Source organism: Pipra filicauda, unplaced genomic scaffold (genome assembly GCF_003945595.2).
Source record: "Pipra filicauda isolate LSUMZ 115617 unplaced genomic scaffold, ASM394559v2 scaffold152_size1767362_pilon, whole genome shotgun sequence".
NCBI lineage: Eukaryota > Metazoa > Chordata > Aves > Passeriformes > Pipridae > Pipra > Pipra filicauda.
In genome coordinates, this window is record NW_024104018.1 from 1452283 (window position 1) to 1513230 (window position 60948).

At 47.5% G+C, this 60948-nt stretch overlaps 2 protein-coding genes across 5 annotated transcripts; both read right to left on the reverse strand.

The window, feature by feature from the left end:
* Positions 1 to 42801: 42801 nt before the first annotated feature.
* Positions 42802 to 47758, reverse strand: RBM43 (RNA binding motif protein 43). 2 transcript variants are annotated; one of them, XM_027733994.2, is made up of 4 exons: positions 47584 to 47758; positions 45208 to 45406; positions 44660 to 44754; positions 42802 to 44578 (listed from the first exon to the last, which is right to left on the reverse strand). In XM_027733994.2, exons 1-4 carry the CDS (start codon positions 47584 to 47586, stop codon positions 43853 to 43855), a joined length of 1023 nt encoding a protein of 340 aa, XP_027589795.1. In that variant the 5' UTR covers positions 47587 to 47758; the 3' UTR covers positions 42802 to 43852. The 2 variants fall into 2 exon arrangements, with proteins under 2 accessions (XP_027589795.1, XP_027589794.1); XM_027733993.2 differs by lacking the exon at positions 47584 to 47758 and having other exon boundaries at positions 45208 to 46614.
* Positions 47759 to 49972: 2214 nt separating this feature from the next.
* NMI (N-myc and STAT interactor) lies at positions 49973 to 60111 on the reverse strand. Of its 3 annotated transcripts, XM_027733987.2 has the most exons (11): positions 59794 to 60094; positions 59606 to 59701; positions 58503 to 58553; positions 56970 to 57047; positions 56512 to 56670; positions 55374 to 55481; positions 53647 to 53806; positions 53038 to 53144; positions 52734 to 52926; positions 51959 to 52065; positions 49973 to 50856 (listed from the first exon to the last, which is right to left on the reverse strand). In XM_027733987.2, the coding sequence occupies exons 3-11, from the start codon at positions 58545 to 58547 to the stop codon at positions 50656 to 50658; spliced, it is 1158 nt and encodes a 385-aa protein (XP_027589788.1). In that variant the 5' UTR covers positions 58548 to 58553; positions 59606 to 59701; positions 59794 to 60094; the 3' UTR covers positions 49973 to 50655. The 3 variants fall into 3 exon arrangements, with proteins under 3 accessions (XP_027589788.1, XP_027589789.1, XP_039234940.1); XM_027733988.2 differs by lacking the exon at positions 58503 to 58553 and having other exon boundaries at positions 59794 to 60111; XM_039379006.1 differs by lacking the exons at positions 58503 to 58553; positions 59606 to 59701; positions 59794 to 60094 and adding an exon at positions 58069 to 58496.
* Positions 60112 to 60948: the final 837 nt, after the last annotated feature.

Sequence of the window (60948 nt, forward strand, 5' to 3'; positions counted from 1 at the left end):
TTGCAGGCACATCGCAGGAATACAGATGTGTGGGGCTTTTCGGCCTCCAGCAATGCAGCTCCCAAATCCCCCAGCCAGGTTGTCTTCAAATACATTGAAAAAAAACCCAAATGGCTAAACAGTGATTTTTGGCAGTAAACACTCAGCTGAAAGCAGAATTTCCCACCCTGACCACCACTTCCAGAGCCCCTTTTGCTCAGTTCCTAAGCCAAAATATTCCTACAGTACACAAAGAAACAGGTTTAAGTGGCTCAGAGTATGATTTAGACTAAAGTTGGCTGGAAATATAATTTTAGGATGCTTGGTATAACCTGAATCTGGGCTATTTGGAGCTTGTTTGAAAGGCTGAGACACACCTGTATAGGTATGGCCATGTAGGTATATCATGTATATATATATATGTATGGCACTAATGGGTCAGGACAGGTGACACTGGTGTCTGTCCTACAGCCCCAGCTGACCTCTCTCCTCTGTCTGCCAGCCCAGCAAAATAACCCTAATAATGAGTCAAATTATTTTAATTTCAATAAGTTCTCACTATAGACCTGGAACCTTATTTGTTTTCTTTTCTTCTATAACACTTGAGCAAATGCTTTGCGAGCGCTGCGGTGATTGCAGCCCAAAATTCCTGTTTGTGAGCAAACTTTCCAATTATTATTATTTTTATCTCAAAATAATCTGACCAGAACACCAAACCCACACCCAGTGAATGCCTCAAAACATGCATAAGGTTTAATCCCCTCTGTCCAAAGGCTCTTTTCCCAGTAATCCCATAACCATACGTCCCACACGGCGTCATCGGGGAAATTCGGCTTTGCTCGGTCGCTCCTCCTCTTTATCACCAGATTACATCTAGTGAAACCCTGGAAGGCTTGAGGTGCCCAAAAGCTCATAAAGAAAAGGGGTCAGGAGGGCAAAGGGACAGGGTTTGGATGTCATGCAAGGACTTGGGGAAGGAGGGGCAGCGCCGGGTCCCTCCGCACGAGCCGAGGGATGCGGCGGCGGCGGCGCAATGTAAAATGCATTAAGCTGTCAAAATGAAGATCCTGTCTTCAATCACACCGAGTCCCCCAGGCCCCCATGTTAAATATTACATCAAGACATTTCCTGTCTGGCATTTAGAACAAAAAAAAAAAAAAAAAAAGGAGAAAGCAAAAAAGGAGGAAGGTACCTCGCCCCCGGAGCGCGGGGTTGTCCCCAGCGCGAGCGTCGCCTCCTCGGTGACACGGGGCCCTGCTCTGTGGAAGATTTCTCTCCTTTTTCCCCATAAATGCAGTTGGGCAGTGAGAAAAATGCTCAGGAAAACCTGCCATTCTGCTCTGAGTGGGTTTGGGCTTTTTTTGAGCCCCCCTGTGCCTGCAGGCAGCCCTACCTTCACATCACCAAAGCCTCTCACCTTGACTAAACCCATTACTGGACGTCCTTGTCCTTCCTTCCTTCCAAATTGGTTACCTGGGGATGCTCAGAGAACTTAATCTGAACTAATTTCTAAAGTGGATTAGTTAAACTTCATTAAATGCCAGTGTAGACAGCCTTTTTCAGAATTAAGGTGGCCTTAATTTAATTTACTCAGGAGCTTAATTTACTTCAATCAGCTCCTCGTGCCCCTCGCAGGGACAACCCCAAGCTGTCAGCATGGGAAGGATGCTCAGGGACAGCCACCCTGCTCCTCCCTGTATCCCCACTGCCATCCCATCCCAAAAAGGGGACAGAGATGACAGTGTTGGAGCAATAAGGGCTTCTCAGGCTTGAAAGTTTTTTTGTGAAGGGTGCATTTGATGAGAGGAGGAACCACAAAACCCATTTTTGACCAGGCTGCTGAATAACTTAACCACTGCTTCTTAAAAACTTGACAGCTTCCTTCATAAAAAATGCCAATAAATCCTGCTGGAGAAGGAATTTCAAGCTGTGTCTTTCCTCTTCTGCTTCCATGGCTGCCTGTGAACTCAGGTGGCATCACCTCCAGCCTGGCTGGTTTGGAGAGGAGAGCCCTGAATTTCAGCTCTGGTGTTTCCAGAGTTCATGGTGCCCTGTACAGCATTCCAAGATCCCAGAAAGGTTTGGGATGGAAGGACCATTAAAGCCCCTCCAGTGCCACCCCCTGCCATGGGCAGGGACACCTTCCACCAACCCAGGTTGCTCCAAGCCCCGTCCAATCTGGCCTTGGACACTTCCAGGGATCCAGGGGCAGCCACAGCTTCTCTGGACAACAAATGTGCTTCCTAGAAAGCAGTAAAACATGTCCCACCCCCCCCTCCTCGAGGCCATAATTTAATTTAACAACAAGAGCTGCAAGAAAGACAGACACTTCTCCCAAATCCCGACCATCAACAAGCCCTTCTCTCCTCATACAATATCTGTAGGAAGTTGTAAAGCCCCTCATTAAGGTATCCAGGAGCTGTGACACCACCAGAGACTCTGCTTGTCCAGAAACACTGTGGAAAAGCAATTCCAGGGAACTGCAGAGATTAGAGGCTGCTTTTTGAGCAGCTTTACCTCGTTGTCACTGGGTTTGTTTTTAATGAAAGATTAAAGAATAATGCCACAGAAGGGGCTGATAAAATTGAAAAGATCCATCAGATTAATTACCAGGCTTAGAGGAGTTTGTCCATTTATTAGAAACAAAAAGCCTTGGGCCATTATTGAGATTATGACATCTCCCCTTTCCCAATATTTCCCCTTGATCTTGTAAAACCAATTCAGGGGGTTGGTGTAAAGTCAAAGGGAATTTGCACGGAGCCTTTCCTGGCTGCTCTCAGGGGATCCTCACTGGATGCTCACTGGACCCTCACTGGATACTCACCAGGCTGCACCAGCAGACCCCTGGAAAGCTCATTAGAATCACTGTTCACCCTCACCCTTTGTAGCACTCGTGTTTTATTGAAGCCTTGCAAGCCAGTCCTGGCTGCTTTCCAGTCCTCACGCAGCCCTGCCTGTGCACAGCATGTCTTATTTGAAATGCTGCATCAATATTTATCATAACTTTGGAGAATGAGGAATATTTTAATCTTAAAACACCTTCCTTGCTGGGGTGAGATTAAATAAATGCATAACTAAGAGATCTAGGCAGTGAACCTTTTCAACCACGTGGCATCACTGATTCAGCAGAGAGGCAAAGGAAGGCAATATCAGGGCTCCAGACTCTAAACCAGTGATTCCAAATGAAAATCATCTGTCAGCTCCCCCTAAGCTTTTGAATTCACACATTGCAATTTCCTTTCTGACCATAATGATGAGCATAATGTTAATAACACAGCCCAAGCTTCTCCACAAACTGAAGGGGTTCAGCTCTCCGTGTCCCCAGAGCATTTGGCTTTGTCCAGGTGGCTCCTGAGGGGAGCAGGGTGGTGGATTCCCATGGGAGACGGTCCTGCTCCAGGTCCCTGGTTGGAGCCAGGTCAGGGTTGGTCTCTTCTCACAGTAACAAGTGACAGGACAAGATAAAACACCCTCAAGTTGTTCCCCAGAGAAGCTGTGGCTGCCCCTGGATCCCTGGAAGTGTCCAAGGCCAGGCTGGATGGGGCTTGGAGCAACCTGGGCTGGTGGGAGGTGTCCCTGCCCATGGCAGGAGGTGGCACTGGATAATCTTCAAAGTTTCTTCCAACCCAAAGCACTGTAGGATTCTGTGATTCTATAAAATCTGAAGGTTCAAGAAACTAAGTAATTAAAAACTGACAGAGCTCATATGACCGCAGGGGGATGTTTTCCTAAATTTCCTGTAAAACCACCATTCCTCTCCCTGTGGCCAATCCTCCAGGCACGGTGCCTGCACCACTTGCTTCCTAACAGGTTCCTCAATTACCACTGTCCAGGCAGGAGATGGCTCTGAAAACTGCACCCTTTACATGCCCTTCAAAGCTAATTATTTCTCACGGCTCAGGGAACACCACGTTATTTTATCAGGAGGCGAGTGTTTCCCCTTGCAAGATGGTGTAAATGTAATGGAAAACATCGGGAAGTTTTCCTCCTGCTCTGCCTCTGTGGGATTTCAGCCCAGCCCAGCTACAAGGGTTGTAATTGCTCCGGGTTTCGCGTTGAGATGATCTGCAAGACAGCAGCGCATCCACGAGCATTTTGGGAGCTTTCCCTGCGGCTCTCAGACCTTGCTTGAACTCAGCAGCCACAAATCCACCTTCTCCCGCTTCCAGACCTGGAGCCAGCAGCGCTTCCAACACATAGAGGGGCAAAGGAGGCTTTATATCCCTAAATCTGAGCGTGGCTGGGGCTCCTGGCCACAATAAATACCATAAACTGTTCATGCTTACATTGATACAAGCAATAATCATATTTTTAAGCTTCCACTAAGCAAACCTTCCATGTAATTTGCTAAATTTACACTGAACACAATAGCCTGTGTGTGTAAAGGGGTTCTAAGTATGGAAGCCACTGTTTTAATATAATTGGCCTTTTAGATTAAAAGGCTCTTGTAATAACCTTTTTCTAAGAAGCAGAAAAAGTCATAATTACAGAGCAGTGGCACATGACAGATAGATGTTCCAAATTGAGAAAATTAACTCTTCCCTGCGTTTCCAGTGGAGAAAATCCTTGCCTGGCTGCAGAGCCAGGATCACCCACTGATACTGCAAAAAGAGAGAGGACAAAACCCCTCACTCACCTCCACTCAAATTTTTGGTAACTCGGGGTTTCCCCCCTTTGCCTGGGAAATCAATGGTGTTGGGTTTTTTTTCTGCTGGATTAAGTAGAATTTCAACCTGGCTGTGCAAGCATTTATTTTCATATCCTGCCTGTTGCAGTACTTATATTAAACCTGACAGTAATCACTGTGCTCTAAAGGTGGAACCAGCTCAGCTCAGCTCTGAGGGGGGTTGGGGCAGATCTGGCTCTTGCTTCCCACGATCTTTGTAGTGCCCTGTGCTGCATCCCATGGCAGCTGAACACAGTGGATGAGGTCTAGGTTGGATATGAGGGAAAATTCCTTCATGGAAAGGGTTGTCCAGCCCTGGCACAGCTGCCCAGGGCAGTGGTGGAGTCCCCATCCCTGGAGGGATTTAAAAACCCTGAGGATGTGGCATTTGGGGACATGGGTTTGTAGTGGCCTTGGCAGTGCTAGGAGACAGTTGGACTCCACCTTAGAGGTCTTTTCCAACCTGTTCCAAATGGTTCTGTGGTTCCACATCAAGGGATATAACGAGCTACTGTGAAGGAATTGCTGCAAGGAGGGAATTCCTCACTGGGTGCTGTTGTAAAACAAATACCATGAGGTCTCATCACAACAGAGGTGTTGAATGGAGACCAAAAACATTTGTTGGTGCTTTAAGAAAGATGAGGATGAAAAGCTGGTGATGCAGAGAGGGTTTAATGATCCCTAGTGACAGTGGGTGTCACACAGGGAGCACAGCTGGATGTGAATTCACACCTGGGGAGCCCTGGGCAGCACCAGCAGAGCAGCAGGATGGTCTCCCACCAGGATGTCTTCAAGGCCCAACAGCCACATCCTGACACGTTTCTGCTGCTTTGCCACCCAAATAAATACCCCGAAGGCTCATCCTTTGCCCTCCTTTTGTCCATCACTGGAATGCCCGGGATGACTCTCCTGACTTCTCCATCACCGACGCCGTGCCAGATGCTGTCACTCCACTGTGGGCTTAGAGCTGTTGTCTCACCATGGCCTAAAACCATTTCTGGCTGGTTAGAGAGGGAATTTTAACACGAGCTGACTGGCTCACATGGGTGAATCTCATCCCTCAAACATTTAACACCGAGCTTGTCCACCGCTCCCACTCCTGCACCGCCACGCCGAAACAAATCAGAGAATTAATATTTAAAATATATCCATCACAGAACCATTTTTTTTCTGCTTAGCACTATGATAAAGGCACTTGTGGTGACCATTTCCTCTACACTCCCTTTAATTTTTATATATGGGTTTCAGCATTTAAAAAAAAAAAAAAAAATGGGACCGGTAAATCAGCCCATTAATCATTTCAGTCTAGGAAAGCTCCAGTAAATCACTCATGTTTTATATCTCTATTTTTTTGAACTTATGCCCAAGAGCCTTGAGATTGAGTCCATGTGCTATTAATTTGGAAACAGGCACTTCACATATTTGCGTGGTGACCTCAGCGGCGACTCCAGGCCCAGGTGTGCGAAAGGCTCCGGCACACGAGGAGATGATGTGTCAAAACAAATGTCGGGATTTGGGATTCGTTTCACGGGGCCCCAGCAGTGCCCTGGTTTGATTTATGGGCAGCCCCCCTGCCTGCCACGCTCCCGTGGTTTGCAGGAGGCCGAAGGAAGGGCGTTAATAGCAAAATAATCCACGGGATTATTGGTTTCGATCAATTAAAGTGGGAAAACACCTCCATAGCACTGGTGTTGCTGGTGTGTCTGGTTTTCTAGAGCTGGTGCCCCGCTGGGTGATGTTTGGGGGTAGGATCCAACGTGGCAGAGGTGACATTAAAGCAGGACCTGTCCCCAAAGCCATGTCTGTCACCAGTATCACAACCATGGGCTCCAGCTGAGCCCGGCTTTGCCCTTTCCTCCCCTCCTGCTTAACCATCCACACAGAGAAAATCAAATGAGGGAGGGGATGTGGAGTGATTGCCAGGGAACCAGCTCCAGCCCCTTCCCTTGCTGACCTCTGCATTCCCTGGAATAAAGAAGAGCTTATTTCCAGCTCTCCCTGCTCCTCAGTGCTGGTGCTTCCTGGACCAGGAGCATGGAAACAGCATCCTCAGTCTGGAACACCAATTAGTGGGAGCCAGAAGATGCTTGTTTGAACCCACATGGCCTCTTCCCCTTCCCAATCAGCTTCCAGGAATGGCTGAGGTCCTGGAGGTGCCAGGCAGGTGTGTAAAATCCACGTGGCTTTGGCTTCGCTGGAAAACCTCAACCAGCATTTGAAGGACTAAAACCAATTAATGGGTAGAGCTGTGATATTTTTAGTCATTAAAGGTGGAAAAGACCTCTAAGATCATTGAGTCCAACCATCAACCCAGGTCCACCACTGACCCACATCCCCAAGCACCTCACTGGTGCCATTTGGACTCGATGATCCCGATGGGTCCCTTCCAGCTCAGCATATTCCATGATCTGTGGCATGACAGGGCAGTAGGGATGTCTCCACCAAAATCACCACCACTGCTCTACCACGGTGCCTATCAAGGATCAAACATCCTGGTGGCAAAAAGGACCTCAAAGTAAAATTTAAGGAGTCTGAAGACCTCTTTAGTCACAGGCAGACAAATGCCAGGACCTTGAATCAGGTATTCCATGGAAAGGAGACTTGTCCAAGCGTTTGGAGGGTCTCCATGCCCAGCACCCTTGGCAGGGATTTTTGGAGCCCCCTTCAAAGCCCTCCCAGCCTAAAGGCTCAGGGACCTGGCACAAAAGGCACAGATCCCAGAACATTAAAATTGATTCTCTGCTGCAGATTTTCATTGTTTCCCCAGCGTGAATTTGGTGCAAAACAAGGGGGATACAAACAACTGAGGATAAAAGAGATATAAACTGTCTGGGTTTATTTTTAAAACGCTATTTTTCATATTATTCCACGGTGGCCTCGTGCAAGCACAAAAAGGCTTTCAAAGGTGCGTCTTGGGAGGTTTTCTGAAAGAGAAGAACAAATTATTTATCACATATCTGCACAATGCACATTGTGGTGCCAGCGGGGTCGGGCTCAGGGTGGCAGATAAAGGCTCCCATCTGCTGACCCACAAACAACAGCGGCACCACCACGAGGCATAAACACATTTGCTTTTGCACAGCTACAAAACAAGGCCCCTCAGCTCTTCCCCCCTCCCTGAGCTGAGGATTTGCAGTTTGGGATGGAGGATAAATCGAGGCTGAACTCAGGAGGAATGAGGAATCATAGAACTCTTATTGTCCAACCTTCGACCACTATCACCACAGCCACTGTGCCACATCTGCTTTTTGAACACTCGTTTTTTAAACCACTGCCCTGTTCCAGCGCTTAACCACTCTTTCAGTAACAAAATTTTCCCTAATATCCAATTTGAACCTCCTCTGGTGCAACTTGAAACCATTTCCCCTTCTATCACTGGCAAATGTCCCGCATGTTCAGCAAAGAGACCTCACAGAGCAGCACCAAAGCAACCCCAAAATCAATATATAAAGGCACCTGGGCCTGCAGCTGTGTGTGACAGCAGGAAGTAGGTTACCCAGGGATTACACCCAATTATGCAGCAGGGATGGGAATGATCGGGCGTAAAAACCAGGGATGCCTTAAAAACCAAGCAGCAAAACTTCCCAGCTCAGGTAATTGGAGCCAATGTGGTGGAAAGAGGTGTGGTGTGGGTCACCGGGCATGTCCTGGGGATGGGCATGGTGGGGGCACAGCCAGCCAGCTGGGCAGCCCAGCTGCAGGCCTTTTCTGCCTTAAAAATGCCTTTTGTTGGCTGAACTGTCAGGTGAATTCAGGGGAGGAGAGGGGAATGGGGTGAGGGTTTGCTCTGCGCTGCTCCCAAAGCCTGGATTGCAGCGGGAGCAACGAAGGCAGGCAGGCCCCGGGAAGGGAACAGTGAGCAAGAACTGAGAAATTCATTCTCCCCACTCCAGCCCAAGGGTGAAACACAGCTTTATAACCAAGGCAGTAACCAGCAAAGGAAGGTGTTGGGGTTTTTTCCTGATTTCCCTGCACACTGGATGAAGGTTTCTCCCCTAAGAACACAAGATGACACCAAGACACTGGACCTGGGTGCTGTGCATCCCCTTTTCTGGCTGAGACAACCAGAAGGCATCTCATCACCCAAGGATGCCCCAGCACTCATGGAAGGGTCCCCAGGGACACCAAGGAGAAATATGACTCTTAGGGATGGTCCTGTGCTGGACTTGATGATCCTTGTGGGTCTTTTCCAACTCGGCATGTTCTGTGATCCTAATTCTATGATTCTATATAATCCTGCAAGGAAAGAGCCCTGCAATTCCAGGCCAGCAAAGACCTGCCCCACGCTGTGCTTCCCCTTCATCTGCTCCATGTCAGCTCCCACAACAAGCCCTTGATCGTCTCCTCACGCCGGAGCTTCCCGGACACGGCTCGGGAATGTCAAATCCAGCCTGTGGTTTGAACTCTCCTGCAAAGCTCCAAGGATGCAACACAGGACAAGGAGCATCCAAAGGTGTAAAAAGGGAACAGGCACCTGTGCTGGGGAGCTCACAGTTATTACACAGTGTACATATATCTCTATTTCTGCCAGTAATTCTGCTCTGGCCACACATTCCTGTCCATGGCAGAGGGAACTGTCAGTAAAAAACTGGCATTTACTTGCCAGGCTTTTGCAGCAGGAGGAGCTGGAAGGCAGACCTGGAGAGGGACATTTTACATGGGCAAATAGTGACAGGATAGAGAGGATAGTTTTAAACTGATAAAAAGAAGACTTAGATTAGAGATCAGGAAGGAATTTTTCCCTGTGAGGGTGAGGAGGCCCTGGCACAGGTTGCCCAGAGAAGCTGTGGCTGCCCCTGGATCCTGGAAGTGTCCAAGGCCAGGTTGGACAGAGCTTGGAGCAACCTGGGCTAGTGGGAGGTGTCCCTGCCCATGGCAGGGGGTGGGACTGGATGGGCTTTGGGGTCCCTTCCAACCCAAACCAGTCTGGGATTCTATGAAACAGGAACTCCCTGAAGGAGGAAGGAAGAGCCCGACCCTCCCCGGCTCCCCCCTCCTGTCAGGGGGTTGCAGAGCCAGAAGGTCCCCCCTGAGCCTCCTTTTCTCCAGGCTGAGCCCCCCCAGCTCCCTCAGCCCCTCCTGCTGCTCCAGCCCCTTCCCCAGCTCCGTTACTCAGTTAATAACATTGTGTTTCTGTTCCAACCCTGTCCTGATGTCCAGGGCAGCTCTGGTTCCTGCTGTCCATCACCTCCATCACCTCCAAACATCTGGGTTCATCAGGGCTGGACCAGGGACCTTCCCACGCACTCACCCAGCCCTTCCCAGGCCTCACTCCGGGGCTGCTCCATCCCTGAGAAGTTGCTCCTGCTCCAGGTTCAAAGCCAGGTCTCTGGGACGTGTCTGCTCCTCAAAGAATGAGTTTATAGGACTTGACAGAGTTGGCCTTTCCCGCTGCAAAGGAAGTTACTTTAAGCTTTTTTTTTTTTAAAAAAAAAAAAAGCAGCAGAGCCATCTGGCAACAAACAGCCGTGGAAATACTGGATGTCTGATTATTTATAGAGATACCTGCACAGGGAGGAGATCAGTCCTTCACTGGTCTGTAACCACGTCAGGAAAATGCTCTTTTGATGTAAAAACTACTCTGCAGTCCCTCATGAAAATAGGCACGTTGGGGGTTTGGTGTAGGAGAAACAACATCATTTTCTGTGCTATTTGCAACCTCAAAGCTGCAACAAGTTTGTTTTCTGCCGGTGGTCTGGGCACGGGTTTATAATAAGACCTCTGGCATCTGAAAGCCATTAAAGTGTAGGGTCACAACAGCCCCAGCCATTAGCAGAGACAAAACAAAGCCAAGCCCAGGCACAGATAATTAACCGACTCTTGTTTCTCCTTAAATCAATAGCCAGAACATTACAGGAACAAACGGCCCAGAGTGTCCCCAGGGATGTCCCCGGGGAGGAGGCCACCCCCAAGAGCTGATTTCCAATGGAAATCACACTGCCAGGTCCCGGGCTTTGAGGTTGCATTTCCCTGGTTTGCTTCTTGGAGCGATTTTAATCCGTGGGGAAGACCTCAAGTGGAGCTGGTTGTGGTTTGGAACGGCTGGCTGGCTCTCAAATTTCGGGATGGGGAGGGATGGGTGAGAGTGGTAGAGTCTAGTCAGGGCTTTCCCATGCTGAGGAGTGAGAGGGAAGACCTTCCCTGATGAGAGAAGGTCGGGAATTTCAGCAGAAATCCTCCTGGATGCCGGTTTGGAACGCCAGCTGTCCCCTGACACCCCCGCCCCCTCGGCCACTGCATCCATCCCTGGGGAATGTTGGCACAGGGAATCACTCCAAGGCTCAAAGGAGGTTAAATGAAGCCAAAGAGGGGTGATGAAGGGGTACCCACATCTCAGCCACCCCAAACTAGAACCTCCCCACCCCTGTGTGGGAAAACAGGTACCACGAGGACAAATTCCTCCATCAGCCACAGACACCAACCCAGGCAGGAGGAGAGACCTCAGGGAGGGGCTGGGAAATTAGGAAAAGCTTGAAAAATGCTCCCACTGCCTTAATTATCCCAGGAGCTGGGATTTAGTGCCTACGAGGGAAGTGTCTGTTCCTGGGTTTTGACAGTAAGTGCTTGTACATCCCAAATTACCCATTAGAAATTAATAAAGGAAATGGAAGGTAAATGATAATCATCCCTGCACTGCACCTAAAGGGGCTCCAGGAGAGCTGGAGGGGGATTTTGGACGAGGGATGGAAAGACAGGACGCAGGGAATGGCTTCCCACTGCCAGAGGGCAGGGATAGATGGGATAGTAGGAAGGAATTCCTGGCTGGGAGGGTGGGGAGGCCCTGGCACAGGGTGCCCAGAGAAGCTGTGGCTGCCCCTGGATCCCTGGAAGTGTCCAAGGCCAGGCTGGACGGGGCTTGGAGCAACCTGGGCTGGTGGGAGGTGTCCCTGCCCATGGCAGGGGGTGGCACTGGATAAACTTTAAGTTCCCTTCCAACCCAAATCACTGCAGAATTCTATGATTTGCAAGTTATGGGAGTGCAGAGATGATGAATTCATCAGCTGAACCAATGTAGGAAGGAATGTTCCCATGTTTTACAGGAGAATGTCTCAGAAATGAAAACAGTCATTTTTACCCCCTTTTCCTTTCTCATTCTGTACTAAGAAGCCTTGCAGACTTACAGCCAAGCACATTTGCTAAGAATAAATGTTATCTCAGTTTTTAAATTAGAAATTAAAGTCTTGTCAGCCTTGGGAGACTGGGAAGGAAACTTATATTATAATACCACAGGAGACTGAAGGCTGGGGAGAGAAAGGGGCTTAGTCAAATGGTTTAAAAACACACTTTTAGGTACTGACAAGCTCTTAGGAACACTGGGCAAACGTGATGGCTCATAAAAATTCAGCTTTCTTTGGCTAATGCATTGCAGCCAACAGCAGGGATGGATTAGATCCCAAGCAGTGTTTCAGCAAAATGAGGAAAAACCAGGAAAGAGGTTTCTCTTTCCTTTCAGCGCCCGAGTTTATTCATTCTGCAACACCAGGACACAGAAATCAGCCACAAAATAGCCCTTTTATTATTAATAGTGACCCAGTCCTGCTGTGTGATGTAGTTTTCTCTTGCTGCCTGCGGCCCACGACCCGCAGCCTTTGCTCTCTCCACACTCTCAGCCCCAGAAATGTTCCTGCAATCCCGAATTTCTCTCACCTCTGCCTCAGCATCACCTCCTGCAAAGGTGTGTGAGCACAGATGGGGGTTTGGGCTCCCACTCCACGTCCTACCTGTCACCAATCCAACAGTTTAAAGGCATTAAATTACTCCATCTGCTCTTGCAGCCTGTGCAGAGCCTGTGCCTTACAGGGGATTATTGTTTTTAATAAGTGAATGAGAAGTTGCTTTGTAAATCCGAGGCCAGAGCTGACTCATAATCTCTGCTGACAAATTGCTGTCAATATTTACTGACATACCCAGAGATCTGTGATGTTGAAAGTGTCAGTTTTTACGGGAAAGCTGCTTTCAGGAAGCGTCTGGAAAAGTGTAATGCACTTTCTCACATTGTCTCACTCATTTCTGCCTTATCCCCATAACATAAACGTGGAGTGTGTGTGCAGGAAAGGGGAGAAGGAGGGGGTGCTTGAGGGTCAGGGATGAAAAATCCGTGCCTGTAAACACTAAAGGAGGGCAGTTTATAGGGGGGTGATTCCAGTGAACTTTTTCTGCTGCAAAATCTCGGAATCCTGGAATGGTTTGAGTTGGAAGGATTGTTAAAAGTCATTTAGTCCGAGCCCCAGCAATGAGCAGAGACAACTTCACGGAATCATGGAATGGTTTGGGTGGAAAGAGACTTTAAAGGTCATCCAGTTCCACCCCCTGCCATGGGCAGGGACACCTTCCACTAGCCCAGGTTGTTCCAACCTGGCCTTGGACACCTCCAGGGATCCAGGGGCAGCCACAGCTTCTCTGGGCAACCTGGGCCAGGGCCTCAACACCCTCACAGCCAACAATTCCTCCCTATCTAATCTAAATCTCCCCTCCTTTAGCTCAAAACCTCCTGTTCTCTCACCAAAACAAACATGCATCAAAATGCATCTTCCCTTAATAATGATTTTTTGCAGGAACTGCACTTTTCCACTTCATAACCCACATTTCCCTTGACAAGTCCATAAAACCCATCCTTTTCCCTGAGTTTTCCTCCTGCCCTCCGCAGTTCTCCAGCAGAACTGGATGCAAATATGCAAGATTTCCCTGGATTTATTACCATCAAACACCACCAGAATTTAGCATACATTACCAGCATGGGCTTTAAATCAAAGCAGCATTTCTTAATACATTATTTATAAAGAATCAATTATTAATAGAGATAGCTTTTTCTCCCCTAATAAATTATTATAAACTCTGCTATAACACGCTGTACCAATATGTACTATATAAATAATGTGCTGTGTTTCAGTTTATGAGGACTTTTAAGCAGCTCCCTGAGACATTATTGGTCACAGGTTTGGAAGTGTTGCATTCCCTGCAACCTCAAGCAGTCAAACCTCCTCACTGCAAGCACTTTATTTGCTGAGAGACAGACACTTCAATAAATCTCCTGATAAATATGTGTATCATTTACACAGCAATGTGAATAAATGTATTTTTTTGCATTGCCGCAAATAGGAAACATTTTTTTTTTATTTTAATTTTTTTTTTTTACACTTTCTCTGCTTTCTCTTTGTCAAGGACAAATTTTCTCCTCGTTTCTCGGTGTATCTCACGTTTTAGTTTTTCTCTGTATTTTTAGATCCAGCACCAGGGACTTTGCTGTGGTTTGTCCTAATCCAGCCTTGTGGCTGCTCCTGGCTGAGGGACAGGGGTTCTGCTGTGCCTGGACTCCCCACCCTCACAGCCAGGAATTCCTTCCCAATATCCCATCTCCCCCTGCCCTCTGGCAGTGGGAAGCCATTCCCTGTGTCCTGTCCCTCCATCCCTTGTCCCAAGTCCCTCTCCTGGAGCCCCTTGAGGCTCTGGAAGGGGCTCTCAGCTCTCCCTGGAGCCTTCTCTCCTCCAGGTGAACACCTCCAGCTCTCATAATAACCACAGACAATAACAGTCCCAGAAAAATGCCCAGAAAACAGGCAGTGATTCCCTGGTGGGCTCAGGATATAAGAACAGGCTGTCTGACAACCTGCACCTAAAATCCAAGGTGGCCACAACTTAATCCAACGTGTTTAAACCCTCTCTGCTCCTCAAGAGGAGAGAGGGTGGCTGCATCCCTCCCACACCCACTCAGACATCCCTGTGACCCCCAGTTCCACTGGAATTCCACACGGAAACCTCCCCAAGCGGCTCCACGGGATAGACAATTCACCCTCTCAAACATCCTCATTAACTTAAACACAAAGGCCCAGCCTCTACTTGGCCTAAACCCACAGGGTCCCAGGGTGTCACTGAGCAGCACCAAAGGCTCCAAAGCCCCCGTTGTTCCCGTGTCTTCCTGCTGGGAGCTACAATCAAAATTCAGCCTTTATCATCTTTATCATCACATCAAAGCACTTTGGAGAGACTCGTTTCCATTTTAATGCCTCTCTTCCCTTACTTTTAGTCACTTTTGGCTTTAATGACACCATCTGCATTTTAAAGGAGGAGTGAATTCCCTGCTTTCAGCTTTTTTCCTGCGTGGACTTGGAGCTGCTCGATGAGCCCCATTGATCCATGGCATGGATTATAGACCTGTAACCCAGAGGATATGTGGTTGGCCCATCCTGGAATGTTCAAGGCCTGGTTGGAGCAATCTGGTCTAGTGGAAGGTGTCCCTGCCCATAGCAGGGGTGGGACTGGGTGATCTTTAAGCTCTCTTCCAAGCCAAACCACTCTGTGATTCCATGATCCCTGTAATTCCTTGGAGAGCTGAGGTTCCGGGGTCTCTATGACAACGAGGCACCAGCCCAGGGCTGGCTGACATTGTGTTCCCTCAGTGTGACATCAGGGAGGGATATTTCCCCTGAACTAATTCATAAATCCATCTCTGCCCGGCCCAAACACGAGTGACCCGGAACGTGGGACACCCACGAGTGCAGGGGTGACTCGGAGCAAAACCTCCCCTTTTCCCAGTAATATTTCCCTCATTCCTGGAGAGCTGCACAGGGCTGGGCATGGCCCAGGAGCTGTCTCAGTGGCTGTGCAGGTGACAGTGGTGGTTTTGGCAGCAGGAGGTGGCCCAGCTGTCCCAGCTGTCCCCAGGAGAGATGTGTGTGCCCTCCAGCTGGACATAACCAACCCTCTGGTGGTCCTGCCCACACGATGGGTGTTTTTTCTTCTTGGCCATGTTTTTAACCCAAACTCAGTGCCCTCAGCAGAGCTCCAAGCTCTCCTTCCCAGGACTCATTCCCCCAGCCTGCCAAGCCCGCTGGGTTGCTTCCATTCCCCTCAGAACACTCCATGGTTTGAAGATGTCATGCAGAGGGACACTAGACCAGTGCTGCTCCAAGACCCACAGCCTTCCAGGCTTCTGACAAAGCTGCATTCACCAATTTAATCCATATAACCTGCATTCCTCAATTAAATCCACATAAACTTTTCCTTAATGTATGTCCAGTGTGACCTTCCGTGCTGGCTGTGCCCGTGGCTGGGGGCTGAAAATAGATGATCTTCAAGGTCCCTTCCAACCCAAACTATTCCAGGATTCCATGATGCTTCTTTGTTTCCAACGGGAATGACTCTGAACTGGTTTTTCCATGTCCAGGACCCCCTGGATACTGCAGGTGGAAGGCAACATCCACTGGTACTGATGGAAATTATTAAATTGGAGCAGTTTCAGAGGAGAACCACGGGGCTGATGGAGGATCTTGCCTGATAATGAAAGATGCTGGGAACTCAATTTGTTTTCCTTAACGAACAGAAGGTTAAGAGAGGATCTGCTGGCAGCCTCTAATTACTTCTGGAATTTAAATGTGATAATAGAGGGCTCCCTGGCCAGCCAGATGAAAGTACACACAACCTGGTGCCTGCAAGATTAAAATTCAGGTTTGAATTAAAAGCACCTTTTTAGCGGTGCAGGTTATTAACCACTGAAACAACCAGTGAGAAATCTTCTCATTTGAAGAGGGTTTCTTTTTTTTTTTCCCCCTTCTAAACCTAAAGCTTTAATTCAAACAGAAAAGTCCCCAGGCATGTTTTACACAGGAGTTCAGGCCAGATAATCATTATGGCTTTTTTCCTAACCTTATAAAGTATTAATATGCCATTGCCCTTCTGCCCTCTTTTTATACTCTACTCATCAACCAGTAATTTGGTCAGTAAACACACTGAATTTCTGGAACGTGGTGTCACCAAGGAGGTCACTGGTGATCAGGAGCTGAGGACTGTGTCCATGTGTGGTAGGAACCACATGTCCACTGCTGCTGCGTGCTGCCAGCAAATCCCTGAGCTGTTTTTCCACCTGGATATTGAAAGGAAATGCTATTCCAGCATGTTGGATTGGTGGGACAGCAAAGGGTGGGTGCAACTTGGGGACAGGCTCAACTGGAGCCATGAGCAGGTATCAGAGAACCTGCTCACCAGGACTGCAGGAAAGGAAAAGCTGGAGAAAATCACACTTAGAGTCTTTCCAGCATTAAGCCTGAGCTTCCCACATCCAAAACAGCAAATCCTCAGGGAACCTGGCCCTTTGCAATGCATTGATTGTTACACAGCTGCTGCTTGTTACAGTGCTGCTCCTTTGGATCCGGCGCTGGGATCAGCTCCTCACCTGTTCCACTTTGATGCCAGAATTTCACATCACAGCCTCCACAGTAACTGGGATTTGTATCATCATTTCACAAGGGGGGGCTTGTAAAAAAGAGGAAGAGGAATTTTTGATGTGGACAGACAGTGGTGGGACGAGGGGGAATGGTTTTAAGCTAAAAGAGGAGAGGTTTAGATTAGGGATTAAGAGGAAATTCTTCCCTGTGAGAGTGGGGAGGCCCTGGCACAGGTTGCCCAGAGAAGCTGTGGCTGCCCCTGGATCCCTGGAAGTGTCCAAGGCCAGGTTGGACAGGGCTTGGAACAACCTGGGCTGGTGGAAGGTGTCCCTGCCCATGGCAGGGGGTGGCTGGATGGGCTTTAACATCCCTTCCAATGCAAGCCTTTCCACGATTCTGTTCTGAGTTTCCTGCCTGTGGCCAGGAGAAGCACAGGCCTCTGAAATGGGCCCCTTTTGCAGCTTAGTTCAGCAGTTCAGAACACGTTTCCCTTCCCCTGAGCCTGGAGTGTTGGAGAGATGACACTTGCTTTTATCTGCCCTGGCATGATCCATTGTGCTGAAGCAGCAGTTGAAACCCATAACACGGAGCCAATTCCACTGAGCCTCACCCAGAAAACAGCACTGGGGCATCTGATCTGTGGGACCATCACCTCCAGCAAGGCCAGAGCTTTACTGGCAGGGCTGGGAGAGCCCAGACCACCTCCAAACTCTGGGGCCCTGCCCAGGCAGGACACCCTGCAAAGAGGGTGCTGGGGATTTCTTTTCATAGAACCACAGAGTATTTTGGGTTGGAAGGGACCTTAAAGCTCATTTTATTCCAACCCCCTGCCACGGGCAGGGACATCTCCCACTAGACCAGGTTGCTCCAAGACTGATTTCAAACATCTATTTCCAGTGTATAAACCAGATGACCCATCAGAGAGGTGGTTTTCCAGCTTTGCCCTAGATTTTATGGAATGAGGGTCATCCCAATAGCTGACACCCACATCCTTTAGCAGCTCATGTTAAGCCCACGGGATGGATGATAAAGCAGCAGCACATTTGTGGGAGATGCTTGGACATGCAGTGATGTACAGATACATCACACAGCTGTACAGGGATATAGGGATATAAATTCCCATGGAGCGTGTTATCCACTTCCAGCTGCTCACAAATGTGCAGGATACTCCAGTTATTCACATGAATGCCAGCTGAACACATCACCCTCATAACATCAGGTGGCACACTGGTCCTCTGGTTACATTTTACTCTAGAGGAAACTCCTTTTTCTGCCCATTTTAATTACTTTGCATCCCAGTTCACCTAATGCTCTCTCATACAAAAAAACAGAAAAAAAAAAAAAGGTGGAGATTTCCCTTCTGGCTTTTACCAGATACCTAATACCTACCTGATACCTAAAATCCCATGCTTTATCACACACGGGAAATAAAATAGCTCCATCTACTTCAAATGGATATCATAAATCAATCCCTTCAACAAGGTGACAGCAAAAATACCCCAAAGCGTGTTTCTCACTCTGCCTTCCCCTTCCTCAGACATCTCAGGACAGAGACATTCCAGCCAGCTCTGAAAATCGAGTTGACATCCTCTGTGTTATCTCTTGTTTTATGCATTTTTTACAAGCACACTTTATTTTGTCCTCTGTTCCATCTCCTGGCTCCACTTATTCCCCCGAGGCCGGCGCAGACAGGGCGTGGAGAGAATTAATTTTCAGGTTGAACAAGTGCCTTTTAAAGTAAAACCTGTGTGAGGGGCTGAACTCAGAGGAACTTCTGTTGCTCCCCCAGCCTTACCTTCCCCGTGCTGGTGAGGGTTGGCTGTATGGCCTCGTCTCACCTTCCAGGATGGAAGGTGCCACCACGATGGAAGGTGCTGCTGTGATCGTGGAATCACAGAAATATAGAATGTTAAGGGGTTGGAATGGACCTTAAAGACCTTCTAGTCCTGGGCAGGGACACCTCCCACTAGACTGGGTTGCTCGAGGCCTTCAGTTTGGCTTTGAACACAACCAGGTTTGGGCCATCCACAACTTCTCTGGTCAAGCTGTTCCGGTGTCTCACCACCCTCACAGTGAAAAATTTCTTCCTCATGTCCAACCTAAATGTCTCCCCTTTCCATTTGTATCCATTCCCCCTTTCCTGTCACCACAGTTCCTGATGCAGAGTCTCCCTCTCCAGCTTCCCTGGAGGCCCCTTCAGATACCAGAAGGTTGTTACGAGGTCTCCACACAACCTTCTCCAGCCCCAGCATTCCCAGCCTGTCTTCGTAGGGGAGGTGCCACCACTGCCCAGGGTGTGACCACAGTGGCAGGTGCCACCACCTCACAACCTTGGACCCAACACCATCTCGTCTACTAGACCAGGGCACTGATGCCACATCCAGTCTCTTCTTAAATATCTCCACCACCTCCCTGGGCAGCCCCTTCCAATGCCCAATCCCTCTGGAAGGTGTCACCACCACGCAAGGTGTTACTGTGAGAAGGTGCCACCCCACAGTGTGGGAGGTGCCACCACCACGTGAGGTGCCACTGCGATGGAAGGTGTTATTATCACACAAGGTGATGTGTGAGAAGATGCCACCACCCCTCAAGGTGCTGCCAGGATGAAAGGTGTCACCTCAACAGAAGGTGCCATCACCATGTGAGGTGCTACCACGACACGAGGTGTCACCACGACACAAGGTGCCACCACAACACGAGGTGTCACCACACCACAGGGTGCTGGGTGAGGTGAGCAGCTGTGCCAGCAGGATGACACTGAGCTGGGGAAGCAGTGCCTGAGGAGCACCCTGTCACTCGGAGGGACAGATCCCCATCGCTGCTGGTCCCAGAAGATCCAGAGCTGCTGCATCCCCTCATCCAGCAGGACACTTCCATCACTTCCTGCTCAGCAACACAACGTGGGACAGGCAGTGTTGGCTCTGCTCTGACAGCTCCTCTCATCCACCTGCAGCCCTGGCTCTTTCCCACCACAACGCTGTTCCCACGTGGCCGTTGGAAAAACACACGTGGAGGACGTAAATCCGCTGTGATTCCCAAAACTCTGGTTGTGGTCTGTGTTTCTCACACGGTGCAGCAGGTGGGATGGATGGCAGGGAGCTCAGGGGCTGCATTCCCCACTGGAATGTGCCCTTTCCCAGAGGCTTGGGGATTTTTCAGCAGAGAAGGGTGTGGCTGAGCAGCTCCTTCTTTGAAGAAATGATATAAAATCACCCCTCTGTGCACAGAACTGTCTTTGAAAAAGCTGCTGCTCCTCATACCCAGCAGCCACCAGAGGTAATTCTTGCAGACAGGAATTCCTCCCCAATATCCCATCTAACCCTGCCCTCTGGCATTCCCTGTGTCCTGTCCCTCCATCCCTTGTCCCCAGTCCCTCTCCAGCTCTCCTGGAGCCCCTTTAGGCCCTGGAAGGGTCTCTCAGGTCTTCTCTTTTCCAGGTGAGCCTGGAGCCTTCTCTTTTCCAGGTGAACCCCACCAGCTCTCTCCCTGTTTCTACCTGCAAAATCTCTGTTGTTATTCAAAAAAAGCAAAGCACAACTTTCCCCCAGCTTATTCCTGAATGACCCTACACTGGGGCAGAGTCTGTGTAACACAGAAAAATGAATCTTTAATAATAACAAGAAAAAATTATGTGTGGACAGCAGTTTACCACGAATAGATCTGAGTCTGGGCTCAACCACAAGACTAAAACAGTGAAAGGAAACAGTGTTGACTTGGTAAGAGCTGCTCCCTGAGTAAAGTGACAGCACATCCCAGCCAGGCCCTGCTGATGAGCTGGATTTCATCTCTGGAAAGGGACCTAAAGTAAAAGAGGGTCCATTTAGATGGGATATTGGGAGGGAATTTTTCCCTGGCAGGTGGGGAGGCCCTGGCACAGGGTGCCCAGAGAAGCTGTGGCTGCCCCTGGATCCCTGGGAGTGTCCAAGGTCAGGTTGGACGGGGCTTGGAGCAACCTGGGATATGGAAGGTGTCGGGGTTGGAACTGGATGAGCTTTAAGATCCTTTCCCATCCAAATCATTCCGGAATTTAAGGACCTGCACTGAACAAGCCCAGTTGTGAGAAGATGTCACTTGAGTGACAGGACAAGCAACAAATGTGTTGTGAGGAAGCTGTTGGCTCCCAGCTGGGAATGTCCAGCCCTGCTGGTCCTGGGGCACCCACAGGCAGGGCCAGGAAAGGGGGAGGAAAACTCAAGGAGAGCAACTTATCTGGGAACAGCTCGTGGTGAGATGCTGCTGGCAGAGACTGGGAAGGAAGGGAGTCCTTATTTTGTGCCCTGAGCAGCAGGAACCTGCTCGAGTGCCCTCGGTGTGTCCCCATCCCTCTCCTTCCATCCCGCCTCTCCCTGCAGTCTCACAGCTGAGTTTGCTAAAAATACTCCTTTGTCCTGTACTTTCTAACTTCCTGCACCGTTTCTCTTCACACAAAAGTGGGGATTGCTGCCAAAATCAGATACTCAGGGAACTCTATTACTTACAAAATCAACTGCTACCACGTGACAGCTGCAAACATCTGGAATCCATCTCTCCCTGGTCTGCTCTGGCTCCGTGTGGGACTCGAACATGCTCAAATATCAGCCTGGAGCTGAGTTTCTGCAGCTTTCCCAAAACTGAAGCAACTCCTGCACAAAGTGTTTTGCAGATAATTAGAATTTCGGGGGGGGGGGGGAAAATGAAAAAAAATTAACGTTGTCAAAACAAGCAGGGAACAAAAGGAGTTTCGAAAGCTTTAATGATATTTCTTTTAAGCTAAGGAAAGCATTTCCCTCCCTTTGAGGAAAAAGGGAGATGTGAAGTGTTTCTTATCTGTGGATATGAAGGGAAATGCTGCTCCCCAGGTGCATTGTAAGTTAAGCCACACTTAGAGCTCTGCAAACCATTTGGGGGTGGATACACTGATACTGAGTGTAGGTACCACCCCTTTTTTGGCAGAAATACCCACCTATAATCCCCACATCAGTGTGGGATTAATATTTTATTTTAATTCAGCATTACGAAAAATAACACCTGCTCCCAGACCACACTCCCAGGGCAGAGTAGTCCTAAAAAAAGTCCCCTTAGGACAGGTTAGTCCTAAAAAAATCCTCATATATTTTATTGAGGGCATGAGACCCTTGCAGGGGGATTGGGAAGGATTCTCTGCTTTGATGGAAAGGGTGTAAAAAACACCTTTACCTGCTGGGAGCAAACGTGCCCAGCACTGAGGTTACAGTGGGCAGCACATCCCCTGCCACTCCTGTTGCTCCCAGCTCCTAAAATATATCTCTGGGATTAGTCCTCTGGGGTCAGAAAGAGAAGAATTACACAATTATTAGTGTGTAATTAGTCTCTCTCTCTGACTAGTGAAACTATAATTAATTAATAGAGAGGATCAACTACGACACTTCTCCCTGTGGACACCGAGAGCATCTCCAAGTGCTCGCCCCTCTGCAGGGGGGGGTCAAGAGCCAAAGAGGACTTTGGAGCAAGGTCTTCCTTTTCCCTAATTCTGGAGTCTTCCTTTATTCCCAGGCCCACCTCCTGCAGCCCTCCCAGCTGACTCTGCACAGCTGAACCGCTCTGGATGGAACATCCCGTGAGCCGGAGGAGGAAAGCGCGGGAACAGCCAAGGAGCCTCAGGAGGGAGGCCTGGGAACAGAGAGGAGGAAGACACCTGCATCCCAATTAATACTGAAACTTTTTCCACAGGGCTGGGACCCTCTCAGCAGAGTGATTGGAAAAAACTCAAAGCCGTGGTTTCATTCCGAGCTTCCCGAGCTCCCCGAGCGGGTTTTACTGCGCAGAGGTTTGTGCCCGGCTCCATCCCCCTCCCCTGGCACAGCACTGGCTTCCTCCTCTTGAAATTACTATCATGTTAACTAATCTGTGATATTTTTATCAAGAGAATTAAGAGAAGGATCACTGTGGGTTCCTGTGCCACTTCAGCTGACAGGAAGAACAGCTGGGAAGGACACGGAGTTCCCAGGGGGGGTTTGCAAAGGATGAGCAACTTCAAAATTTTAACTTCCTGGAAAAGGCAGGTTTTAGCCACGGGAGAACTATAGGAGAATTAGGAGTTTCTTTCTTCCCAAATCTTCCACCTGTAGATGACAAATGGCTGCAGCTCTGCTGGCAAAACAAACATTCCTGCTTTCAATCCCACTGAGAGGAGTTACAACTTCAGGGCTTTTTCCCTTCCTCTCTGCTCTCCAGGTAATTCCTGCCCCTGGAGCTCCTTGTATCCTGCTCATAAATTATAAAAGAAATGCTAAAAACACTCCAAACCATTGCCACAATGCAGAGCCACTCCTGCAGACCCAGGAGAGACTTCACCTAAAATAAGACCCTGCCCCACATCCCCCAATCTTTAACCCCAAAACCAGTGCCCATGCAAACAGAACTCCCAAATTTCCACGGAGTTCATATTCCTGGAGCACAGAGGACATTTTTTTGTGCAGTGGCTCGTCTAATCTTTCCTCTTGTCACATCATGTAACTTGTCACCAGAGGGGAACTGCTCTGCTCATTGTCTCATGTTCACAGGAGCAGCCCCCTCACGGCAAGTCACGCTCCCAGCGGCCAAAACCTTTGGATTTGCTCTGGCTCGTGGCCCCAAAAGCTATTTCAGAGTTGGCACATCCCTTCCCATAAAGTTTATCCCTTCAGTAATTTAAGGCTCAGCTGGAGCGAGGGCATCCAAAGTGCCAGGGCTGCATGGATGACATCACTGCTTCTTCTTGGGAATAGGAAATTAGGAGCTAATCCCCATTCAAGGATTCAATCCCCATCCCATAAGGAACTGGGAAGAACGTGGTCAAGTCCTGGTTTAGACTCCCAGGGACCTAATTGGGATCTAATCCCCATTTCAGGTATGTCATCCCATACAGAACTGGGAAAAGCATGGTCAAGCCCTGGGATGGACTCCCAGGGACCTAATTAGGACCTGATCCTCATTCAAGGGGTATCATCCCATATGGAATTGTGAAGAACATGGTCAAGCCCCAGGTTTGAGTCCCAGGGACCTAATTAGGACCTAATCCTCATTCAAGGGGTTTCATCCCAGAGGGAACTGGGAAAAACATGGTCAACCCCTGGGATGGACTCACAAGGACCTAATTAGGGCCTAATATTTATTCAAGTGGTATCATTCCAGAAGGAACTGGGAAGAACGTGGTCAAGCCCTGGGATGGACTCCCAGGGACCTAATTAGGACCTGATCCTCATTCAAGGGGTATCATCCCATATGGAATTGTGAAGAACATGGTCAAGCCCTGGGTTGGACCCCCAGGAACTTAATCCTCGTTCAAGGGATATCATCCCAGAGGGAACTGGGAAGGGAGCCTTATGTTGAACTCCCCTGTGCCACCCCCTCCTGCCACACCAGGTCTGTGCAGGGCAGAGGATGATTTGCCTTTCCAAAGCCACCTCAGCTTCACACAACTCGCAGTTTTTGTGCCCAAATCCTGCCTCAGGGACGTCGTCTGGTTGCTCAGCAACTGCATTTGTGCTGCTCAGAGCTTTGGGCTGGTGGGCAGCTGCCTGCAAGTCCTGCTGGCCAGAGAACGAGGTCAGGATTTGGAGAAAGCTCGGAATGGAAGAGCAGGCACTGTTATGGGGGAGTAGGGAAACCCCAGTTTATTTTAGTTAATAAAAATCAGCTGTAAGTTTTGAGTGGAAAAGAAGAGTGGCATGGGCACGAGAGGAAAAGTGCTGTTGCTGAATCAGGAATTCAGCCTTATTTTCATGGATTCATAGAAATACAGACTGGTTTGGGTTGGAAGAGGCCTTAAAGCTCATCTTATCCCACCCCCTGCCATGGGCAGGGACACCTTCCACCAGCCCAGGTTGCTCCAAGCCCCGTCCAACCTGGCCTTGGACACTTCCAGGGATCCAGGGGCAGCCACAGCTTCTCTAGGCAACCTGTGCCAGGGCCTCCCCACCCTCCCAGCCAGGAATTCCTTCCCAATTCCTTCCCAATTCCCTTGTATTTTGCATGTTAAATCAATCAAAAGGCCCTTGAGTGCTGGAAGACTTTTCCCAGAATTTGCTGGTTTGCTTTCCCCTTGCCAGCCCTGCTGCTGGTGGCCCCTTGTAATCCACGTGTCCCGCTCACCAAGCTCCCCCCTCCGGGCTCCTGCTCTCCAAGAGGCAATTAGGTTGATCCTGGCATCACTTTACAGCTTACAGAATGTTCTCCTTAATTATTAAACACGGGATTTACGACCCATCACACCAGATTCCCTTTGAAGCTCCTGCTGAGCTCCGAGCCCCTTCTGCACTTGCCTGATCCCACCCCGACCTCCAGCTGGTCCCTGCCTGGGGAACATCACCTGTGCACACACCAGATCCCAGCTCAAATCTAATCTTTCCCACCTGTTCTCAGCTTTCCAACCCAATTCTGGCTGGTTTATAGCTCCTATTCCTTGCTTTTCCACAGAAATCAAGCACAGCGACTGTTGCTGTTGGTTGTGGAGCGAGGGATGTTCAACACCACAAAGTGTTCTGACACTGGGGGGTTTTTACTCAAAAATCACATTTTTTGAAGTCATGATATTTCAAAGCATATTTAGGATGTTTGCAATGTGGGTAAAAAGATTCCTTTAGTCTCCTGGAGGATGTAACTTGCCAGAAATTGGTGTTCTCCAGCTCTCTGAGATACAGGAGCTAATTCCTCCCCTCCACTGCACATGTGTGTTTGTCCCAAGTTATACAGGGATAAAACTGCTGAACTTCCCCAGTAGCTCTGATATTTAAAATCCCAGTAACTCCTTGTAAAATCAGATTCCCACAAGGAATCTGAGTGTTGCTGATTCTCCATGACATGTTCTGCACCCTCAGTCAGGTTGGGTGGGAGGGTGGATCTGCTGGATCTGGGCTATTTATTTATTCCCTGTTCCAACTTCCATCCTGCCCCCGTGTTTTCCTCCCAGTCCTACCTGCTCCAAGCCTGTGGCAGGAAATGGGAAGTCCCTGCTGAAAATTTAATTGGTTCATCAAAACCTTTGGGGTATTTTATTAGTAATTAATTCAACACGAGTCAATGTAACTCAGTGGATCATCCCATGAAGTGCAGTCATGTTTCATGGGATAATAAAATACAGAGATTTAAAAGAAAAAAAAAAGGGGGGGGGGAAGGAAAGAGGGGGAAAAAAGGGAAAAGGCAAAAAGGGGAAGAGGGAAAAAGGGGAAAAGAAATCAAAGGAAAAAGGAAGGAGAAAAAGGGGAAAAGGGGAAAAAAGGGGGAAAAGGAAAAAAGGGGGAAAGGGGGAAAAAGGGGGAAAGGGGAATAGAAATCAAAGGAAAAAAGGAAGGGAAAAAGGGGAAAAAGGGAAAAAAAGGGTAGAAAAAGGGGAAAGAAAAGCAAGGAAAAAATCAAGGAAGGGAAGAAAAAAAGAAAAAAGGAAAACAAGGAAAAAAAAAGGAGGAAAGGGGAAGGAAATGGGAAAAGGGGGGGGGGAAAGAGAAAAAGGGGAAAAAGGGAGGAAAAAGGGAAAAAGGAAAGAAAGGACCGGGAGGGAAAAACAAAGGGGGAAAAGGAAAAAAAAAAAAAAAAAAAAAGGACAAAGGGGAGAAATAGGGGAAAAAAGAGGGGAAAGGGGGGAAAAAGGAGGGAGAAGGGGGAAAAAGAGGGAAGGGGAAAAGAAAAAAGGGAAAAAGGGGAAATAAGGGGAAGAAAGGAGAAGAAAGAGGGGAAAAGGGGGAGAGGGAAAAAAGAGGAGGGGAAAGAAAAAAAAAAAAAGAAAAAAAAATTAACAAAAAGTCCAAGGAAATTAGTAGGTTCTGCATCTGATCCTGTTGGAAAATGATATCAGAAAATAATCCAACACTGCTGGTGCATCCTCACCCCGGGACACTTTAATTTCACACCCCACCAGTTTCCAAGTCCAAATCCAAGGATGTTCTGGAGCCCCAACTTCCAAATCCTTTTTCTCCTCCTCTCCTCGCCCAACATCACCACAGTGACCTGCCCGGCCCTGAGTGGGGCTGGGAGAGTTTCCTTTGCTTTGGGAGGATCTGTGGCTCATCCCAACTCCTCGGGAAGCCGATGGAGGTGGAGGAATCCCCCTCACACCTCGCCCAGCCAAGCCCTCAAAGCCAATTATCTCCTGCTTTAACCTCCACCACCCTCAGTTCAGCGGTCAGGGCCCGATAAATGAGATTTCTGCTCCCTTGTCTAATCGCCCTTAATCTCCTTAGAGTGATCCTCAGCTCCCAGCTGCTCTCCTACTTGCACTTTTCCCATCCTTTCTTCCCTTTAATTTCCCAGGACTCCTCCAAACACGTTTTTGTTTTTCTTTTTTTTATAAAGCAAAACTGCATCTCCAATGCTTCCAGTTTCCGAACCTCTCCTTGAAGGTCCAACAAAATGATATTAAAAATGCTATTTTTTTTTCCCAAGTCCACTTCCTACGTGTCCTAAATCTCTGCTAAATTTGCAAGAGCTGCCTTTCTCTTAATTCCCCTAATTCATCCTTTAAATAACTCGTTATTTAGTCTTTATCCCAACAGAGAAACTTTCCATACTCTCAAAACTTTTCCTCTCCATTATGTTTCACTCACATCACCTTTTTATCTTGTTTTGGCCAGTTTTGATCTTAAATATATTGAAAGTCTCTATTAATTTTCTTTTTAACCTCTTCCATTTATGCTGGCACGGGGTGTTTGGGAATTTCTCCTTCACAAAACCAACTGGTTTCCAAAAAAAACCAGGAGCAGAATTACCCTGTGCAGGCTCTTTTGGTTTCAACAGTGTTGATTCAATCCATTGTCTGCTGGGATTTTCTCCACTGCAAGAGGAAAAGGGGGGGGGGGGGAAAGCAGGGAGCAGAACAAAACTGGAAGTTTTGAATCCTCAGCTATGTCATTTTTGTGTCAAATCGTAAAAATCCCAGGCATTATCCATCTGACAGTGTGGATGCATCTGATTCTATATTTAGAAGCTCAGAAATAAGCTTAATAAGCAGCTTGATTTGCCATCTCTAGGCAGGTGTGTGCACGGGAGGATGCTCTGCTGCTGCACCCTGAACTCCTGCTCCCCACTCCACACATTTTAAAAAAGGGAAAAAACAATCCTAATTCAGGTCTTAAATTGTTTCTTAAGGGCCTCCCCTGCAAAGTGTTGAAATTAAAGATATTTGAGCTTGCCTGCTGGGAGAGAAGGAAGTTTAGTTGCCTTGAAATGAGTTATAAAATATTAACAATGAGCAATATCCTCCTGTCAGGGAGACACGGGGACCTGGTTCCTTGTTACTGCCTTCAGTTCAGAGGGGGTTTGGGAGATCAAAGCTGAAATCCCTGTAATGCCTTCTCCCCCTGTTTTTGGCCCCTCCAGGTCACACCTTTCCAAGCAGCTTTTCCACCCCCTTCCTGGTGAGAATCCATTAAATATGGGGAATAAGAACAACTCTCTTGGAGATATTTTCCTTCCCGTGCTTTCCCTTCCCTCATTTTTCTTATTTGAATACTTATTTTCATCAAAATTTGAAATATATTTGATTTCTGTCTTTCTAATCTTCTCCCATAATAATTTTTTTTTGGGGGGAAAAAAAGAAAAATCTCACCTGTGACACTTCTTGCTTTGAATTCCAGCCATTCCACGGTGACAGACACCACCTTTTGCCAGACAAATTCCTTCTCATTACCCAGGAAGTGGAAGAAAGCCTTAATTAGGAGCTCAGATTTCAGGATTATGCTGTCAAGGCCATCCAGCCTCGAGGTCTGGGTCCCTGCAGACCCAAATAATGTCATGGCACCTCTGCCAACATCCTTTAGGAGCTGGAACAATGAGAGGGGTCTTTGAGCAACCAGCTGAAGGTCAGAGGCTGCTTTCAAGTGCAAGACAGTTGAACAAAATAAAAGGTCTTAAAAAAACCCAGGAGGGGAAGTTCTGGGCTGGTTCTGGCTGATGTGTCCCCAGGACTGATGTTGGAGGACAGTGGGTTTCACTGGCATCAAGTGCAGGGTTTAGTTAATTTAAAGGGGAAAAAATCCTTTGAAAATCCCCCAAGATGTTTCTATCATTAATTCAATGAGCATTATTTGAGGTCTTTTTTTTTTTGCAGGATAACTCCAGAAGGGATAAACAGAGTCTGACTGGGCAGAATGGGGAGAAACTGGACCCCTGATGGGACCTGCTGCGGGACCCCCCCCCCCCAGCAGAGGCTTCCACACAATTCTTCTGTCTCCTGCACATGCTGGATTTAACAAAACCTTATCAGACATCCCTCTGCTTGTCTTGTGGAGTCCCTTTTTTCAGGAAGAAAACCAAGGAAAAGCAATTTGTGAAGCCATCATCAGAGCCCTGGGATGGCAGAAATCAAGGACACCCTGGGACACTCCCGTGCTCCTTGGACCAATCCATGCAGGACAACACTCTTTGCTGTGATTCCTTTTTTTCCCCTTTCCCTCCATCTCCAAACTACAGCTCAGTTCATACCCAGGGTTTTTTTCACTTTCTTGCCACCAGCTGCACATAAACGTTGCATTTGGAAGGGTTTTTCTGCTTTAACCTTTCTCTTCAGAGGCCCCATAAAGGGACCAAGGTGCAGCTCTGGGGCAGGACCTTTCCTTCAAGTAATTGTGCTTTTTCACTTTTTTTTCTCCTGCTTTTAAAGTGCATTCTGCTCATGTTTACAGCTATTTAGAGGAAAATACTCCCTTTGCCCTAAGAACAGGTTATGGGCTTGTAATGCTGGAATAAAAAGCAGAGTGATTTCATCCTGGCTGTTGGAGATGGGCTCAGCCAGGCAGTAAAAAGGTCCCTGAGCTGCAAGACCACAACGTGTCTGAGGCAGGGCTGGAGCACATGGTTAAGGCAGCCCTGGAGGAGAAAAAAACCACCATTTAAATAAAGGATTCTGCATCTGCAGAAGCTTTTGGAGAAGGGGGAGATGGGAGTCCCTCTTCCAGACCCTGGTTCAGGTCAAAGATTTGGAAATTGTGGGCGAAAACTGGGCCTGAGCAGAGGAGCAGCCCCGGGGGTGGAGGGGGGAGAAAGGACAATTCCCAGTGCTGCCAGTCCTGTTGTAAGGGGAAGGAACAGGGCTGGGAAAATGAGATATGATCCAATGAAAGATGTGATTACAGGGACTGCTGAGTTCCCTGACAAACTGGGAAAACCACATGGCCTGGGAAAAAAACCCAAAAAAATAAAAGAAGGGGAATCAAATGTGAGCATCAGTTCTTTGGAAGGAGTTAAAGATGGGGGGAGAGTGTGGGATCACACCTTGAATGAACACGTTCCCCCGAGCCAAAACTACTCCAAAAAACCAAGTTTACCCCCAACCCTCCCTTCAAAGCGTGAGACAAATATTTGGAGACGATGCTGAGGCGTCTTAGTTCGTGTTTGAAGTGGAATTTGGGGGTCAGCAGGACCCCAGCACACCCTGCAAACGTGCAACCCTGGACTTTCAAAGAGCATCAGCCTCCCCAAACGCCACAGAAAGGCCTTTTGGAAGGGCACAAAGGCACTGAACGGCTCCCAAAAATTGGCTCATCGCCTGTTTAAAGGTCAATGCTGATAAGACCCGGGTCCAGCAAAGTACTTTAGCAAAGTGCTTGGAGTTAAGCACCTGTTTTGTCAGGGCTGGATGAGCATCACGGCCTGTTCACATGCAAATGATGCTTTCCCGTCATCCTAAACCCAGCACCAATAACTTTCTCCCGTGCCTGACTCCGCAATCCATAACAATGAAGAGCCGAAAGCGCTGAAATGCTGATTTTTCTTCTCTAGGTTCAAAGGGGTTCGGCCCTTCCTCCAAAACCCGAGCAGGGGAGGGGGATTCCAGCTCAGGTCCCACTGAAAACTCCTTAAAAGACAGCATTAAAAGGGACCAGTTCAGGGATTTCAGCTCTTTGCTGTCACACCTCTGTAGGAAAAAAATGGATTTTTCCAGCTTTTATTGGTTTCAACATTCCCCACGTGGCCTCAGCGTGCTCAGACCTCACATCAGTGTTAAACCTCCCCCAGTCTGAACTGGGAGGACCATCTCCAGCGGCAGAGGAGCACGGAAACACCTTCTCAGCACAACATCGAGCTTCACCTCTCCCAGGCAATACCTGCACACAAAGAAATTACATCCGAAATGATTCCCCTCCATCTCGGTAAAAGCACATTAGGAAAAGCTTCCATTTCTAGGCAAAAAAAAAAAAAAAAGAAAAAAAAAGACTTGACAGCTGTGTTGAAATTACCTCTGGTAATTTGAACTGAGTGGAAGCTTTTCTGTTCGATTGCACCAAAAAAATGTAAAGCATGTCACTTATTAAGCTTTTATGTCTGACATTGAGCCCGGTACCTGACGACATCTTCCCAGCAATCTGGAGATCAGGCAGCTTAATGCACTCGGAAACGGTGGAATTAGGGATGGGGGGAAGTCATTACGTTGGAAATTAAATGGGCTCTCTTGTTCTTGAGGGTAATCTCGCAAAAAAAAAAAAAAAAAAAAAGCGTCGGTGCAGAAGTCAAAAAGCATCTCCTGCATTCCCTGGCTGAGCTTTCTTGCTCTTCCTTTAATAGCAATAATTAGTTGACTCCAGGATCTCAGCTGGGAGAAGGTGCGGGGGGGGGAAACCTGGAGGCTCCCACAAAACTGAAGCATCAACCCCTCCTCTGTTGGCACGAGGGTCTGTGTCTTAGTCTGAGCTTTTTCAGCCCGATTTAAAGGTTAAAAAAAAAGTGCCATGCAAGTGGTCTGATGCTCTGGCGAGGCCAAGCTATTTTCTACCCAAGGATTTTTTTTAGTGAGAAAAGTCTAAAACTACATCATAAAGCTGCTTGAAGGGGCAGTTGCAGGGAGGGACAAAGATCTCAGCCCAGTCTATTAAAATCCACATAAAAATAAAAGTATAAAAATAGCTGAAGGGGAGAGAAAAAAAAAAATGCCTGGAAAGTGTTTAGGCCAAATTAAACAGCCTGGAAATGCTCAGAAGAGCGTTGCCATGGTTTCGTGCACCAGCAGGATGCTCTGCCATCCATACTCCCGGGATTCTTCCCTGGGATCTGGGAATTCCAGGACTTGAGTCCCTGTGTGGGATCCCCACTGGAGCTGTGCCTGAAGGATGGACCCCGTGGAAAGGTGACCCACGTGGCAGCAGCTCATGGAGAACTGTTGCCCATGGGATGGACTCACATTGGAGTTCATGGAGAACTGTCTCTCATGGGATGGATCCCACCCTGGAGCAGGGGAAGGACTCCTGAGCAGCAGCAGGAACCACATGGGATGAACTGACCATAACCCCCATTCCCACCTCCCTGCACCACTGGAGGGGAGGAGGTAGAGCTTGGGTGGGGGTTTTAAGGATTGTAAGTTTTTTTAAGGATTTTTTAAGGATTTTAAGCTTTAATTTATTTTCATTTTATTCAAGCTTTATTTTAAGCCTCAGTTTACTTCTCGTTATCCCGCTCTGGTTTTGTTGGTAATAAATTCAATTAATACCCCCAAGTTGAGTCTGTTTTGCCCGTGAAGGTGTTTCCTGAAGGATTTCTCCCTGTCCTCCTCTCAACTCATGGACCTTTGTTATATTTCAAACTCAGAATAAACCTCACAGAGCAATAAAACATGTTCACCTTCCCTGTGGACACCAGGGGCTTTTTGGGTTTCCTGGGGCTCTCAGCCCAGCAAGGAGGGCTCTTGTTACCAGGGCAGGCAACCAAGGAGATCCATCCTGAAAAACAGAGGAAGAACAGGTGAGTTGGTTGTACCTGAGCATAACCAGGGAGGTTTGGAGTGCCCAGCCCTGGAGGTGGCCAAGGAACACCTGGATGTGGCACTCAGTGCTCTGGGCTGGGGGACAAGGTGGGGATCAGGCACAGGGGGGACTCCATGGGCCGGGAGGGCTTTTCCAACCTCAGTGAGTCTGGGATTCTGTAACCACGGACACTGGAAGCTCCTGAACTCATCCAGCAGAAGTTCACATTCACATGCACAAAGTCTGTGCTCCCATTCCCTGTGCCAGCCTCGAGAGCCTCATAAAACCTGCTTTGATTTGTTTAATGAGCTGATCATTCCACGGATAAAAGGAAAGAGTGGAGCTGGGCAGCAAACAAACCTGGGAGGTGCTGGGGAGGTTGGGTTTTAGCACTTCTTGACAGAGAAAAAGGGCTTTGGCTTTATCCCTGAGCTCCTTATCCCTGTCCAGCTGAGTACAGGGGGTCCAGGGGGTATCTATCCATCCCCCTGCTTCCCACCTGCAAAGTCCTGAATCACCACCATCCCCAGCAGGAAAGGGGCCAAGAGTGAGAGCTGCTGGTGACACCATCAGCTGTCACCTGATCCATCACAAAAACAGTTTTAAAAACGATGGAGCTGAGCTGGGCCACCCCCATCTCCCCATTATTGCTGCAGACCCCGAGAAACAGTTTAAATACAAATAGAAGAGAATCCTGAAATGGGGTGGGTTGGAAGGGACATAAAGGATCACCTCATTCCACCTCCTGCCACGGGCAGGGACACCTTCCACTATTCCAGGTTGCTCCAATCTGGCCTTGGACACTTCCAGGGATCCAGGGGCAGCCACAGCTTCTCTGGGCAACCTGGGCCAGGGCCTCCCCACCCTCCCAGCCAGGAATTCCTTCCTATCAGGCAGCAGCTCCTTTTTTTTTACTGACTTTTGCTAAGTCAGTTTTACATCTTTGGATAAGGAGGAAGCTTTAAAATTCTTCATTTCTTTCCAAATTTTTCAGGGGGGACCTTCTGGCTCTGCAACCCCCTGACAGGAGGGGGGAGCCGGGGGGGGGTCGGGCTCTGCTCCCAGGGAACAAGGGACAGGAGGAGAGGGAACGGCCTCAGGCTGTGCCAGGGGAGGGTCAGGTTGGATATTGGAGAAAATTCCTTCCTGGAAAGGGTTGTCCAGCCCTGGCACAGCTGCCCATGGTGGTGGTGGAATCTCCATTCCTGGAGGGATTTGAAGCCTTGTGGATGTGGCACTTGGGGACAGGGGTCAGTGGTGGCCTGGGCAGCGCTGGGGGATGGTTGGACTCGACTTTGGAAAGGTTTTCCAACCACGTGTTTTCATTTTCAGGCTTTTTAAATCTCCTTTACTGTCAAAGGGCTGGGAATACACCAAATATTTGGTGCACTTTGAACACCTTCCAAAGGCAAAGAGCTGAACATGGAGAGCTTTAGGGACAAAAAAACATGGAGTGGGGTCTGGTGTCCCGTTCTTCCCAAAAACCTGAGGCTGGCAAAGCGTTAATATTCCTCTGGCCTGACCTTCCTGTGCTGTTGTCAATTGTTATTCTCCCATTGAATGTGCAGCCCCAGGCAAAGCATTTGCCCTCTCTGCCTCAGTTTTCCAATCCATAAAACAACAAAGAAATTAGAATACTTGGACAGTTATGAAAACACATGACATTTATACTCATTTTCCACAGTGCCTTTTGCTTTGCAAAGAAATGGGTGCATTGCCCCGAATTCCGTGTTAATGTGCTGGACCCTCGTGGAAAAAACATCTCCACAGGAATAGGATAAAATTCAGGTGCAACCAAAACTTCACAGCACGAGGCCTGGAAAATCCTATTATTCCAGGAGCCCAAAGTGAAGGTTATTATGACTTTATGGAAAATTTCCCGAGGCTGAGGTGCCACAAACACATCGGGATGAGTGATTCCAGACTGCAGAGATGTCTCAATATTGAAGGTGTCTGATGGAATAATCTGGAGTAATTATGTGGTGCCTTTCATTCAGCTCTGGCACTGATGGCCCTGGAGATTGAAGGCTTCTGTCTACATGTGAAAATACTCATTTTTAACACAAAGAGCATGAGATTTTCCTGCCACACTTTGCCAAAGGGGCCCAAAGTGGGACTGATCCATCAGATGTGGTTGAGGCTTGTCCAGAGGAGAGTCCTCCCTATGGAAATACATGAATATATGGAGCATGTCCAGGTGTTTCCTGGGTGGTGGTGTGGAGCACAGCCTTAGGGGGCCTGCCCATACCAAGAGAAGTTAATATAAATAATCTAATTTATATTATATATATAATATATAATATAAATATAATTTATATTATATATAAAATAACAAAAATATAAAAATGTAACATATCTTAATGTAAAAACATATAATATATATAAAATATGTAAATATATAATTATATAAAAACATATTTTTATATTTTAATATATAAAATTTATATATTATATATAAATTAATATATCAATATATAATATTAAAAATAGAAAATAATTTAGCTATAATTTGCTATAAAATATAGAAAAGAAATATATACATATATGGTATAGACTATAATTTATATAAAATATGTTAATATATAATTATAGTAGGTAAATACAAACATCAACATACATAAAATATATAAATATATATAAAATGTTAAAAAATACAAAACAATTTAGTTATAATGTACTATAGTATACATTAATATATAAATGTATAAGATATAATATAGGGCTGTTGTTCACACGACAGCACAAATTCAGGTTTAAATTCAGTGCACATCACAAGTCACTGATGATCAATGGATCATCAGCAATGCCACATATGGACCTGCAAACCAGGTCAGGTCATATCTGCTCATCAGCACAACCATGAAGATGAAGGGAAATCACAATTTTAGCTATTCAGTTGTGAAGAACCTGCAAAAGCCACTTAGCAGCAGTATCTGACAATTCTGCTTTATTTTGCCCTATTAGAGAACACCAGTTATTTGCCAAATCATTTGGGAAAATATGAATATGCCACGTGAAGGGAAAGAAATCGTTTCTCAAACTCCTCTCACCGCACCAGACCTGCAAAAATTAACTGTGAAAAATGTCTGTGTTTCATTGAACTGAATGATATAAAAATGGGAGGTTTTTCCCCAGAAAGTCAGAAACACGAACACGCTGCCCCTGTGCTTTTTTCCCTTCCCCGTTTTGGTTAATTTGCCTTTTCCTGACAGAGCCCATTCCCTGTGGCGCCGATCCCTGACTGAATCAGCAAAGAACCGCGCTCGGTATTTAACAGGGAAAATTTCACAGCACCGCGAGCAGGCGTTTGCAAGGGGAACAAAAACAGCAGGAGAAAACCAAACCCTCTAAGAAACGGCAAAAAGAATTATCAAAGGGTCTTTGGGGCCTCTCGTGCCGGAGCCGCAGCTCCAGCCGTGCTCAGGCATCACATCGCGCTGATCTTGAGGCTCATTAGTGGGAACAGCTGGTTTTCCCAGGAAATTGTCAGCCTCTTGATGCAACCCCGGCTCGGTGAGGGGAAAAAAGCTGCTCTAATTCCCACCTGGAACTAGACAGCAAGTGTTTACAAGCCGCGCTGGGCTCTCCCCTGGGGGAGGAGCCGAGCTGGTTTAACTCTTTAGCGCTGCGAGCCAGGGATTTATTCACTGTCTGTGTTTGTGCAAAGTCTGGGAAGGGATGGGTGTGCCTTGGGACCTGCTGGTGCAGCAGCAGAATAGACGTGAAGATAAGGACTCGATGGGCTGAGGTGTTTTCAAGCCTCTGGCACACTCGTTTTTAGAGCTTGATGACACTCAGCACACAGGACTTATCGAGGAGAACAGGTCGAGAGAGCAGCACCTGGCTGGAAGTATCAGAAGGGTTGGAAGAAGTATCAGAAGGGTTGGAAGAAGTATCAGAAGGGCTGGAAGTATCAAATCCCAGGACAACTGCAGGCTCCAGGCACCTGAAATGCTCAGGAAACTCAGTCACACCTTGCACTTGTGGGATACCTGCCCAGGAGATGAAAGGGATGTGTTGGACACGTCAGGGTTTTGCTTCACGTCCAAGCACAGGGAGACTTGGGGGCTCCAGGTAAGTACATGTGTTATCCAGCCCATGATCCCAGCAAAGCCAGTCTGTGGGAAGTGGGAGCACAAGGATGGTTTTATGCACTGTCTTCACTCAGTGACACTGGTTGAACATCACAAACAAGGGCTCTTGCAGGAGAAGCATCCCCAGCCCCTTGGTGCCTTCCTCTGCATTCCCAATAAAGCAGGCAGGGAAGTAGAGGGAAAAAACAACACATCACCTGTTCCCAAGTGGGATAAATTATCCTTCAGAGGAGGCTGATTATCCTCAGGTAAATAATTTACTATTGGACAAGGTGAGAAATTCTGGTAGGATAAGACAAGGCCAGGTTGGATGGGGCTTGGAGCAACCTGGGATTAGTGGAAGGTGTCCCTCCCATGAGATGAGCTTTAAGCTCCCTCTCAACCCAAACTTTATCCTGATTCTGAAATAAATCTTATTCTCGAGGATCCCTCGTTTGATTAGGTATTCAATATGTGATTCCCGTGGCAGCTCTGCAAGTCTGGAAGCTCTTCAAGGTTACTCACATTAAAAAAACTGAGAACTTAACACCAAAAAAAAAAAAAAAAAAAAAAAAAAAAAAAAAAAAAAAGCTAAGAGTTTAACAAGCCCCAAATCAGCGAGACTTTAAATACCTTCTGAGGCCGATGACATCGCACACCGAGTTCACCACTGTGAACGTCTGGTGCCCGAACAGCTCCAGCCCGGGGAGGGAGGGGGTGTGAAAGCTGGAGCCGTTCCTGCAGCATCCCCGCTCGGGGCGGTGCGTGAGCTTCGTAGGAATGCAGAGGGGGGTGGGAAGAGAGCCAAGCAGCTGGATCCAATTCAGCAGCAGCTCCGGGGGAGGCTGCGAGCATGATCGGGGTGCTGAGGACCGGAGCTCGTTGGTGGGGGAGAGGATGGAGGTGGGTGGGTTGGGGAGCAGCTCCTCAGACGGCGTCGAGCCAACAACCAGATAAACGCAGTGATTCTGGTTTGGCTTCAGGAGCTTTTAAACGTTGGTATTTTGTGGGTTTTCTTAATCTTTCCATCTTCGTGTTCTCTGTTTCTTTCCCTCGCAGCTGATTCAGCCTCGGTTGCTCTCGGGGCGCTGATGGAGCTGAGCTCGAACAGCTCCGCGTGTGGGGAAAACACTCCAGCTGCTGCCCAAACCAGCACTTACGGCTGTGTTTTTAAGCGTGTTTTTGGAAGCACAGGTTAAACCGTATCTATTGTAATATCTATTGTAAGGCTGTGCTCCCGGTTCCTGCCCCTTTTGCATCCAAATGAGCCCCCACCCCTGAAGGAACTTATCTCTATGTAAATAAAACGCTCTCCCCTCGAGGGCTGTCTGTGCCCTATGGAAATGCGACCGCAGCCCCTCCAGGCCTGTCAGTGCCAGGCATTAATGAGCCGGCAAAATGGTTTCTTCTCTCATTTGCTTTGGCAGTGCAGATGCTCGAGTCTCTCGGCGCGTTATTCGGGAAGTTTGGAAAATGTAAAATATGCCTGAGAGAAATGCCAAAGCCCTTAACTCATGGGGCAACGTTCAGAGAACACAGAGGGGGGTAAAGAGCTCTCAGTGGCGTTTACTGTGTGCATCAAAACTTCCCGGTTGTTGAGGGCTGTGTCTGCACAAGGGATATTTGTTAACAAATGGAAGCCCCCAGATGATGGTGAAAATGATTTTATGCAAAATAAGTCTCCGTTTGCAGGCAGAAAACGTCTATTTGCAACAAGGAGAGAAGTTGCTTTTATTAGAATACTGGGAAAAAATTGTCGGAATCCGTGGAAAGATCGAAATGAAGGTTTAACATTTTTTTTTTATTCGGGGTGTGTTACCTGGAAATCAAACCCGTGGTTCGATGGCACCAGCAGTGCCCACCGACTCCAGTCCCAGGCACAGCAAGGGGAGAAGGGATGGGTTATCCCGATGTGCAGGAAGGGTTAAATTCCTCAGTGCAGCGGTGGCTGGGAGCTGGTGGGGTCTGTCTTTCAAAATCCTTGTGCTTGGTGAGATCTGGAGCTCAGGTGAGCCGGGATTCTCCCCTCCGAGGGGTGGGAGCTGGGGGGAACACCACAGATTGGTTTGGGTTGGAAGGGACCTTAAAGCTTGTCTCCTTCCAACCACCTTCCTCGCTCTTCCTGCTGGAAACTCCCTCCTGTCTGAGCACAGGGGTCACAGGGTGGTCACACCCCCAGCTCACCTGGGCACCGAGGTCACCTGCCCCGGGTGGTGCCACCTTGAGCTCACCTTGTCTGGGGCTCTGCGGGCTGGAATAATGATGTTTGCCAAGGGATTGATTACAGCAGTGTGGGATGACCCTGGGCTTTGGCTCACCTGGGACACCCGTGATTTCAGCGGGAAATCAGTACGGGCTCGGTTTCCCCTCCCGTTTTTATCCAGCCCTGAAAGAAGGTGATGGAAGAGCGTCGTGAGCGAGGAAAGACTGGAAGGACCCGCTCCCAGCATCTCCTCCGGGAAAATGCGACCTGAGCTCCGCTTCCAGCAGCAAAGGGACAGCGCAGGAGCTGCTGGTGGCATCTCCTCCTTCCGCAGGGCGCAGCTGGGCCAGATCCCAGCGGAAAAACTTGGGATTTCGGCTCCAAAGGATCTGGCTCCCCCTTGTGCTCCCCGTGCTTATGGCAGGAAAAGTCTGATGGGACAAACCCATCCCCCCGTGTCCAGCCCGAGAACTGGATCCTTCAGCAGCTGTTAGTCAGGACCTGACCCGACCTGGACCAACTCCATAGTCTGGTGCCCTTGGGCTTGCCGGGAAACATTCCCGGGGCACGGGGAGGGAATAGGATGTGCAGCTCCATATGCAGAGTTGTGACCGTCAGTCAGAGCTTCTGCTTTGGAGAAAATCCACCTTTTTCTGTGTGATCCAATCCAAACAACAGCACTGCCATCTGTGACCCCCTCAGCCCCGTGTCCTTTCTCCATCGTGGCACGAATTTAAGGAATATCAAACTATTCACCTGTACAAATACAACAGAACTTTGTTTCTCCACTGTTTTACCCAGGTTTGGTTTTTTTTTTCCTTTGGTGCTCTGTGGAGCAGATGCTGACCCACACTGCTCCTCTGACAAAGGTGGGAGCAGTAAGGACAGGGAAAATCCACCTTAAAACTGGTTTTAATGCAACACCCCCAGCACCAGCAGCTGCTGGAATTAGAGGTGGTGTTTCTCCTTAAACGAATTACTTTTAGGATGTTTCTTTAAAGGTCATTAATGGGTGTCAGGAGACAAAGGAAAGCTGTGTTAGACAAAGCAGAAAAAGGGACTTGTTTTCCAGCAGATGTTCTACAAATCCAAGGAAAAAGTAACGACAACCAGACCAGGTGCTGTCAGTTCTGAGTGGTGCATTTTCCTCGAGTTTTCTGGTTTGTTTTAAAGCACAATTAAAATTAATGATGAATTATTTTTTATTCTCTCAGCCAAGTTGTCTGGTTATCTTCAGGCAGCTGCTGCAGAAATCAGGGAAGACTCCCATCCTCTAATTGGAGGTGAACATGGCAAAGTGATTTCTACATGTGATTTCTCTTGATTTAAAAAAGAGGGATGGAAGAGGTCCTTCCACCACCTTCTGCAGTAACTGCAGCAGATTGAAGGGCAGAAGCCCCAAGGACAAGGGCAGAGTTATTTGGAATTACATTGGATGGAATCCATGTATCCTGTAAACACCAGCCACGCTCCATGTGAGGGAAGGAGCCACCACGAAGGTTGTGCAATGGAGAAGGCATTTCCCAGCCTTCCCTGGCCCTGCTCTACAGCTGCTTTTCCCTTGCACAAGATGTGCAGCAAAACAGGAACGTGTGTGTGTGTTTGTGGAGCCTCCTGAGAGCCCAACTGGAGCCAAGAGAGAGCCTGTGAAATCCATCTCCTCTCCTGGTGGGATCCTGTCCCCATCCAACCCCCGTGGGCTGCAGGTACTGACTCACCCACCACCCTGAGCTCACCCCCAGCTGAGAATTATTTTCCATTTTCCAATGGCTTTGATGCTTCTGAGTCTCCAGTGTGGCTGGATGAAGACGTGTGACGATTGTTTTAAAAAATAAGTTCTTTATTACTAATCCTATTCATTTTTCTTGCACATTGTTGGGGGTCTGTGTGTGTGTGTGTTAAAATAAGACAGGTGGCTCCCAAAAGCAGCAAGTGCTTCTTTCCACCAGAAAATGTCCCTCTGGGATTGGAATCTTCCAGGAGATGTGACAGATCTTTTGTAGTACGTGCTCCTGTAACAAATGCAGCTCAAGGGTGGCAGGGGCAGGTTTGGTGCCAAGGGACCTGCAGGAAGGGCTTTTTTTTTTTTTCCCAGTGGGAAAACCTCTTTCCAGTAGGAATGGAATCCATCTTTTCCATCCCCCGTGATGAGATGCACAGGTACAATGGGGAGTGAAGAGGCTTTGTCCTCCCTCCCCTGCCCAGAGCAGCCCTTTGTGTCGGGGATGGTAAAGAATTCCAGTCAATCATTCCTGCTCCATCCACCTCCCCCATCCCCTCCGGTCAACAGGGGCATTGCTTTTGCCTCCAGGTTATTTAATATTGTCTAAAATGTCTAATATTTTCCTGCTAAGGGTTGTCTCTCAAATCCTCAGGTTTCTAAGGTGTTTACCCCACTGACAGGGAACTGCTGCCATTCGTGGCCTTTTTATTTATTTTTAGGCTTTTTCAGTGCCTTAAATCAAAATTAAGCTTTGTATTTTTACAACATGAATTATATATAATATAATAATATAATATAGACAATATAATATAATAATAATGTAATGCCCTCTTGGCAAAGGGCAGCAAAGTGTGGGCACAGCACTAAGGACAAATGTTTCGTTGAGGAGCCACAAACAAATTCTTTATTCAAATGAAAGTGCAGACCTGAGAACACTGAGCCACAGTCAGCAGATCTAGGAACAACATCTGATAATGTTTTCCCGGATGTTATCCAACAGAAACAAACACTCAGTGCCTTTGTCAAGTGGAGTTTAATAGAGACAGCAGTGCTTTTGCTTGCCATAAAAATAACTGAGAGCTGGCAAGCGTCTGACCAGCCCTACCTCTGATTTGTTCTGCTGTATTTGTTGAAGTGTTCGCGGTAATGACCAAATTGCACTATTTTTTTTGCTGAGCACCCATTGTTTTCCGTGGTGTCTGCCCCGCGCAGGAAGGAACAGACGCTTCGCTTGTGATGTTTATTCTGCCGAGGTGTTGTTTATGTATTTTTCCAGCAAAAGCTGGGCCGTGCTGATGGATCCCAGCGCTGTTCCCGCCGCAGAAATCCCGTCCCTGTGCGGGGTCGAGCCTTGGGGCAGCTCAGTCAGGCACAGATGTAGGTGCCAGGACCTCTGTACCACCTCTAGTACCGCCCTGCGCTGCCCTGCCCTGGCACAGCTCCCAGCACCAGGTGCCAAAGGTGGGGCGTTTCCAAGGCAAATCCGACGTGGAAAAGCAGCCCTGGAGCACAACAATAGCTCCTATTTACCGCTCCTGGATGCCTATTTACTCAGCGCTCCACAAACCAAACAACCCTTTTGTCTGAAGGCCTGACCCCCCTCGGAACGGGAGCAGATGGGAGAGCGCTGGGAACAATGGGATAATGCTGGAGGGGCCCAGCACTCCCGGCCAAGGACGAGGGGGCTGAGGAGGAGCTGTTCCAGCTGAACCACGAGCCAGCAAGAACATTTTATTCAGCTGCGATGTTTTCAAGGTTTTTTGACTGAAAATCGTTGGGTTAGAATGACTCGCCGGGCGGTGAGACCTCAAGGACGCTCGTACCGCTCCTGCAAACTGTTCTGAAGTCAGACTTGGCTCAAAAAACCACTCTCAGCCAGCAGCAACCAGTCTGGATTCAAAGCAACACCAGTGCCACTGGTTTAGCAGTCGAGCCCCGAGCGTTTACTGAGGCAAATAGGAAATACCAAAGCTCTGAATCAGATAAAAAAAAAGAGGCTCTTCGGAAAAGACAATCTGGACACTGGAAAAGAGCACTAATTTCATTAAAGGATTATCCTTCATTGAGGATTTTCTCTTTGACAAGGTTGAAAAGCAGCCCATCTTTGCTTGAGCTCTCGTGGGGAGGACCCAAAACAGCCCCCATGGATCTGCCAGAGCCTGACCAAGCATCCACCTTCCACCCCAGCTCCAACCCCCCTGGAGAACCTACACAGTCCACAGGGGAACTTGGAAGGGATTAAATCTTTAAATGCTACTCCCCCCACTTCCCATTCAGCAAAGCACTTAAGCTCATCATCTTCCTGCTTTGACATAATTTTTAATACACTGGTTTAACAACTTCATCTTCCGTTGGCATAATTGCAACGGATAATCAGTCATGACAAGAAAATGCCTAAAGCATTTCTGGGGCTTCAGGTTTGGGCTTCCAACCAAAAATCTGGGATTTGGTTAAAAGAACACGGACACGGGTGTTTTGTGCAAGTAACTTCTTTAATGGCATAAAACCCTAAAACTTTTCTGCACATCAGACAAAACTGCTCTGTGTGATTTGACAAAATAGTCTGGACATGCTGATACCACAAAATAAGAGCTATTTCCTAAACTGGTTATATAAAAAAAAGCCTTTGGACCCTTGCAATAGGATATAGAAACAGATTTGCCTAAACAGAACCTGATTCAAAAGTCCAAATGCCCCAGGATTTTCACATCAAACCTTTGGACACTCATGTCTAAATAACGTGTTGTCAAGAGATGCTGCAGAAGCCATTACAGCTGGAAAAGAAACAGTACTGCTCCCATGAAGGCAAAACTGCCTATTTTCTACTGTGAAAACCTCCCCATGCCATATTCTCAGGCCTTTCTCAGGACATGACAAGGCTGTGAATTTAACATGCATTTAGTTCTGTCAGGTGCCAAAGCTCTCTTTGTGCATCTCGGGGACGAGAAGGTTCTCCTGCAGATCCAGGTGACAGGAAAAGGCCCCCATTGCTGTTTGCAGTGGTCACCTGCCTGCACAAAGGAACACAACCTCACTGCAGTGCCTCCCACCAGGTTGGCTGGCCCTGCTTTGTCACCCTCTTGGAAAAAAAATCTCTTTTCTCACCAAGTGCTCCCTGCCAGCAAGATGGAGTGAGTGTGCATTGAGTCAACACAAGGAAAATGAGGCTGTTTCTGGGTAGAAGAGGCTTGACTTTGGCCTCTGAGCTCATGAGTGAGGCAGAGAGCAAGGGTTTCCTGTCCTGAACTTAATCTGGTCTTTGGGGGGAACAGGCCTGTCCACCCTCACGTGCAGAGTTCCCCTCTCAGCCACACAGTGGGAGATCTGCAGTGCCACAATCTGTGTGAGGAGCACAGAGAGCAAAGATCTGAACACTCACCTTCTACCTGGTGAGACTCTTACTGCTCATTTCCTTGGTCAACTCAAAAATGTCTGAAGAAAATCCTATCACCTCAACGTGAGCATGATGAGGAATGACCAAAACCTGAGGGAAAGAGGATTTGAGCCTTTCACACACCCATTTGTGTCTCTGCTTTTCGTCTCTGGGGCATTCCTTGAAGGAGACCCTTATTTTCCGTAAAATGCTGTGGAGTTTTATGGACTGATCTTCAATTTTCTTTTTGACACTCGATACCTGTCCAGCATCAGCCCTTCCAGCATTCTCAACACACACTGTAGTTATATCACCATCAGTGACAGCAGAAATTGCAACATCATTTTCTTGGAATATCCAGGGAAAGAAGTGCTTCATGTAGTGATATATATCTGTGTCAAGAACAACCACTTGTTTTCCCCCATCTCCATCAGGAACGAAATTCCTCCTCTCCGTGGTACTTCTGTGTTCCTGTAGCCTCCTCCTCAGTCTCTGATGGGATTTACTTTCCTCTCTGTTGTCCTTCTCTGAGAGGGATTTTGCTTTTAGTAAGAGAAAGTCTCTGAGCACTTGAATGGCTGGAAAGGAGCCTTGGACAGCAATCTGCCCGTCGGACTGCAACGGCCCAAAGCTCAAATCCCTGCTCTGCTTTTTCATTTCTTCCACCAGATCTTCTAAAACAAACTGGTCTTTGAAAACAGCCATGTTGAGGACAGATGTGACAGAGCTGAAGACCTGGAATTTCGAATTGGAGAAGTTAAGGAATGGGTCACACAGCAGTGGAAGTAGAAGCAGATGAATTATGCAGGAGCTCACCTTTTCACAGTAAGGGGTCACTCTCAGGGGATAGGGCTGGGACAGCCTCTTGTCTTCCAGTCGATGGTCATCCTTCTTCAGGACACTCTCCACAACTAAAGAGAAAGCCAGAATCACTTGTGGAGCAGCAGAATAACGTGTCTGAGGGAACCCTCAACGTGTTTCCCAACCATTCCCCAAACACACACGCGGGCGACTCCATCCTCTGACCCAATATTTTATGTATGAGTCAAAACTGCTCAGAGAGGCAGAAGCTTGTCTCCTCAGAACATCAACTGGCAGAGATTTATTCTCAAAAGCTTGACTACAAGAATAAAATGCTAGGCATGGTACAAATTTCTTCCTAAAAACCAAACAGAACTCTTTGCATGACGGCTGAGTCATTACTTCAGCGAGCAGAAATAAAATCCTAAAACTCTGATTGGCTCAAAGGGAGGTTTCAATCCTCCAGTCCAGAAAATTCCAGTAGTAATACACAGTTTAAAATCATTTGGCTTAGGGCTGATTCTCCAGGGGATGGCTGTACTTTAATAGATTAATCTAAATACCTTCTTGATCTTCAAAGGTTACGTAGGCGACTCCTTTATTCCCTGTGGGATAAGTCACTTCTTCCACGTCTCCACCGTTATTCCTCGACTTTTGGAAGTGGATGGTGAGGATGTCAGCCATGACATCATCCTGCAGAAGGCCATCTGGGACACCAGCAATGACGACTGTCCTTGTGGATTTGGCAGCTCTTCCTGTTGCCTGTGCAGAGATGGCACACGGTAAATGCAGGGAATACCCGTGACCTGCCGTAGGGATCACCCACATTCATCCCAATCCCTGGAGAGACTCCCCTTCCCTTTGCATTTAGCAAGTTAATTAAAGCTGCTGAATCAGATCTCAGTGCATGCCAGGCTCCCTCAGGCACCCACATCGCTGTGCACTAAAAAATGGCCTTAAATGTAATTTACACCCTCTCAGGATCTTCTGAAAGCGGTAAAAATTAGCACTAAATTCAAGCTTCTCAAGTGGAAGGTCCAGTGTCACACTGATAATGTTGCTTCCTCCAAATCTAACACTCAAAACGTGAAGAGAATGAAAACTGTAATTGCATGGACTGCTCAGTCAGGATTCCTTCCAGAGCGGAAGGGTCAGATTCCGACTGTCCTTACTTGTTAAATTCACAAGACACGGATCTGGGGTTGTGCTCTGACTCATCTCTCTCCATTTATTAAATGGATAACCTTGTTAAATTGGGAGAACATAATCCCAGTCATCCGAGACTCGCAGTGCATAAAACAACTAACTGCACACATGATTCTCATCAGAGCAAACCCCCAGCACAGCAAACATGAAACCCATCCTAAATAGGCTCTGCATCCTTGTCTTGCTAAGAGAAGCATATTTTCTTTCCCTTCTTACTATGTGGACATAAACAGCAATATTTCACTGGGAATATCACGGCAAAATCACTGTAAATACTGGAACACTGACTAAATTTAGTAGCAGTTCATTGACTTTCTGGAAGAAAGGAAATAAATTTAGTATGTCTGAGCTGCCAGTAACTTCAGAGAGACTGGGCTCGAGGTCAGTCACTCTGTGTAAATTCTTTACACTTCTCTTAGTTTTTTTTCTGGACCTGGGCTGCATAAAACATGAGGGCCACAAAGCAGGATGTGTGTCCAAATCCCTGGGGGCCACCACGAGGAGACAGATCCAGCGAGGCTGTGCAACCATGCAAGCTTTTAATTCATAGAGACACCGGGCCTTCTTTTATCACCCATCAAACTTAAAGAGCCAGGAGCTTTAATTATATTAGGCAATTATTTTGGTGGTAATGTTCGTGTGAAAGCAAGTCCCTGCACTAATGAGACAACACGAGGGGAATATAAACACGGTGCTCCCAAGATCCATGCAGGATTTTTCTCACGCTTCCCGAGCTCTCAGCTGCCAGACAGCATCTCACACCTTGCCAGCTGGTGTTTGGGAGCAACACTCGTGCCTGCTATTGGGGTTAGGGAAAAAAAAAAACCCACCACGAACGAACGTGCATTTAGTGCTGAATCGCTCCCGAGACCAGTCCGTGTGGAGCAGCTGTTCCCGGGCAGAATCACCGGGAGGGGCCGCGGGGATGGGCAGGAGGGAGAGGGGCAGGAGCTCTGTTGTGTCAGTAACCGCTGACAACGGGCTCCTGCCTGCGGTTTCCTGGCAAAGCTGCTCCACGGATCATGGAATCACAGACGGGTTTGGGTGGGATCCTTAAAGACCAACCAGTCCCACCTTCCACTAGCCCAGGTTGCTCCAAGCCCCGCCCAACCTGGCCTTGGACACTCCCAGGGATCCAGGGACACCCACAGCTTCTCTGCCCAACCTGGGCCAGGGTCTCCCACCCTCCCAGCCAGGAATTCCTTCCCAACATCCCATCCAACCCTGCCCTCTGGCAGTGGGAAGCCATTCCCTGTGTCCTGTCCCTCCATCCCTTGTCCCCAGTCCCTCTCCTGGAGCCCCTTTAGGCCCTGCAAGGGGCTCTCAGCTCTCCCTGGAGCCTTCTCTTCTCCAGGTGACCCCCCCAGCTCTCCCAGCCTGGCTCCAGGGCAGAGGGGCTCCAGCCTTCCAGGGACACCTTTCCTAGCCAGGTTTGCTCCAAGCCCCGTCCAGCCCAGCCTTGATCACGGCGGGAGCTCAGGAATGAGGCCTCACCCGCAGCCCTCACGGTTCTCAGTGCTACTGGAAAGGAAAACATTAACACTGCGGGGGGAACTCGGGGCTGCGGCACCTCTGGACACCCACCCGGCACCGTGCGCTGCCACCATCCGCTCGCTCCCCTCCCACTGCCTTCCTTCCCACCCTCTTCCTTCCCTTTTATCCCTGGAGGCGGGAGGAGGCCGCTCTCCGCTCGCGATTCGCCGGCCTCGCTCCCCCCGTCCCTCGGTACTTGCCATGGCCGCCGCTCCGCCGGGACGGGGGTCCCGCCGGGATGAGGTTCCTGCCGGGACGGGGGTCCCGCCGGGATGAGGTTCCTGCCGGGACGGGGGTCCCGCCGGGATGCGGCCCAAGAGCTCGGGGAGCTCGGCTCGGGCCTCCCCGGCCCGGTGGGGAAGCGAAAGCGAAAGCGGCAGGGAAGGAGGAGGAGGAGCGGGGGGGCTCCGCCGCCCGCCCTGCGGAGAAACAACCCGCCGAGTTCCGCTGCTCCCGGCGGGAATCCCCGCCAACAGCGGCCCGGGCTGGGACACGCGTGGAGAGGGACATGGACAGGGAGAGGGACACACACGGGCAGGGACATGCACGGCAGAGCACACACATGGCACAGCACACACGTGGTGAGGCACACACGTGGCAATGAGGCTCAACCAGGCCAAGGGCCGGGTCCTGCCCTTTGGCCACAACAACCCCCGGCAGCTCCAGGCTGGGCCAGAGGGGCTGGAGAGCAGCCAGGCAGGAAGGGAACTGGGAGTGGGGATGGACAGGGAGCTGAACAGGAGCCAGAGTGTGCCCAGGGGGACAAGAGGGCCAATGGATCCTGGCCTGGCTCAGGAACAGGGTGGCCAACAGGGCCAGGGAAGTGATTCTGCCCCTGGACTCAGCGCTGGGGAGGCCACCCCTGGAGTGCTGGGTCCAGTTCTGGGCCCTCAGCTCAGGAAGGACATGGAGGGGCTGGAGCAGGGCCAGAGAAGAGCAACGAGGCTGGGGAAGGGACTGGAGCACAAGTGCTGTGAGGAGAGGCTGAGGGAGCTGGGGGGGCTCAGCCTGGAGAGGAGGAGGCTCAGGGGAGACCTCCTCACTCTCTGCAACTCCCTGACAGGAGGGGGGAGCCGGGGGGGGTTGGTCTCTTTTCCCAGGCAACCATCAGCAAGACAAGAGGACTCGGTCTGAAGCTGTGCCAGGGGAGGGTTAGGTTGGATATTAGAAAGAATTTCTTTGCAGAGAGGGTGCTCAGCCCTTGGAATGGGCTGCCCAGGGAAGTGGTGGATTCTCTGTCCCTGGAAGTTTTTAAGACAAAACTGGATGTGGCATCAGTGCCATGGGCTGGGAACCACGGCGGGGTTGGATCAAGGGTTGGACTTGATGATCTCGGAGGTCCCTTCCAACCCAGCTGATCCTATGATTCTATGAACACACGTGGCAGCACACACATGGCAAAGCACACATATTTCAAAGCACACATATGGCACAGCACACACGTGGTAAAGCACACACATGTCAAAGCACACACATGTCAGCACACACACGGCATGGCACACACATGGCACAGCCCACACATGACACAGCCAGACATATGTCAAAGCACACATATTTCAAGGCACACGTGTCACCGACACTGTATTCTTATTTTTCACCATTAAAAGCAGTCACCAGCCTTCGTGTGGCACCACTGCTTTAAACTTTAACTGTGTAATCATCATCATAAACTGTAATTCATCAGGGAGAATTCATCAGCAAGACATTTACACTCATTGCCTTAAAATGTTACTTAAAATGTAATCTTGACTTTAGGTACTTAAAACCTGCAGCTTCTCACTACTCTGCACACTGGGACACCTTATGAGAATTTTACACTTTCTCCTTTTTTAAGGATTTAGTCCTCAGTATTTAACAATGAGGCACAGTTAAAATTCATGACATTTTTTGCCTTCTTCAGGTTTTTCCCCCTTTCTTTTCAGGGTGTCTGATTTTACCAAGTTTTTAAAGTGTGCAGAAGCACATAATCTCCATAAATACCTCAGTACTGCTCTTCTTTTTAATTATTCTTATTATTACTTCCCAATGGTCAGGTAATCAATCCATGCCTTTGCATGCACTAAACAGCAAGAGGTGCTACAGTCACATGTATCTCACTCAATAGTAAATTCAAAATAAACTGCTGCTTGCAGGCTTTTAGTTTCCCTTGTTCAACTCAGTCTCTTGCCAGCTAAATTTCTCTGGAATAATAATCCCTGAGGTATTTTTTGAGAGCTTGGTGCATTGTCCAGTTCCTGCACCAACATGTCAAATACCCTGAAAATAAGTTATTTTCAGTGTTAGACTCAAGTTACTTTGCAATTAAGGTCGTTGTGGCCAAAGCATTTCAGCAAAAGATAAGGAAATGCAGAGTCAGAGGAGGATTTATTTTTCCAAGGATGACAGCGGAAAAGGAAAAGCATTTTTCCCTGGAAAACAAATCCTCCTCTGACTCTGCATTTCCCCGTTCCCTCTCTACACACTCTCCCAGAGCCTGGGAGTCACCAGATCCCTCAGGATGTTTCCCCAGTGTCGTTACAAAACCAGCCTGGTTTAGATAAAGCATCAGCTCGATCCTGGGCTGTAATAGTTTGAAGTAAGAAAAAAACATGGACAAAAATGAGGAAAAATTTAATTGTAGAAACAAATATTTAACCCAAACAATAAAGCAGCTTGTGAATTAGTAGAAGCTCAGCAGCTAAAGGCAGCATTCCTGCCAGGGCATTCCTTTTTAAGTGCAATTCCCTGAGTGGAACTGATGTTTCTGCACTGCCCCTTTCCCTTTTTTTTCTATTTTAATTCCATTAGTAATTGGATTTGATGAAATTACAGGATTTCTTTCAGGTATTTGAGTTCTGGTGGCCTTCAGCAGCCTCAGCAGGACTGGAGTTGTGTCAGAGCCACCTTCTGAAGATCTGGCACTTCAACAAAGCAGGTCTGTTCCAGGCTTTGGATTGGGATTACACAGGGCTTTTGGATCCAAAATGTAGGAAATCATATATTTATCCCACTTTGGAGTATGTGAACTATATAAAATTTACAAGATACAAAATTTGCAAGTTTGCATTAAATCTTAGATGATGTTTCAAGTGTGATAAAGGCTTTCTCTATGTCTTTCATCTGGAAGCCCAAGCAGTGAGTTTTGCTGCATTTCCATGCAGAGCCTGTGCCATTGCACGAATCAGAAAGGCAGCAATTCCTCTTTTCCAAGGATAAATTTCAAACATAAAAGCACAGTTCCCATGCCTCTGATGCAGCAAAAACTCGGAATTTGAGGAGTTCACTCTGAGTTCCTAGGTGGCATCCCCAGTATCCTCCTCAAAGCAAACATATGCTGCTCCCTTTGAGACATATTTGATGTTCTCTATTTCCCCACCGCCGTTACTCGGCTTTTGGAAGTGGATTTCGATCATGTCCTGGATACTTTCCTCATCCTCTTCCACCTCCTGGATTCCTTTCAGCAGGATGGTCTTCTTAGAAACCCCACAGTATGTCTGTGGAGGAAAGGAAAACACGCTGGGATCACACAGCAGGGACTGGCAGGTCTGGGAATTCAATCCCCTGAGCAGGCATGGCTGGGATCTTTGGTTAGGTTAAGATTTTGGATAGTGGGGTGTATTCCTGGCACTGGAAATAGCAGGAATTCTGAACTCCACCATACACTGCTCTGAAGGGTCTGGAGGGGCCATATGAGGAGTGGCTGAGGGCACTTGGTTGGTTCATCCTGGAGGAGACTGAGGGGAGACTTTTCCCTGTTTGGAGCTCTCAGGGACAGGGTGGGATTGTTGGGGTGTCTGTGCAGGGCCAGCAGTGGGACTGAGGAGCCTTGGGGGTCTTTCCCCACTCAGGATATTCCAGGATTCTACTGAGTTCAGTGAATCCAGACTCCTTAACTGGAGTCTCCTACCCCCCTTTAACACACCCACACACTGGATTTGGGGATCTCTGATGACTCCAGAGCATCACCCCATAAAAACCCCTGCCAGGACATGCTCCACACCTGCAAAGCTGCCGTGTCTCCTGCACACACACACTCCAGCCCATGCTTTAATTACAAAGGGCTGATTGTATCCACAATTACATACACAATACTGACTGGATTACCATCTGGTCATAAAGCAAGAGGCAATTTCAGTGAGAACAGGATGAGCATTCTATGGGAATATGATGATAAGCTCTGTGTTACAGGGAGAGGAGTCAGTGTTTGGGCTGAAAGAGTGAATGAAATGAATGAAGGAGCAAATCTTTTTCTGCTGAGACTCTCCTTAGGGAGCAGCGTGACGGGGCTTTGAGGCTTGGAAAACACTGTGTCCATGATTAACCTCCTTCCCAACCACCTTCCTGCCATCCAGCACAGGCATTATGGTGAGTTCTGATACAATTTAATCAAGGCAAGACATGCACGCCCTTTAAAATAAATTACAGCTCTCCCACTGCAAAACATGAGATTATGGGCCTGTTGCAGACTCACACTTGCTATTAAGTTGCACAAAGGCCATGACACAAAAGCCCCTGCAGGGCTCAGGACTGAAGATTCTGCCCACAGCTCCTCTTTCCCACCTACTTGTTCTGTTTGCCAGCACTAGATTATTTTACCTGAAAGTTTTTCAAGCGTAGGTCGGCATGTGAGGAAACAAAAAGTGTGTAGCAACTTCCATTTGCAGAGAAAGGGTATTTAGGGGATCCCCAAAAGCTGTTGCTGGCTGAAATGGAGAATGAGAAAAAGAAGGGTAAGAGTAATGTAATTTAAACTGTGTTTTATAAGCATCTCAAAGAACGGACTCATCTTTATTACATGGATGTAGAAACTAATACATCATAAAATCATGGAATGTGCTGAGTTGGAAGGGACCCATGAGGATCATCAAGTCCAGCTCACACTTGTAGGTTCTTCATGTGCATTGTGCAAAAAGTTTATTTGGCACAAAAAAAAAAAAGGCAAACCCATGAAATACCCACAAAAGCTTCTGAAATAAATCTAAAGCAGCTGCTCTGAGTGGATGTGGCTCCACTGATCTTCACAGAATTGGGCAATGTGAATGCCTGCCTAACTTAACTTCTCTGTTGTGAAACAAGAGCCAAAATCAAACACATTCTCCTCGTTTTCTTTTTGCAATCCGAGTGTCTGGCAGTGCAAAACAAAACCCAGGGTTTTGACAAAGTTATGAAAGAAATCAAGCTCATAAAGTGTGATCAGCTTATGTTGGATCAAAAAAGGGCTATGATGAAACACTGCTTTATTTACAGAAGTGTGGGTGAAGCCACATCTTTGAGGGGTCTACTTAACTCCCTCTGGGACGAATTTGCTACATTAACATAGAAAGTAACCCAGAATGGACAATTCTGGGTACCAAAATATTCCATACTCTACCTCCAGGTCTGAGGAATGTAATCACAGCTCTTCTAGACTCATTGTCATAGGTCACATTTTCTATTTCTCCTCCTCCTCCCTTTTGAGTTTTGTAGAAATTCAGCTCTAATTTGTCTCTCATCCAATCTTCAGGAATGGGCAGCTCAGGTATGTTTGAAACGTTGATCTTCCTTCCAGAAACAGTGACGTGGAGCTAAAAATATAAATTTTCGGTGCACTTTGTGACTGAAAACGCTGAAAAAAAAGCAAACCCAAAGGTTTTTAAGAACTCCTATTTTTGTAGCTTCATATTTCACTTGTTTACCTCAAATTTGACTCCCATGTCAAGTGGAACAGGCAACACTCTCACATCTACTTTGTTGTTGTCCAGGTTCACAGTGTGCTTCCCCTTTTTTATCAGTCTCTGAGCAACTAAGGAAAATCAGACATGAAAAGCCCTGTTCAATCATTGTAAAACCAAAACTATTCCCCAGTCTCTTAAGCAAAATGTCCTTTTGCATCAATAAAGAAGAAATAAATAACAATTAGGCAACCAGATCCCACTGTTCATATCTTCCATAAAGTCTCCCTGGTTACAGGCAAAATATTATAGTGTATTAAATATAATTAACTATATTATATAGAATATTAATTATAATTAATTATAACGTATGCATAATAATGAACAAGAAATAACACAAATAATAATAAATATATAATAACAGATATAAATAATATAATATATATATAAATACATTGTGAGGGGTATAGAATAGTAAAACTTTCGTGCTGTCAAAAGATGCTCTTTTTGTGTGAAATATTAATACTGGACTTCTCCCCTTTCATTCCAAATATCCCTGGATGAAAACCACATCACTGCCAGGTGAAACACATCAGAAACATCGACTTTTCCAATTAAAAATGTGCATCATACCTTCTTCATCTTCAAAAGTCAGCAGTGCCTGGTTCTGGTTCAGCCTGAAGGGGATCTTTACATTTGCATCAAAAACACAGCGAGTGTCCATATCTGCACAATTGCTCATGCCTTCCATGTGGCTGAACTTCAGCTTCATTCCTGCCACCTTTTTCTGAAGCTAAAATGTCAGAATAGAGAGAGGGAATAGAATAATTTCTGTAGCTTCCTGCAGAACAGAAGGAGAATGGTAATTCTTCCTCGAAATGCTACGTGTATTTTGGGGTTTTTTTAAGGTTTGACAGCTATAATTGACGTCATGGTTGGTAAAACAGGTCGAACTCCTCAAACTAAAGTGACTTGCTGTGCTGCCTGTTCCTGGGATTTTTGTCAGTTGGGTGGTTTTTTTCCCTTTTATTAACTCTGAACTTAAAATTGACTTTACCCAGTGAAAATTCCTTTGCAGTGCACAGGGATTCCCACCTGCAGAAGCAGAATCCTTGGGGTATTTAAAAGATGTAAAATACAAGTATCAGAGTCCTGGTGTTGCCATTTCTTTTTGCATCACTGCTCTACAGCAATGGGAGAGCTGGTCTGCTGGAAGGTTCCCTGCTCAGCACAGGGAGTTGGAATGAGAGGAGCTTTAAGGTCCCTCCCAGCCCAAACCAGTCTGGGATTCCATAATTCTAGGCCATTTGCTAATAAACAGCCTTTTGTGTTGCCATCTTGGTAAAATAGGTAAGAATACAGAAATATTTTACAACTAGGAGGGGATAAATTGTTCCTGAAAATGTTGGTTAGAAAAGGCTGCTCTGATGGACTTGAGGGAATTTCACATTATTTTTTTTTCCCCTTTATGTCATTATTTCAAAATAAAACCCTGTGTAGAAGAAAAATACTGGTTGTGTCAGGATAAAATAACCAGAATAATTAAAGCATTCCTGGCAATTATCTCCAAACCCATCTTATCTATGAACCTGCTTCTTTCCACTCCCTCTATTGCCAAGGGAAAGGGAGACACTCTTCCTGAAGATAATTCCAGCACTGGGAGTAGGTGCCTGGTCCCACTGAATCTCCTTCCAGAGGAGCTTTGTCCTGTCCAATGACTCCACAGCAAATTTAGGAGGCTGGACTTAACTGACATCTCTTAAACTTAGAACTGTAATTTAGAAAGCTAAAACCTAATAGTGTAATATTGTTAAGAAATGATCAGAGTTTTCATTTTACCGTAAATTCCCCAAAATAATTTTATTTCCTCCAATTCGGGATGAAAACGGGTTTTTAAAAGCTGGAATTTCCACGAGAGAAATTTTAATTTCGGAATTCTCCAGGGTCTGAAGCAGCTTCACCACAAGACACTGAGTTTAAATCTACTCAGCATCACAAATATTTATCTGGCTGCAAACTGAGTTATTGATGAGAGGTGTAATTTATGTAACATGAGATGTAATCACGTAATATGAGATGTATTTATGTAATATGAGAGAGACTCATAATCAAGTCAAGGTCAATAAAAGCTAAAATAAATGCTATATTTGCCATATAATGGCAAATGTATTTATACATTTCAGTCATATAATGACTTATTCAGTCATACAATGACTTATTCCCTTTCCTCCATCCTCTTGTCCCTGGGGATGGAATGAGATGAGCTTTAAGGTCACTTCTGACCCAAACCATTCCATGATTCTGTGAAAATAAAAATTTGCCCTTCTAAAAGATGAATGTAAAAATATTTCCAGGTTCACCTGAGTACTCTGTGCCTGCACTGAACTTAGTTCTTCAAGTTCTTTGTTGAGCTTTTCAATGTCTTTCTTCAGCTCAGCGTTTTCTCTGTACAGCTGATGGAGTTGGTCCTGCAGCCCAAAAAGTAGGAAATGCAAAATCAAACACAGAAATAAAGGCAAAAATAGAGTTCAGCAAAATCTGGACAGCTTCTGACATGCTGCTGCTCTTCCCTCTTTATGTTCTTCAGCAAGGAAGAGGGATGACCTCTCCTTCCTCCACACCACACCAGGCACAAAGCCCCTGGAACTAAATCCAGGAATTCCTGGACAGGGAACACGACAGAATGAGTAGAAAACCCAGCAGATGTTGTCAGCTCCAGCCATCCCCAATTAGAAGGTGGCTCCTTTAAAGTCATCAACCACTGGAGACATCCAGAGCAGTTCCCACCAGCTGAAGACAAGTTAAAACAAAAGCCAGATGATGAGAACGACCTTTTCTGGGTATAAAATCCAAACATTTGAGATTTAAGAGATGAAAGAACCAAACCCAACTTTCAGGTCATGTTGACCTGAATGTACTTAACCTATTAATTATATTTTAATAGTTTGTAATATTGGATTTCTTATCAGTGATCTACAGGTCAAACCAAACCTCCCCCAAATCACCTCCTCTGTCAGCCTATGGAATCTTCTCCTGCACCATGGAATATTGAGGGAATGACCCAATTAGCTCTAGAAACAACTAGTTCAAGGAAGAAAAACCCCCCTCAAACAGGTGCTGGTCTTGCCCAGCTCACTGTCACTTAAGAAATGCTGATCCCTTGGGTGCTGTAACCTCTTATAAAACAGAGAGCAGTGGAATCAACTCATTCCATTTTATCCACACCACACAGAACTGAAGCTCAAAGTGGAGAATCTTGGAAGAGGAAGACTGGTTTTGTCACTTTTCACCCACACAAGACAGACTTTATTTTGTTGCACTGTTTTTTAACCTGCCAGTGAAAAAGCTAATGTGTGGGGGGAAAATGTGGAGAACATTCTAGTTGTACATTCCACAAACTGGCAAAGCCATTTAAGCTGGAAAGAAAATATTACTCCTCTTTTCTCTAATCAACAGCTCCTTCACAACCCCTCAAAATCCTAACAGCCTTTTCCATACCTCAAGGGTGTCCCTATATATAATGCTGTCCTTCTGATCATTCTCCTGCAAGCCTTTCAGCTTCATCAGCTCCTCCTGTGCATTAGCACACTCTTCCTCAGCACATGCATTGGAGAAAAGAAGGTCAGCTTTTAGATTTTCAGCTTCCACAACTCTTTCCTGGGTAGCAAGAAGAAAAAAGATTTTAATTTCTTTTTTTCTTTTTTTTGTCCTTTATGGGAACAAACAAAACCTTGAGCGAGCCCTTTGTATTTATTTATTTTTAACACTTTGGGTAAATATTAGGCTTGCAAGAGTAGTTACCACTGAGAACAACACAAGCATTGAAAAAAAAATAGAGAACACGTTAAACATGTTATAACCAAGGGGGGGGGGGTTGATTTGGTTTTAGAAGGATGGATTAAAAGTCTTTATCTTTGAGCTAATTACCACCAATCCATGTGTTTTACAGAACTTGCCTTCCATGCCTTCAGTTCTTCCTTAAGTTTTTGCATGTTCTCCTCCTCTGTCCCAAAAGGATCGGGGGTTACCATCTCCTGCAAAGAAAAAGAGGCACACGCTGGTTCTCCCCTTCCCACATCAAACAAATGAGTCTTCAAAAACAGAAATAAACTCTGCAGCTGGATGGAGCATTTTGCCACAGCAGTGCCCAATCAAAATCCAAAGTATTTTGCCATTTCTCTCTAATTGTGCAGGCAAGAGATGTGGGGAGTCAAATATTCCATGATTAAATCTTCCTAGAACCTCCAGAGGAGAGCACACACCATATAATTTACCAAAAAAAAATCATTCACTTAGGCCTAATTATTGGACTATTTTAATGGCTGGGCAGGACAAAAATTAAGAAAATGTGGATTACTGGTCACTCATTATTATTTGCTAACTATCCAACTGCAAATATCCACAGGGTAATATTTGGATAATTAATAAAAGCAAGTTGTCTTCATGTTCTTCCACACAGAACTAAGGCCCTTGAACCCACAAATGTTTGGCTCTGTGCTTTCTCAGCAGTTCCTCAAAGAAAATGTTCAAATAAGGAAAATAAATGTCAAAATGGGATTCTTCCAAGAGCAAGGAGATTGGAAAATAAAAGGTAATATTAAGGAAGGTGATAAAAGAACCATTTCAGAATGGAAGTACTTCAGGGCAAAAGTTCACAAGCACAGGGAAACTACAATTGGATAAAGCCCAAAAAGACAGAAAATCTTCTTTGTTCTGTTTTGTTTCTATTGCTGCAACATTCTGCAGACGATAAAAAAAAAATCCAAAGAGATCCACTGAAACAATCCCCCCCCTTTTACTTAAAATTACATAAAACCTGAACAGGAACCATGAACTTTAGGCATGGAAAAGGTCTAAATTAGATAATCTTGTGAACTCTCTTGGTGATGCTGGGTATTTCCTAAAGACAACAAAACAGAAAGTGTTTTTTCTGCTACTTTGTCCAGTTTCAAATGCCTGTTAAGCAACAGGGGAATGCCCATCTGTGCGTTACTTCAAACTGGGAAAATATTCCTTCACTCGAGGGACTGAGTGCAGGAAAGCAGGAGGATGCACCTGCCAACAGCTGGAAGCTGGTAAGGAAAAGGACTCCTGTTTTTTACTGAAATATTATCTAAGACAACAGTTTTCAGCCTGAAAAAAAATGAAAAAAATGAGCAAGAAAACAAAAGAAATCCCAGGGAAAGTCCCATCCAAACACATGTGCACTGCTGGAATCGAATCAAGGGAGTCCCCAGGAAAAAGGAAATTCCCCTGAAAAACCTCCACAAAGAGATGAGCAAGAGAGGCAGGACAGGGAAGTTCTAACAGGATCTGGAATGCAGAGACTTTGGAATGAGACTCTCCCTAAGGAAAAGGAGGTGAGAATGAGCAATGTCCCAGATACTAAAGGGTGGAGGAAGGTGAGACAGACTTAGCAGTCCTAGAACAAACCTTCATGCAGAGATACATATCAAATACACATTTTATTCCCATCAGGAAATACTCACAAAACCATTGTCTCTTAGAGGTAGCGGGGGGCTTGTCAAATCCATCGAAACCTGAGGGACCAGGAGGAAAAAAAATGACAACATCGGGTGTTTTGTTTGGTGTTCTTTTTGCAACAGCGTATCAGGAAAGAACACCAGAAGCTGTGCTGAGCTAGAAGAACTTTTAAACTTAAATGTATCATTTTACAGGCAGAAGTGATAGATAATGGATATCTGAAGCCTCTTTCCTTCCTAAGCATAAAGAGAGACGGATGTCAGGAATTCTGCAGTGAACAATTCAACTTTTCTGTTCTAAATCTCTTTTACGCTACTTTTGTGCTGTTACACACATGGTAACATCCTGTGTGTTCTGGGCTTGAGAACCTGGAGAAAAAAAGGCTCTGGGGAGGCCTGAGAGTCCCTTCCAGGGCCTAAAGGGGCTCCAGGAGAGCTGGAGAGGGACTGGGGACAAGGGAGGGAGGGACAGGACACAGGGAATGGCTTCCCACTGCCAGAGGGCAGGGAGAGATGGGATAGTGGGAAGGAATTCCTGGCTGGGAGGGTGGTTGCCCAGAGAAGCTGTGGCTGCCCCTGGATCCCTGGAAGTGTCCAAGGCCAGGCTGGATGGGGCTTGGAGCAACCTGGACTGGTGGAAGGTGTCCCTGCCCATGGCAGGAGGTGGAACTGGATGGGCTTTAAGATCCCTTCCCACCCAAACCAGTCTGGGGTCCTATGAAACCTGCTTAATGCAAATGAAAACGCTTTTACACAGTGGATATTGTAGAATCTGGAATCCGCCGCCACAACATTTTGTGGAGGCAGATAAAAAGGGACTTAGAGGAGTTCATGGGTCACTCATCCAGATCTGATTCCAAGGTGCACAGGCTCCCAGGCAAATCCAGCCTGTGGATGCCGGGGTACGGCAAAGTTGGACATCCTTATACTACGGTTAGAAGAACCACAGGTTGATGCCCCTAGATTAAGGTTAGAAACCCCCCAGGTTGGACACTGAGCAGTGCCGGCACCCCAGAAGGTGCAGCCCAACATCCCGACCCATCCAGGCATTCCTGAGGCGAATCCTCCCCTTGGTTCAGACCCGCCGCCACCGAACCTGCTCCACTCACCAGCGGGGCTTGAAATCGAGTTAACCGCTCCAGAAATCCCTTCCCCGGTTTTGGATCGAGCAACCAAAACTCACGGACTTCTTTCTGTTCCGCTTCCTGAAAAAGAGGCAAGTGAAAGGGTAAATGAACAACATCTTCCCTTGGCTTCTCCGCGTCCCCTGCGCCCCGGGGGCTCCATCGCCGCTCACCTCGCGGGTGGGACCCACAGACACCGGCCCCGGGCTGAGGACACACCCCGGGGTTCCCCGGCTCCCCAGAGCCCTCCGAGCACTCCCCAGACCTCTCCTTTCGCTTTCGCTTTCCCGCCGGCGAAGGAGGAGCCGGAGCCGGCCCGGCCCCGTCACAGTCCCGGGGGCCCGGAGGGGACGCCCGGGGCAGCTCCACTCCCTCCCACAGCCGTGAGGGAGGTGGCGCCGGGCCCTCAGCCGAGCCCTGCAGGGGCCCCGGGACACGGGGGGAAAAAAAGGGTGGAGAAAATGGGGAAATCCCGGGAAAAGGCGGGGAGCGGGAGGGCTGGGAAAGGCGCCCTAGGGGAGGGCGTGAGGGCGGCGGGGGCGGCCATCGCCTCACGGCCGTCCCCTCCTGGAGCCTCCCGCCCTTTTCTGCGAAATAAAGTGACACAGACTCCACGTCCTCAGGCGGATTTTTAATTTATTTTTATTTATTTATTATGCATTTGGAATTCTCTGGGATTATGTTTGGATTATGAGGAGCACAGCTTCCTTCTGTGGCAGAAGACGTCAAATGTCCCCTCCGTGACACACAGAGCCCTCGCGGCAGATGGAGATGCCGCATTCCAAAAAAGCTAATTTATAGAAAAACTCTGGAAAACCATGTGTCAGGTTTTGCCACCTAAATGTGACCTCTAAAGGGATTTCAGGGGGAAAAAAAAAATCCACTTTGATTTCAGTGATGATCGGTTTGAGGAAGAGAAAGGGTCCTCCTTGAAGGGGGGGTAAAAGGCTGGAGAGGGACTTTGGACAAGGGATGGAGGGACAGGACACAGGGAATGGCTTCCCACTGCCAGAGGGCAGGGAGAGATGGGATATTGGGAAGGAATTGCTGGCTGGGAGGGTGGGGAGGCCCTGGCCCAGGTTGGGCAGAGAAGCTGTGGCTGCCCCTGGATCCCTGGAAGTGTCCAAGGCCAGGTTGGACGGGGCTTGGAGCAACTTGGGCTAGTGGAAGGTGTCCCTGCCCATGGCAGGGGGTGGAACTGGATGGGCTTTAAGGTCCCTTCCAACCCAAACTATTCCATGATTCTATGTAGATAATTAAAGGAAAGAGTCCACATCCTAGGCCAAGAAAAAAATGAAGTATATTGTTTTCAGGTTTCCTTTCAAACC

Bases quoted from the DNA above. Each gene is read 5' to 3' on its own strand.
- RBM43 (XM_027733993.2), bottom strand. From the start codon at position 45,472: ATGTGGGTGATCCCTACGGCAGGTCACGGGTATTCCCTGCATTTACCG. The intron at 44,755-45,207 runs GTATTTAGATTA...CTTTCTCTTTAG, and splicing joins AACCTTTGAAGATCAAGAAG to TTGTGGAGAGTGTCCTGAAG. The intron at 44,579-44,659 runs GTGAGCTCCTGC...TCGAAATTCCAG, and splicing joins TGACCCCTTACTGTGAAAAG to GTCTTCAGCTCTGTCACATC.
- NMI (XM_027733987.2), bottom strand. From the start codon at position 58,547: ATGGATTTGACAAGCCCCCCGCTACCTCTAAGAGACAATGGTTTT. The intron at 57,048-58,502 runs GTGAGTATTTCC...TTTTCTTTGCAG, and splicing joins CTCTAAGAGACAATGGTTTT to GAGATGGTAACCCCCGATCC. The intron at 53,145-53,646 runs GTATGATGCACA...GATTTTCCTTAG, and splicing joins GACTTTTGAAGATGAAGAAG to TTGCTCAGAGACTGATAAAA.